Source organism: Paroedura picta, chromosome 10 (assembly GCF_049243985.1).
Source record: "Paroedura picta isolate Pp20150507F chromosome 10, Ppicta_v3.0, whole genome shotgun sequence".
Lineage (NCBI taxonomy): Eukaryota > Metazoa > Chordata > Lepidosauria > Squamata > Gekkonidae > Paroedura > Paroedura picta.
The window spans coordinates 70053042-70113989 of record NC_135378.1 but is presented as its reverse complement, the minus strand read 5'-3'; the positions used below and the strand labels follow the sequence as shown (position 1 = coordinate 70113989).

Here is a 60948-nt window from a genome sequence, read left to right as displayed (position 1 = left end):
GGGCACACTTGGGGGAAAGTGGAAGATAAAAGGGGAAGCCCCTCCATGTGGATGCGCTGTCGTTGCTTCAGATGCATTTGTCGTTCACAGAGGGGAATCATCTCCCTGTGAGCACAGCATAAAGGGCTGATATATAACAGACCAACCAGGAACGCGGTGGCTAGATATGATCAAAATGGACACTGGGCAAAACATTACACAACTAAAAGAAGCGGCGCGAGATCAGAAATTGTGGTGACAGTTGTGCTGTAGAATCGCCAAGAGTGGGTCTCGACTGAATGGCTGACATTGTTGTGATATCACTATGCGTAGCTGCCAAACACTTCCTTGCAATGAGTTTAATAAGTAAAAATTTATTATGCTGTGCTCTTGCTAGTACATTAATAGAGAACTCAGTGGATTCTTAGGAGAGAAATACTACAATGCACCTAGCTCTTTGCAGGTTAATCATCCTCATCTTCATCCTCCTCCTCTTCCTCTTCCATCTCTTCTGCCAAAGCCTCTTCCTGCGCAGCCTTGAGTGCCTGCTCTTCTTCCACGGTCGGGTCAGTCGTTTCTGTGATTTCTGGTCCACTGGGGTACTCATTCTGCACTGGCGGTAGTTCCGGAGGGGTGTAATTGACTGGACTGTATTTATGGCCCCAACCAATATAGATATTATCGAATCTCCTACAGGAAAAAGGAGAATGGCGTTAAAAATTAACTGAAATGGAACCCCCAATTTAGCTTCCTTCCGAAGTCAAGTGATGTAAAAACTTCACGTCTTCTGGAATGCTTTGGAAAAAAAAAATCAAAATTCTGCTATTCCATCATTGTACTTGCCTATCCTTTAAGTGGCACCCAAGCAAATAGAATGGGAACACTGACAATGAAATTGTGCTACACTTCCCCAATTAGACCAAGACTGAAATGTAGACAACCCAGTATGATAGCTGCTGTCTTCTCCGAAACTGAATTTACAAGGTTTTTATTCAGTCTTCTGTCCTTGTCATGATTCAACAGCACTCTCCCAGTTTTTCAGCCTACTCATTCTAGCCGCAAAATATTAGAACAAGAAGGCATTCCAAGAAAGAATTTGGAAAGAGGGGAGCAATCCTGAGAAGGTCAACTCATACATAAATACCATGAAGACCAGTGATAGGAATAGAGGAAAAGAAAGCCAAAGAGTTAAATGGCAGGCTCTGAAAAGCCAAATTAGTAACAAATCTGGTAAATGCACAAGGAAGGTACCTTCCCTGAACTTTGATTCCCGAGCTATGAGCCTGAATTTTGATTTGTAAGCCAGTTTGTGTATTATTTTCATATAACTTGAGCCAAAATATGCTTTATGGACAAAACTTCAGCCTTTTTAGGTGAAAAGTAAGGCCATGAACTTGACTCCAGCAAGACTAACTCCCTTGTAAGGATGCATCAGATTGAAGACTTAATGGGGGATCTCTGCAAATGAGTAAAGAATATGAATGCCAAACTGGTTTTAGCATTGAAACTGGTGAACTCTAAATAAGAAATGGTCTAAACAACAGAATAGAAATAACAAAAGTATGTATTTTAGGCTGCATAGGCAAGAAACAAAACCAGTTTTCTGCTTCTTACCTGCCAATACCAAAGGAATATGCACCAGGCCACAAGTTGGACTGAAGAACTGCAATGGCATATTGAGGAACCAAGCTTGTGGAGGCCTCAGATGACCATGGTAAAATATTCAGAATTTCTGTTTGAACAACAAACAAGTTGAGTAAAACGGTGAAATATTTGAGTGGTTAGACAGTTGTTCTATTGAATGTTTTTAAAAATCTACTCTGTAGTGCTGAACCATGAAACTAAGTCAGTTCTCAACCGCCCTAATGCCATGACCTCTTCAGCAGGGGCAGTGGCGGCACACATGCGCACGCACGCATGCACACACGCCACTGCTCTTGCTTGCTGCGGCGCTTGCTGTGATGCTGGCCTCCTCCGCGCAGCCTCAGAGATCTCCGCGGCTTCCATGAGCTCTGAGGCAGCGTGGAGAAGGCCAGTGCCACGCTGCGGCTGCCGCAGCCACTGAACTGTCTCGGTGATCCCCGGGAAAGGGCCGAATGACCCCTCGAGGGGTTTCAAGCCCCATGTTGAGAACCACTGAATTAAGTGAAATGCTGTCAAAGCATGGTCGTAAAGAGCCACTGGATGTATCCTGCCAACTTTCTCCCTTGTCATAAAGGCTATCCTGGGAATGATGGGACCTGCATAGACAAAAGCCAAGTGAGATGGGGGCTATATTAAGAACAGAGAGTGAAAAGCTGGCTGGATTCAACCCTACATACATAAGTGCCATCAAATTGCAACCAATTTTAGACATTCCAGCAGGGAGCTTTCAAAGGCAAATGATAAGCAAAGGAGTTTGCCATTGCCCTCTTCCGTAGAGCTTTCCTTGCTGGCCTCTCACCTAAGCACTGGCCATCTTTAGCTACTGAGATCCAAGACAGAGTCCTCCTCGCCATGCCTCCTCTCCTTATTCAACCTGTTACTGTCATGTAAATGTAAAAGGCAAAAATGTGTTGCATTAACACCAAAACTGGGCAGGTAAACTGAAGTGCTTTAGTTTCACCCAACTGGCTGCATCCAATTCTCTGCCGTAGCGACCCAGCGGCACAGCATTTATTTTGCATGCATGCATAAGTCATTTGCAACTGGATTGTCTTGACAGACCTGGAGAACTCAAATGCAAATGATTATTGCAGCGCAACAATAGCATAGTATTTGAGGATGCATTGATGCAACTCTGGACAACCAACTAGTCCAACGCCGCCTGCATTTGCCATCATGTTAGGGATACCCCCAAAGAATAAAGGACCATGCGTGCAGCCTCTACCTGCATCTTCAGAGAGTGGAGTGAGAAGTGGAGGTCCTACTTCTTGCTGCGACTCTTCTTGATCTTCTTTCTCTTCTTCCTCATCCTCCTCTTCTTCTTCCTCTGCTTTCTGAAAGGGATTGATCCACGAACAGCGTCCCTACAGCCAAGGATCAAGTGTTACAAGACAAGATTGGAGTCTAGTAGCACCTTTAAGACCAGTAAAGATTTATTCAAGGCGTGAGCTTTCGAGTGCAAGCACTCTTCCTCAGGCTATGAACGCCCTACATGACAGTGGGAATATAGAGCAAAAATTAACTCTGTTAAATTAGTCTACTGTGGTCACACATCCAAATACAGCCATGCAGTTTCTCAGTATGTGAGTCTGCTGCTTCTGCTTCTGTTGAGAACAGCCCAACACCCGAGATGTGTGTGTGGCTCAGGCTGCTGGAAGTGCATGGCAAAGCGTGGAGAGGCCTCGTTTCAGAGAGAACTGCTGAGAAACAGCATGTAACTTGGTAGTAGAGGTGCTTTGAAAGGGAAAAGAAGGCCACACTCGTTTCTTATGAGCAGTGTCTTGCTCTGCACATAGTGATGACTTGCAGCATAAATGTGTGTGTATGTGTATTTTCTTTCTTAAGGAGAAAGCCACTGCAATATATAATGTCATGGTAGCCTTCTCCTTATGCAACAAATACTACTACTTATTATAAGCCCTGACCTAGGCTAGCGTGATCTCGTCAGATCTTGGCCTGGGTTAGTCCTTGGATGGGATTCCACCAAGAAAGTCCCAGGGTGCTATATGGAAGGCTGGCAATGGTGAGGCCCCTCTGTTCATCTCTTGCCTTGAAAGCTCTTGGAGGGGGTCACCGTAAGCTGCCTGCAACTTGACAGCACTTTTCACTACCATTTAGACCAAAGAGTACCAGAGACAATGGACCTCCCCTGTGTGACCCATTCCTTTCAACCATGAATGTTTATGTTAGAAGTGAAGGACGTTGTACTGTTTCTTTACCTCAGACATTCAGAGGGTGGACTACATAAAAACAGATATCCTATCTGTCTCTTTTCTGCTTGCTATCCCTTTGGTGTGTAGATACTTAAGCTACTCTTAAGGAATCACCCATCCTTCTGGCTTGACGCCTTCTCTCCTCACTATGCCCCACTTCTCCATCTTGTCTCTCCATCCATTTTAGCTGGTTAGACTAGATTAGAATCCTATCTTTACCCCATTCTGTCTAGAATAGAGTTAGCTATAATAAAGAACTCTTATTATATTGAACAAATAAAGAGGCTCTGTTGTTATTTTGTCTCTTACCAGCACACACACACACACACCAGCCAGGTAGTTTCTGCTGTGTTGTGTGCCTTATGCACTCTGCTAACTTAAAATCCCAACAGTTTTATGGGAGAGTATTCCTATGGAATGATGAAACATTTTATCGTTCTCAGAAGCCTTTGGTAATAATATTAAGAGATCAGTGTAGACTTCAGTAAACATACCTGCATTAGAATGTTCTGCACGTGGTGGACCCAATTTGCAAGGGAATCCACCAACTCGATCACAGAAATGGGTTCAAATTCTGGGTTTTCTTCATACGAGTCTCTTCCAGCGCCTCCCTCCTCCTCTTCATCTCCTTCTTCTTCTCCAAACTGATAAAATCCCAGTGGACTGATCTGAGTAGCTGCTGAAATACGGGCAATCTGGGCCCGCAGGTAATTGGCCTCGGTGCCTGGGAAAGGCGGGTAACTCACAATGGGCGCATCCAGCCTTCCAGTGAAGAACTTTTTGATTTTCCTGGCATTCACGATGTGCGCAGGTGTCACCTGAGGTAATTTCACCCAGGGTTTGCCTGGTTCATTGCAGACAAAATAAGTGAATTTATTGGTCCCAGTCCGATTATCTTCCTTTGGTATTACTGGTGGGGGCTTATAGTTGGGCTTGGGTGGTTCATCCTTTTCCTCATCGTCTTCATCCTCCTCCTCCCTATCACTTCCCTCTTTCAAACCTTCTTCAGGTATTTCTTCCTCCTCTGCCTCTTCCTCCTCTTCTCCCTCGCGGAACTCCACCTCAGCAACAATATAGTTTGCCTCTGTTCCTAGGATTTTGCCCCAGAAGCGGCAGGTCTGGAGTGGATGTGTGGTGACCAGTAGTTTGAGGGCGAGGAATATGTGGTAGTATTCCTCCAAGCTCAAACCAAATCCTGCTTGTTCAAAGTAGTAGGCTGTCTCCATTACATTGGGCAGAGGTGTTTCTAGCTAGATGGGGGGGGGGGGAAATACCAGAGTTACATCATCATACCACCTGTCCAGATTTTGAAAGCTGCACAACAGAAAGCTTTTTCACACAGTGAAGTGAACACATGCACATGTTATAGTGAACACACATAAATTCTACATGTACTTACATACTTCTTTAAGAAAAAAAACAATACACATTCATTTTACAAATTAAACCAGGGATCGGTACCTGGATCAACATCTGGTTTCAATCACAAATTTATCTAAATGTGTTTAATATAGCTTAAGAATTACTCTGTATGTATAAAAATATCAAGAATGAAAAGGCCCTGGCCCTGGTCAAGGCCAATTTCACCTCCATTAACACCTTACTTCAGGAAATCTCTTCACATGTTTCTCAATGTCATTGTCTACCACTGGCCAGCCCATCAAAGTATTTATCGTTTAGGGGGCAAATATGACAACATCACCTCAGGTAGCATTTTGCCTAATAAAACCCATCACCTTGTGCCATAGCTGTGTGTGTTTCTGGGATCGACAGGATGTACCTCCATTTTGTGGTTCTCCCTGCTGCATCTGCAGACCTTGCTCTCCATGTCAGGATAGGTTACCATAGCATCTCTCACTCCCACTCATATCTATTCCCATTCAATTTAATTTCTTATGTATATGTTTTCCAAATATTGGTGTGCTTTCTTTAAGTTCTTGAATAAGACAACCTTTCCATTCACTCTCAACTGGTTTATTTTAAGAGTTTCTAAGAGAATAATCCTGGCATACTTAGGTGGAGAGATCTTGCTAGTTACCCGCCTCTTGCTAAGTCTCCTAGGATTCGCTAATTTCCCCCCAGCTAAAATCAGGAGACATTCTATTTTGGGTAACATATTTGCCTGTCATTTTTCTTTAGTGGGCTATAATTGCGTGATGGGAGGGTCAGTTTTGATTAACACAACTCTTTTTTGGGGTGGAAAGGTTAAATCTGTCTCCTTGTTCCCACAACACCCTATTCAACTCTTGCACCCATCTGGCCATAATTGTAAAAGGGTGCTGGATGAGCCAATCATAGTTCTTGCAGCATTTCACCTGTTTTGACCCTAACTGAAGTCTAAGTTTTGGGTATTTCTTGGAAGCAATATAAGGTTTTTAAAATTTTGCCTGGCTTCTATATTTGTAGATCTGATAGATAATCCTAAACCTGGCTCAAGAATGTGCATTAAAAAATCTACGCAACGGAGCCAGGAACGGACAGGGAATTTTCCTACGTTTCCAGAAAAATATGAACTCAAATCTAAATCTAGGGACTCACTGTTTCTTCTTCTACTTCTTGTTCTCCTCCATCTCCACCAGCCTTCTGGAAAAGAGTCTTGTACATTTCTGCTAGATCATATGTTGGCAGTTTCTCATGTTCATCTCGAAGGGTGTCCATTTTCTTCTGGAAACGAGCACACTTTATATCTTTGCTGATATTCTCAATTATGTCTGCAGGGTTTTCAGGCCGCTCATCCAGGATTTTGGCCAACATTTCAGCAAAATGGTCATACCTAGCAATTTGAAGATAAATGCCCCACCCAGTCAAGTAGACATGTTTTGGTCTCACTGCAATAAATTCTACACAGAAAAGACTTTTCTTAGGCAGTCATGAACAATAAATGCGGGGTGGATGCTCTACAGTTGTGGGTCATTGGGGCATCTTCCCTTGAGAAAGAACTTCTGTTGTAGGGAAATCATATTTTCTCAGTTCCCAAAATGTAGCAAATGAGGAAAATGTAGTTTCCTCCCTCAAGTCGTTTAGCTTCCATTTCTTTCATGCTAAGTCACAGGTATGAACTGTGCAATTTCTGTGGCCTTACTGACAAGCAATATGCAATTTTTTTAAAGTTATCTTTTTAAAATTATCGTAAAGCCTCTTTCCATGCTTCCCTGCTAGAATACCCAAGTGTGGATGGTACTGTTGCCTTCCCTTTCCTCATTCTTTGTGATGAATACCATGGTGTGTAGGGATTCCTAGAGCATCACAAGGAAGTTACAGCACTTCTCGGTATAGGGCTAGAGAATGTGACATCACTTCTGGGTGGCATTGTAGGAATCACTACCATCTCTATCACTTTTACCAGAGAGAAATTCCTAGAACATCATGGAGGATGTCACATTGCCTGAAACTCAACCCTCTCTAGGCACTGTCCCACAAGTCTCTCAGCATTTGCTGATGCAGGGCTGACCTCCTACAGGTCTGCTCACTCAATCATGTTATCCAAAGGAATCCTAGAATATGGTCAAGACAAGTGAACCAACCACCAAGCAGAGCCCAGAGGCTAAGCCACAGTGCAGTTAAAACTATAATGTTCCGTTGCTGAATGTTAAATTATATACTGTTCTATTTTGGTCAAAGTTCCTATTATTAAAAATGTTATATATTCAAATCAAGATGCTTATTATATTGCACTGTATTATGAAAGTTTCAGTGTAAACTGCCCTGAGCTGCAAGGGAGGGCAGTATATAAATAAAATGAAATAAAGGCACATTGGATACCATTGCTGCTGAATCTAGTGTAGTAATTGGGAGACTGCCATTGAATCCTGTGTATGTTGCCTTGATTCACATATAAAGTGAAACTCTACATTACATATTCCATTAGAACAGGGGTAGTCAACCTGTGGTCCTCCAGATGTCCATGGACTACAATTCCCATGAGCACCTGCCAGCATTTGCTGGCTGGCGCTCATGGGAATTGTAGTCCATGGACATCTAGAGGACCACAGGTTGACTACCCCTGCATTAGAAGACACCTTTCAGGTTATTCTGCTCCCCTTCACATATAGAGCATGCCTTTATCCATACTTACAAGCTCACACCAGATTTGATGCTTGTTTTCAGTAGATAAGCCTTTGCATTCTTAATTGCCAGCTCTCGGGGTCCTGGATCTGGCACCTGATCCTCATAAATGCCAGCTCCAAGCTGATAGAGGCCAAGCCCGGGCTCATGATCTTGATAAGGGCCATGCCCTGGGTCATATTGCATCTGTCGGCTCCTGATCATAGGCACCTGACAAGTGATTTGGGAGCTGCCTTTTTGGTCTTGTGGCTGCGATGCGCCACCCACAGCATCCTGAGAAGTACCTCCTGACGCGTCTTGGACACCTGCCGCTGGCCGAGGAACTCCACCCCTTTGGGAGTCCTGGAGTTGAGGCCCACTACCCCTGGCTTGGAAGAGGCTGCCTCTTGCTTGCTGCGGCTGGTAAATAGAGCCTCTTGGTTCTTGCTGCTCGTAAACACTCAACCTGGGTTGTTCGGGCTGGTAGAGGCTGCTCCTTTGTTGATGAGACGACTGCTGTTCAAGATGGGGAATCTGGCTTGGCTGTTCGGCCTGGCTTGGCTGGGACTCTGGGACTTTCTCACGGCTGCTGGTTTGCCCACGAAGTCCATGGCCGGAGGGCCTTGCTAGGCCTTGCATGGATTTGCTGGAGGGGACGCTGGGCTGCCTGGGGGGCTCTGGGCTCACTTGCGGGGGTTTCTCCCCCTCCTCAGGCTGTTCGCCAGGTGGCTCTGCCATGGCGTTGGCTTGGCTTGTGGGGAAATCTCTCCTCTTTTGCTTTTGCCGGTCTCTGCAGCAACGGCTGTCTCTAGCTGTAGGAGGGTTGCTAAGGTAAACCTGACACCGTTGCTAGGAGGACTGGACTGGCTGCCAGGCTCTTGGGCTGTGCCCGGAAGAAGAGAAACAAAAGGAGAGCGGGGGGGGGGGGGGGGCTGCAAACTGTTGCCGTTGGTGGTTGGGAAGAGGAGCCCCCTCCCACCCTGGTCAGTGGGGGCTGAAGGTTCTGAGGTGGGAGGGGCATTTCTCCGAGCCTAACAGACAAACCTTCCTGAAGGTTCTGCCAAATGGCCAGTCAAGGCTGGATCGCTTTGTGTATGTAGGAAGAAGGGTCTGTAGGGTTAGAGACTGACCGAAATTCGGTTAGAGACTGACCGGATTCATTCCTGCACAAGCTTTTGGGGGTTTCGGCTCACTTCATCTGCAGAGAACTCTAACGATAACCTCTAAGGTGCCTGCAAACTGCTGTTTTATTCTGCTGTTTTTTACTAATCCTGCTATCCATTGGAATACGTGTAGGAAGGTTTGTGAAAAGCACTTTTTTGACCAGCTGCTCTACTCCATGAAGTGGAGGGGAAACACGGGAACAGAAAGATTCTCCCTTTTTGCCCCCCTCCTTAAATTCCTGGTCTCCAGAGAAACGGGGCCTAAAGAGCTGTCTATGGAGATGTAGTGATAAATATATGCTTCCCCCTCCCTTACTGCCAATCCAGGCAGAAATGTATCATGGTCTAGGCCAGGGGTAGTCAAACTGCGGCCCTCCAGATGTCCATGGACTACATTTCCCATGAACCCCCGCCAGCAAACGCTGGCAGGGGCTCATGGGAATTGTAGTCCATGGACATCTGGAGGGCCGCAGTTTGACTACCCCTGGCTAGGCAAATGTACCTATTGAGATAGTGTGGACAGGAATGCAGGTACGTTTCAGTCCTATGAGATTCTATGGGAGTGTTCAGATCATACTGGATTCTTTCCTGTTGCACACACTGAGATTTCAAAGGGCTTATTTTCGGCTGGTTGATGTCCTTTCTCTTTTGAGGTTTAGCCCCTGACCTTTGCTGTCATTTTAAAAAATCTGGTGATTTTTCATCTTCTTCTTCAGCTTTCATCTTTGGGAAACTTCAGCAAGGGGAGGGAAGCACTGTGGATGCCCTTGTTAGAGCAACAGAATCCTGGCATGCTAGTAAGACTTACTTTCATTGTTGAGTCCTGATCTGAAGCATTTTTTCCCTCCTCCCTTTCTCTCCCCATGAATTCTGGAGGTCTGATCCTCCTGTTATCCTCTTGCCTGCTCTTTTTTGCTAGTTATGGAAAGATGGGTGGAAGTTACGCTGCAACATTCATGCCGGCTTTTCAAAGAGAAAAGGAAATTCTGTAGCAAACATCAGCAAATTTGGGGGTGAGTCTATCAGACTGTACACCAAACTCTGCTTCTGAATTATTAATGTGGCTTCAATTGTAGAGCCCGACTATCAAAATTCAGACTAGGGAAATATAACAGGCCCAAATGAAAGGGACAATGAATACTCAGTTCTTAGGACATGAGAAATAGGCAATCAAAAATCATGGTCCAAACTGGAAAAACATGAATGGATTTATTTTTTCTTAGTTCCATTTAAAACAAAGCTTTAAAAATGTTTGGTTCCCCCCCCCCCCCCACACACACACTTGAAGATATGCATTAAAAGTACTGTGGCTGGCTGGGATAGCATGTAGCAGTCACTGACAGATAGATAGTGACCATAGTGAAGTATGTGTCCAGCAGATGGCAGTAGTAGATTGGAGATGGTAATCTTAGGTTTTATGGAATTAAAGAGCCAGTTTGGTGTAGTGGTTAAGATAGCTGGTTTCTAATCTAGTGAGCCGGGTTTGATTACCTGCTCCTCCACATGTAGCCAGCTGGGTGACCTGGGGCTCATCACAGCCCTGATAGTGCAGTTCTCACAGAGCAATAATTTCAGCGCTCCCTCAGCCTCAGCACTGGGTGCCGGTTGTGGGGAGAGAAAGGATAGGAGTTTGTAAGCCGCTTTGATGCTCCTGGTAGAAAAAAGGGATAGAAAAACCAACTCTTCTTCTTCAGATCAGGACTAGGGAGTTCTTGTGACAGGCTTCTGCTGAATGGAAGAGTTAAAATTAAGGGGAGGATGCCTCAGTGTGGTATAATAGTACCAGGAAGCTGGTGAAGAAATATATTTACAGCCAGCTGCTTCATGTACGTGGGCAGCAAGACTCACTAGGACCAGCTGCTCCGTCACGAAGCCCCCTGTAGAACTCCTTTTGAACTACAGCTTCCAGCCGGACCACCACTTTTTGGTATCCCTTCCAAAAGCAGCCAGGGGAAGATGTCACTCTGGCTGTTTAAAACTTCACATCCGGAGAAGGCTGAGAGCAGCACTGATCCCCAGTGTAGGCTGACCGACAGTAATTCATCCAGGGACTTTCCTCTCTTCCTCTGCATCATGCAGTCTGGCTCCCTATAGATGCCTCGGTTGATATTCTCCCCTCATTTCTGCTTTCTCTTTGGGACAGACTGTAATCTAGATAGGGCAGCTATGGTTGTCAGCACCCTAGAAGAAAAAAAGTCCTCCCACCGGGGCCAGGTCTCTCCTGGCAACTGGCAAGGGGGATTTGCTGGCCGTAGGGCCTTAGGCTGGCACCGCAGTAACATTGCTGATGACACAAATCATGTCACTGGTGATGTGGGATGCTCTAGTATTTGGGCAAAAGCTCTATGGCCTTTTTGACTGTCCCACATTGCCAGTGATATGATGACATGCACCGGAAGTGACCTTGCTAGGTCACTTCTGATGTCACTGAAATACTGGCCTAGGTTTCCCTCCACTGCTGTATGTTCCCCAGATGGCCAGCTTATTGGTGGTGGCAGCTGTGGTGGGGGATCCCCAAACTCCTTATGGGTGGCCTGGCAACCCTGTGTCCCTGTAATGAAGGTTTAATACAGTGGTTCTCAACCTTCCTAATGCCACGACCCTTTAATGCAGTTCCTCATGTTGTGGTGACCCCCAACCATAAAATTATGCAAGTGTCCTTTCACAGAAATTAAACCGAAACTGACCAATGGTGTGAAGATCCATTGTTCATGATTGTATATAAATTGTTTTTTTTTCTGGGGTATCTCAGTTCAGTTCTGCCTCTTGTCCCACCATGCCGATCTCGCTCTGTTCCGCAGTTCCAGACAGATGAACGCTCTCTCAATCTACCCTGCAAGGCTGTTGTGTGGATGGTGCCCCCCCCAGCTAAGCTGCTAGCCCTGCCACGACCCCTGTGAAAGGGCTTACTGGGATGCTATTTACCTTCATGTGATGTGAGGTTATTTACCTTCATGCTATGAAAAGCTTCAGCTGCACATAGCCATATATTAAGCCTTTGTTCAAGGGACAGGATTCCCCCCTCCAGGCTTGTTGGCAACCCTAATGGAATTATGTCCTCCCTGAGCATCTAGGGAAGGGTATAGATGTAATAAATAATAACAATAATAATATTGTGTGGAGCATATTGGTTTATGGTGGGGAGGAGAAGTTTGATAATCTCTGTATTTAAGTCCCAGCTCCCCAATACTCCATAGATTATAATGTCATCCAGAAATCTGACATGATCAAAGAATCATATAATTATGATTGGAAGGGGTCACACAGACCATCTAGTCCAACCCCCTGGTCAATGCAAGATCAGCCTAAAGCATCCAGGATAAATATTTGTCCAGCTGCTGCTTGAAGACCACCAGTGAATGGGAGCTCACCACCTTCTCAAGCAGCTGATTCCACTGCTCAGCTACTTTGACTGTGGATTCCCCCCCATCTAGCTGGTATCATTCTATGTGTAGTTGAAATCCGTTACTGCAGGTGCTGCCAACGAGAACCGCTCTCTGCCCTCCTTCTACATGACAATCTTTCAAATACTTAAATAGAGCAGTCATATCCCCTCTCAATCTCTTCTTCTCCAGGCTGAACTTTCCCAAATCATCCGTTCCTCATCGGGCTTGGTCCCCAGGCTCCAGATCATCCTCGTTGCTCTCCTCTGAACTCTCTCAATTTTGTCCACATCCTTTTTGAAGTGAGGTCTCCAGAACTGCACCCAGGACTTGAGGTACGGTCTGGCCAACATATAGCAGCCTTCCATCATTTATTTTATTTATTAACTGAAAATATTTCTTTGCCATCTTTCTACCCAAATAAAAACCCACAAGGTGGCAAACATCAAAATATTGAAATAGTTCAGTGCCCATTTCCGTACATAACACAATTTGTTGGATTAGATTTGATTTTGCTTCAGGTATCAACTGCTTCTTGGAGAACTTTGTTTGGATCCAACATCTTCTAAATATTTAAACAATGCCCAGACCAATAGAAATTATCCCCACCTCCTATTTCCTGTTTGTTGTCTTGTAGGACAAACTTGGCAACCATGCATTAAAATTGACATTTATCATCCCATCAGTAGACTTCATTGGAAAAAAAATCAAAGAGAGGTTGGTTCAGAGACAGATGTAAATGTCGTTCCAGAAAGGGACAGGATATTGGCACTTTAGAAAACAGCATTTGGATTGTATTGTTTCATTATAACTCACTGTAATGGGCGTATTAATGCATCATGCATTGATTGTGACTCTGTTCCGGCATGATACAACCATGACCCTTGACTTTGGCTGAGTGTGCTAAACAGCTACCCTGCTGTGGCCCTGGGCAGAAAGATGAGTACTCAAGGTTTCTTCCCTTTGTGGAAATGCTATTAGAAGACCCCTCTTCTGCAGGGGTCTGATAGGAAGCACAGCTGCTGCTGCTTGGAAGAGAATAAGTCCTCTGCATAGCTCTTAGAGCAGTCTCTGAAACGATGGCAGCGAATGGCTGCGTTTCCCTCCACCCAGGGCACTGGTACTGATCATTAACATATCAGTCAATAGCCTGATTTCCATATAAATGCATCTATTGAAATCAAGGTACCGACTGACACCAATACGGATTATTTCAGCTGGTGAATGCTTGGCAGCTGTATGAGCTAGGGTAGTGCTTCAGTGACATCTAGGATGTGAGAGACTAGAACACCCAAGCCTGGGGAATGAGTTATGCACAACCCAGACTGTATTCTGTTTATTAAAATTGTTCTCTTACTGTATTTTGCTATTTTTATAAGCTGCTTTGGGGCCCCATTGGGGAGAATAATAGGGTGGTAGTGGAAAGGGCCAGCAAATCGCAGCCAACTTATGGTGGCCCCGCAGGCAAAGGATGGTCCATTGCTTGACTCTGTAGAGTAGAGATCCCCAACCTGTGGGCCGCGGACCACATGTGGTCCTTCGACTAATTGGAGGTGGGCCCCGAAGGACGCCTCCTTCCCCCCCCGGCCCTTTACTTCATCCCCCCTGGCCCTTTACAACACACTTCGGGTGTCATTGTCTCCCATCACTCCCAGATGGGACTATCGCATTGCAGAGAAACAAGCTCAGGGTTCCCATTGATTTGTCATTGTCATGAGTTAAAATAGTGAATATTTTCATGAGTGAAAATAAAATGTTATGTTCATTGGTAGGAGCTATCTTATGTCAGGATCATTAGGATCTCTGCCATAAATTAGCCTGGGTGCTTCCATGACAGTTATATTGCTTGGTGCCTGGTAGTTTCAGGTCCTGTATTCATGCTTGTTAGTTAGAGGGAAATATATGTTTTGGGTAACTCCTATCTTGTGTTGAGGCCTCTCGGCTGGGGCCAGTTTTGTTATCACCCGGCCAAGGTCATGTGAATGTTCTGTTGTTTTTAATTGCCTGTGTCTTCTCCCTCCTGCTCCCCTCCCTTGGGAACTTTCAAGTTTTGGGCGGGAGAAATGTATTGAAAAGAAGAAGCAAATCTGTTTAGCCTCAGATTTGTCTTCGCCAGTCTGGATGTTCGTAGTACTTCTCAATAAAGCTTTCTTATGATTAAGAAGCTAGTTGTGAGTTCTTTCAACGTCTGACATCTTATAGTGCTATCTTATAGCATCCTAAAAAGCAGAGACATCACCCTGCCAACTAAAGTGTGTCTAGTTAAGGCTATGGTATTCCCAGTTGCAATGTATGGCTGCAAAAGTTGGACCATAAGGAAGGCTGAGCATCAAATAATTGAGGCTTTTGAACTCTGGTGCTGGAGAAGACTCTTGCAAGTCCCTTGGACTGCAAGGCAAACAAACCGGTCAGTCCTAGAGGAGATCAGCCCTGATTGCTCCTTAGAAGGCCAGATCCTGAAGATGAAACTCAAATACTTTGGCCACCTCATGAGAAGGAAGGACTCCCTGGAGAAGAGCCTAATGCTGGGAGTGATCGAGGGCAAAAGAAGAAGGGGACGACAGAGAATGAGGTGGCTGGATGGGGTCACTGAAGCATTCGGTGCAAACTTAAATGGACTCCGGGGAATGGTAGAGGACAGGAAGGCCTGGAGGATCATTGTCCATGGGGTCGCAATTGGTCGGACACGACTTTGCACCTAACAACAACAACAACAACAACAACATCTTATAGTGATAGTGCATGTATTTTTCACATCTAATTTCCCAGGTGCATTCCATGGCATTTTCTGGTGAATGGATAGGTACTCTGTCAGAAGAGGATCCTTCCTTGGGGAGAGGTACCCAGATACTAAACGAATGTATCCCTGATCACTTGTGAAAGGCCTGCTGCCGGGATTAATAGTGTTTGTCCCTTCCCTGTATTTAGAAGGCTCAAGCAAGAGAAGGCTGCTGATTGTTGATTCCCATCATTGACCCTCAGCGTTTGGATAGTTTTGTGGAGGGCTGGTGAATTTGTTTTAATGGCTGCTTGTTCTTTAATACAGCTAAATTGTTTTGAGGTGTTTAACCATTAGGCATAAGTGCTTTGCTCATGTGGTTTTATGCTGCTGTTTGTCTTGGTTTATTGAGGTATGGTCATTACTTTACTCAGTTTAATGGATTCCCCCCCTCCAGTGCTTGTTTGTTATATGCTGTTTTAGGCTTTTTTTTGGGGGGGGGGGGAAGAAACAGCTAATAAATACTCTTCCCAAACAAGCAAACAAACAAGCCAATGCAAAGAGCCTTTGTTCACGTATTTTAAAGGAACAGACAGCAAATGATACAGGAGTATACCCTTCACAATTTATGCAGTTTTGAACTAACCCCATATTTACCTACAGGAAAGTAGCTGGATGAGAACACCTGCTGAGGTGACTTTGAGAATTGGTCTGCATCATTCTACCACTGTTTGCTTTTCCTTTGTATAACTGTGAGCTTTGTTCTTCTTTACTAGAAGAAAATAATAAATATTCCAAAGCTGAATCCTAGGACTGAAAATTGGGTCTTCAAATAGATTCCCAGTAACATCTTGTCTTAAAGGACAAATTCATCCATTACAAAGGCACATTCAGTCAGACAAGTGTTGTGTGTTCTGTGCTCCATGCACCCTTGATTCAGATTGGGGCTGTGGCACATGGGCAAGAGGGATTAAGCCTTCACCCCATGTAATTATCCCAGTCTGAAATAGCCCAGGAAAGTGGCTGTTTGTCCTACCTATCACCAATAGGAATGGGCCAAACCAGTTCATGAGCCAAATTTTAGCACAAACTTGGCCCAGTTCATAGCCCAAGGAATATTTACCAGCTTTTTATCAGGTTTGGTTCAGCTACATGGGTGATTTAAATCTAACAGCTGAGCAGGGACGGTCTGTCCATCAGCTAGTGGGCTTAAACAGCTGTGAGTCACCTACCCCACTGTTAAGCTGAAATGGCCCATCAGCTGTTTGGTTTAAATGGCTGTGAGGAATTTAACTCTTCCACTTGGCCCCCTGCTTCCAAGTATGGGGAAATTAAATGGGCTAGTGTAATGGCTTACAGCCATTTTATCAGTCAGTTTGACTAACCCCCATTTTGAAACAAGGCGAAGCAAAGCAGTGAAACAGCTGCCAGCCATTTAAGCCAAATAGCCTAGCAGGTCTGTCCATCAGCTGTTAGATTCAAATGGCTGTGAACCATTAAACATGTCCATTTCACTTCCCCAAATTTATTTATTTATTTAATTTATAATTTAATTTATACCCCGCTACTCCTGTAACTGGCTCACAGCAGCTAACAATAGATAAAACCCAACAATAAAATTCCCCTAAATGAGCAAGAATCCGGACAATAAAAACCAGAAAATTGGCATCGGACTAAAACCCTATCCCCATCCCCATCCTCACTCACAGAGAACATAAAGATGCCTGGTGGGGTTAATAGGGGGTAGCCAGATCTTGCTTGCTTAGGAGGGGGGGAGTCCAGATCTTTTTTTTTTTAGGCTTCTTATGTTTCTTGTGGTGCAGGGTGGTAAGGCAGCTGACATGCTGTCTGAAGCTCTGACCATGACGCTGGGAGTTCAATCCCAGCAGCTGGCTCAAGGTCGATTCAGCCTTCCATCCTTCCAAATTCGGTAAAATGAGTACCCAGCTTGCTGGGGGGTAAACGGTAATGACTGGGGAAGGGAATGGCAAACCACCTTGTATTGAGTCTGCCAAGAAAACGCTAGAGGGCGTCACCCTAAGGGTCAGACATGACCCGGTGCTTGCACAGGGGATACCTTTACCTTTATGTTTCTAAAGCAGGCCCTGGTCCAGATGAGCATGTCCAGTGTCCAGGGAGCCAATCTTCCTCCAAAGCATGCTGAGGGACTTAAGCCACCTGCAAGCCAAGGCACCAATATAAATTGGACCTATGTACCTCTGCTGAGTAGGGTTGGGCGCTTCGGCACCCAAAGCAGCCAGTTGCTCCTGACGCAGCCAGCGCTGCGCTGTGGGGGGTGGAGGGGAGGCATGGGGAAGTGGGCACTGGCTGCACCAGGAGCGACTGGTTGCTTAGGGTGCCAAAGCGCCCAACCCTACAGTGCTGAGGATGTTCCGTAGACATTACTTCTAGAGTAATGTCGTGGTGACTATGAGGATTTTTAAACATGGTTTATATGAGGGGTAGTCAAACTGTGGCCCTCCAGATGGACTATAATTCCCATACAGCTTTCGCTGTATATGTACTGAGTTGTATATGTACTGAGTTGGATGGTTCTCAGAGAACTTGCAAAGACATTAACCATTTTCCAGAGATACATGCATGTGACCAAAAGCGCCTTTCTCCCTGGAAGTAAATCCTATTGTATTTGATGGGGTTTACTCCTGGGTGACTGCACACAGGATTGGACAGAGTGAAAATATTCAAAGTGAAAAGCATCATGCTAAGGTTTCATGTAAGCATCAGTCGTTGCTAAAAGTTGTAGCTATTCACAACTGTTACCCAAAGCTGATTGTTAACTATGAATTCTTACCAATGGCCTACGCTTTTGATCAAGGATTAGGTATCCCTTCTCTTTCTGAGAACACTGGAAGCCAATGGAAATACTTCTATAATGCTCATACACTGATGAAAATACACTGATGAAAGTAATACAGAGTGATGCTGAGATTCTCTGTGCTTGCCAGGTTCTTTATCAAGTTTATGAATGGGCTTTGCAGACAGTATTAACTGCTTGCAACAAATGTTCTCAGCATAACATCGTTCCCAAGGCAACCAATTATACCTGTGACATACAGAGAAATGGTTCATTGAACTTGGGTTAAAGAAAGAAGTTTTTCTTTCTTTCTTTCTTTCTTTCTTTCTTTCTTTCTTTCTTTCTTTCTTTCTTTCTTTCTTTCTTTCTTTCTTTCTTTCTTTCTTTCTTTCTTTCTCTCTCTCTCTCTCTCTCTCCTGCATTCACAAATTAATGATCCAGTTTTTTTTTAATTCCAGGAAATCCCTGATCACAAACATTTAGCCAAATTAACACTTGTGGGAGAATAAAATAAACAGGTTCTTTTGGGAACACTTACCAAGGAGTAGATGCACATCCTTCCCTTCCCTTCCCTTCCCTTCCCTTCCCTTCCCTTCCCTTCCCGCCACACCTAAAGTAATATAAAATGCAGGTCCTCCAAAAGGAAGCCTGTACACTGACAAACTTGGTTTATGGGTAGGTAAAATAGCATGAGTTGGGTTCTCCTATAGATAGGCCTCTGTGTGGTTGGCTACAAGTAATTTTAGGTGCCAAAGAGAAAAAGAGCATCTGCTCAATCCTCTACCACACAGGGTGCTTGAATAACCAGGTTACTCTCTAAACAGGGGCAAGGTCGCTAATGACCCAGAATTATTATTATTATTTTGTTTAACTCATAGTTTCTGGAATATTGAATATGTGAGGGTTTTTGATTCCAGTCTTTGGATGACATCATTTTTAGAACATTTTACAAGAGCTGTTCTCCAGCTGCAACAATTCTGGTAAAGGATACAAGACAGATTGGTTTGTACAGAAATTCTAAAGACAGGACTTCTCATTTGTATAATGGTTAGGGAGTCAGCTGGAGTGTTTGTAAGAATGGCTTCTCCGTTGATCTCCACACTAACCTCCAGGACCATCCAACAATCAGGCCTTTGAGGGAAGGGCTGCTGTGTAAATTCCCCATATCAGCCTGAATATCCTCTCCATGTGCAGAATTCGCCACAGATTCTGGGAGATCTTTTGAGTCTTTTTATATACTGTTTGAACTAAACAAAAGGTACAACAAAACCAGAGTCCAATAACACCTTTAAGACCAACACAGATTTATTCAAGGGGTGAGCTTTTGAGTGCATGCACACTCGAAAGCTCATGCCTTAAATAAATCTGTGTTGGTCTTAAAGGTGTTATTGGACTCTAATTTTGTTGGGCTACTTCAGACCAACAAAGCTACCCACTTGAACCTAAACAAAGCCATCTGACATTTGAAAGACCAAGCCTAGCTTCAAGACCGATTGAGTCAGCAGCTCTAGCCATATAGATGCTTATTGCCTTCTCTCTCTACGCATACAAACACTGATCAACTAGTTTAGCTCTGTCACCAGTTGCTGTGCAGCATATTAAATGGAGATCCCACTCAGGGGACCCCTTGGTCTTTGATCAATCATTCCCATCAGCTGATAGGTGATTACACCTCTCCTTTGGGAACTGGGGACTTCCATTATTTGATGTACATTTTTTGAATTTTCACATTTATGCAAGGGATTAGGGGAAAAAATCTGGGAATTTATTGATTCCCTACTAACTGAACTTAATATGTCCATGCAGGCAAACATTTTAACAAACTGCTTTTAAAACTGTGAATGAAATGGGATGAATTTCAGTTTCTGACTTCCCCTGCTTCATTGTCAGTGTAAATGGCCCAGCAAGTAATCACACCCAAGACATTCATTTCCCAATCCAGCTTCCCAAGAAAAATTCCATCAAGAAAGGAGCGAGAAACTCCAAAACCATTAGATGGTTCCAGAAACATCATTGCCTGGGAGCTCGTCACTTTGGTAACCACTTGAGTTCTTTCTTCTGCACAAACTAATTGCTGGAAGGAAGCTACAACAATGTACTTCATTACTCTGTGCTACATCTCATACTCATGTGAAGATAGGAGTTAATCCAGCCATCAAAGGATGCGGGGACCGCATCGTGCCTCATCAGGCTAACACAGCCTTTCATTTACAGAAGTCAATGCATTTGGATGAGGTTAATCATGGCAGCTCTGTCGATGTCAATTATATTCATCAGCACTTTGCAGAAGCTAAAGATATGAACTGCAACTCCCAGTTCCAGGGTTTTAAACAATCTCCTATTATTTAGTTTCCATCTGAGGCTGTGGGTAATACTCTAAGCAATGACTGAAATGCATAGACTGGCTTAAAAAGAGTTCACCAAAATAGAAGAAGATGAAGAAGAGTTGATTTTTATACCCCACTTTTCTCTACCAGAAGGAGTCTCAAAGCGGCTTACAATCGCCTTCCCTTTCCTCTTCCTACAACAGACATCCTGTGCAGTAGGTGGGGCTGAGAGAGCTCTGATAGAAATTACTCTGTGAGAACAGCTCTATCAGCACTGTGACTAGCCCAAGGTCACCCAGCTGGCTGCATGCAGAGGAGTGGGGAAACAAACCCGGCTTGCTAGATTAGAAGCCACTACTCTTAACCCTGACACCAACCAAAAATGACTTTCTACATATGAAAAAAAGAAAGTAGGTAAACTCTGGGTAAATTGGCAATCTTCTGCTTTTTCTGTCCTTTTTCCCAACCTGTATTGACCTATCATAGACTGTTGCTGCAGGGAAGCTCCACTGCTTGTCTTACTCCCTTTCCTATTCTTGTTCCAGCATCTCATTCTCCCCTCGTTGAAGGCTGATCCTTGACAAATGAATCCATACAAATACAACTGAATTTCAAATTCAAATTTAAAAAACCTTTAATGGCTTATAAAACATCATGAGAACAAGGATAATTCATAATTATAATTAATTGATAAAAATTACATAGTCTAGATCAGGGGTAGTCAAACTGCGGCCGTCCAGATGTCCATGGACTACAATTCCCAGGAGCCCCTGCCAGTTTGACTACCCCTGGTCTAGATAAACAAATAAAAGAGAATAAAATAAGCAGTAACCAACAGTAGATTCCTCCAGAATGCCCAGCAATCAGTAATTTCCACCAATTATAGGTGCACCTGGTCTAGACCTGATTCTTGCCTAGCCGACTGCCCTTTTGTATCACAGTAGCCAAGAATTCGGCCACCAGTTCCATTATTTCTGGGGACCTATCAGCTAACAAATGTCTGGTTATTCTGTCCATAGGGCCCGAAAGGTCCATCGTGATAGGGACAACCAGTTGTTGTCTAAGCATAGAATGTGATGGGCAGTAGAGTAGAATATGTGGCACTGAGTCAGGCTCTAATTGGCAAAATTTACAAAGACTGTTCCCAATTGGTCCATTGCTGTATCTGCCTGCTAGGACAACTGATGGGAAAATGTTTAATCTAGCAAGCATAAAAACACGACGATGGAGTGGGCTAATACAACTGAATGTATTAAACTGTAGTGAAATGCTGCCCCCCTCCCCTCCCTGTTTCAAAATGCCTGTACCTGTGGCTGGCATGTTCCAAAGTCAGATGTGGCAAGATGGGAATCACTTGCGCATGAAACAATTCCCATCTTGAAGATGCCAGCCACTGGCAAAATAACAGAGACTTAAACTACCAGGCCATAGCCACATAACCTGGAATACCCATAAAAAACAATAAGAGGCTTCATTTTGGGGGGAGTAAAAAAGACACTTCTACAAGCTTGCCATGAAGCTCAGATTTCTATATTAATTTTAGTACGTACCATCTAGACTGAATAGTACCGTACAGCTTATTAAAATAGTCAGCGACTAGCAATGAGAATACAACGGATCACCAAGTGAAAAAACAGACATTGATGATGATATAAAATTGTACAGCAAACTAATAAAATGAGCTAATTCATTTAGATGGAACTATCCTTTCTATACTGAGCAAAACCAGTTATTTGTAAGTTCAGAGATTTTTTTCTGATTTAATGAACACCTTCTTTAAATAATCCATGACTTCATCATTTTTTCATGCTAATTTTTTAAAACAACAAATAGGAGATCTGTTGATAGATCTGCTAAGAACCTGGCTAGATTTCAAACCGTAGGACACCATCAACCGTGACAATTCATAATAGTAATAAGAATGACAACAAGAACAATAGCTGATTATGAATAATTGCTCACGCTTCTGCAAAAGTACATCAACCTGAGTAAACGTTTGTTAGGCTAAGTTCCTATAAAGCGGACAACCCCTCTTAAATACATGAGATGGGATGGGATGTAAATTGGGATAGCTCTGCCAGAAAGAATTGCCGCACCAATCTGCAACAAAGTACCTCTCTGAATAATTTGCTTCCCGCTGGCTGCCGCCCTCCGAATGGGGATAATCTATCAATACCATTCCTCTCCCCATTATCTTCTTCCCCCTCCTTCCTTTGCTTCTGTTTTCAGACCGAGAGGGCAGAACACTTATTGGAGTTATGCAGAAAGGGTTCCAAATATGTCAGCAGCTGGCGGGCCATCTGCTAGCGAGATCAGCTGATTAGCACTCCAGAAAAGTCTCAGTGTGTTGGCGATGGAGATGAGGGAAATGGGAGGAAATTGCAGGCATGGCACATTGTATCAGTGGAGGACGCACTTTGGCTTCTGACAAAAGTGAAGGCTGGACACAGAAGCTGTTGGAACGCCCATCACATAGTTGAGTGAGACCCATATGGGCATCCCACTTTGGACTCTGCTCACAAGGATGGAAAGAGGGAAATGACTGACAGGAGAAGATTAATAAGGATAGGCACAAACTGGCTCACAAAGTAAAGTTTGTGACAATTTTTGGCTGGTTCGCGGGTTGCAAAGCTATGTTGCTGGAAGGGCACTCTGCACAAACATTTCACAGACTTTGGTGCTGTTTCCGGTGGTTCATGGTGGTTTGTGAATGATTACATTTCCAGACAGACCGTCTCCACTTGAATCAAACAGTTTACAAAACTCCAAGGCAACCGGGGGCAGAATTCTCCAGCCTTAGAAATACCAATAGGAGCCCAGGTACTGCTGGCTGCTAATAACAGAATTTCCATTCTAAGAACATAAGAGAAACCAGGTTGAATCAGGCCAATGGCCCATCCAGTCCAACACTGTCACACAGTGCCCCAAAATCAGGTGCCATCAGGAGGTCCACCAGTGAGGCCAGAACTCCAGAGGTCCTCCCAAGTTGCCGCTCAAGCATCAAGAACACAGGGCATCACTGCCCCAGGCATAGTGTCCATCTATATCTTGTGGCTAATGACCTCTAATGCAGGGGTAGTCAACCTGTGGTCCTCCAGATGTTCATCTGGAGGACCACAGGTTGACTACCCCTGCTCTAATGGACCTCCCTCCCTCCCTCCCTCCCTCCCTCTCTCTCTCTCTCTCTCTCTCTCTGTGTTTAGAGTATCCTAAATTCAGGGCAGTCTTCCTTTTGAGTGAATACAGGAAACTCATTATTGTGTTGATAAAATAAAGGGTCTGTGTGGATCAACAGAAGAGGGGGAGGTCAGCTATCCATAGGTCCATGTAGGAACTTCAGCACGTCATCCAGCTTTTTTCATATCTGCACTTTAGTTGTATTGACCCCCTTGCCAAAACGTACTAATTGTACGCTTCTCTCTGCAAGGCAGCCAGGGTGGGTTGTCAGGTTAATGCAGCAGCTTGCCCATCACAGTGTACAATATATATGCATTACAAGGCCACTGTGCCTCAAACCAAAGAGGCTTAAACAAAGAGCACACATGATAAAACATATCTCCTTTGCATATTTCCATCAAACTCAAGTTTTTAAAAGTCATGAAAGGATATTCTATAGTAAAGGTTCCCTACTGACTGTAATGAAACATCTCACATACTGGATTGGAGGCATTTTCTTTCAGTAGCCAGTATTGTGACCGTAACATTCAAATCTTCTAATGTGGCTTCTAATAATGGTTAGGGCTTCTAATGTGGGCTGTTTGCTCTTTTATGATTGCATTGTCTCCATCCCTTGCAGTGCGGTTCAGGCGCTAGGATTTTTAATTAGTCTGCAGACCTCCTTTTACTGGGCATTTGACAGTCAAGGTTTCTCCAAGAGTTTTGTTTGTTTGCTTGCTTCATTTTTCAACCTTCACACTTGCCAAGGATTTGAATTTTGTCCCCTGCCTCCTTCCTGATTTCAAAGGGCTGACAATACCTTATAGATTTCAAAAGGTTTTCTTTTCCCAACTCCAGGCTGCATGTTCTTCGGAGAAAATTCATAGGTTGGAATGTTAATCAGTTTTACCAGTACATAATTTTAAGTTTTTGCTTCTTGCATGTGTAAATTAAACCCATTTTTGTACCATTTTCTGTTGCCTTAGGCTCTATTCCCCAATGAAATATATGTAACTTGTAAATATTATTTTTCATCTCAGTAGCATATAACTGCTGGATAATATAAAATGGGGTAAAATGGAGTCAAGACGGCATAAGAAAAACAAATGAGAACCATCCATGAAAATGGGCAAAACAAAAAGACACCAAATATATTGGAGAAGAGTTGTTTTTTGTACCCCACCTCTTACTACCCGAAGAAGTATCAAAGCACCTTACAATTGCTTATCCTTCCGTGCCCCACAACAGACACCCTGTGAAGTTCGTGATGACCCTGGAGGTACCTTCCAACTCTATGATCCTATGAGTGAGTCATTCTAAATCAACAAGATGGGAATTTCAGTAAGCAATGCAATAGGATTACAGATTAAGGTTGTAGAACCAACCAGATTTTTTATTAAAAAAAAGAACCGAAGCAATGCCTTTCTTTTTTAGGAAGGATGGCTCCATGGTAGAGCATCTGCTTGGTATGCAGAAGGTTCCAGGTTCCTTCATCAGCAGTTCCAGTTAAGGGGAATAGGGAATATATGAAGGGAAGCATTTCTACCTGAGACCCTGGTGAACCACTGCCAGTGTGAGCAGACACACTGACTTTGATGGACTGATGATCTGATTCAGTAGAAGGCAGCCTCATGTGTTCTTTGTAAGCTCTTCCTACAACTGTTGGGCTGATGCTAGGGAATTGGGAAGGTTTTGGTGATATGACTTGGCTACACAGAAGATTGGCCTTGGCTACTCCCTCTGCTCCTCTGCTTGCTTGTTCCTCTTCCCGTGTCTCTGTCTTCTGTTTTAAAGAGAGCGTTGCATGGTAAATGTACTGGATAGGGTCCTAGCCTTTCCTGATGTACTCGAGACTTCTGGTTCCTTCCCAGAAGTGGCCAGTGACAGGAAGGGAAGTGTTGCAAGCTATGTACCTCCAGATCTTTGGGCTTGGAACCCCTAGAAGTAAAATGTGATTTTGGAACCTCTGATATTTGATTTCCTCCCTGTCCTCCTCTATCATTATCTGCCAGCAGGCAAAGGCTTATTTTTTTTAATCCGTTGTTCCCTTACTACCCCCTCCTTCCTACATGAGTGGTTTCAGTAGGGTCTCACTAACTCCCCTGGTAGAAGCAGGGTAACCCCACTGCCAGGCCCTGCCACCAATCAACTGACTGAAAAAGAGGGAGGTCTATCTGATGTGTCTGTGTCACTGCCCAAGTGGCCTGGGAGTGATGGTGTCATGTTTAATTTGTTGGGGCGATGCTCTGGTATATGGGCAAAAACCCTATGGTAGAAGCCAAATTTACCATAAAGTTTTTGCCCAAATATGAGATCATTGTCCCAATGTCCCAAACATGATGACGTCACTTCTGGGTCACATGGGCAGTGACATGGAGAGACTGCTGTACATTGGATGGACCTCCCTGCAGCTACTGGGAAGCCCCACCTTCCCCCACTAGTTTCCAGGAGGAACCCAGCAGCCCTAAGTTTAGACGTCTGTATTTTGTTGAACTTGTTTTTAGTTGTTTTTATACTATGCATTTCAATAGTTTTTGAACACTGTTTTGATGGTTTGCCATTTGGGGGACCCTAAAAGGCCCAAAAAACAGCATGGAAGTATTTTAAATAAATAAAATTATTATTAGGAAAACATGGATCTTCTCCAAATTTATCTGCAAAACAAACTATAAGCTTACCAAACACTAATATTTATGATTTTTTGAAAAACTTTGTGAGTTTCATATGATACAGCCACAGTACTTCCTGGTTCTACCCAGAAATGACATTGGTGTGTTGCTTGATGTCGTTTCATCCTCCACACACACCCCTCCCGCTGGCAGGTGACAGGGAGTGGCCACAAGGGTTTGACTGCTATAAACAAGCCCATGGAAACCCATGGTATGAGGAGGGGGGAAGAGGGGAGAACAGTGCTGTAAACTGGACTGTGTCACCATTTGTGAAGTAGAGAAGGGTATAAATAAATAGATTTGCACCAAAAACCTTTAGCCTGACATGAAACCATCTCCAGTCATGGTGGTTAATTAACTAAGACTATTACAAATGGAACTCCCACTTCCAATGTCATGTAAACTGTCTCTGTGCTGGTTTCTTCTGGTGTGTTTATGCATATGTTATCAATAATCTAGAGTGAGACATTCCCAAATGGTTATAAAAGGAGTATCTTTAGAAGTCACCTGAGATTTGTCGCTGGAAGCAGACCGACCCCTCCCCCCCCCCCCCCGTCCTCAAGGGCATGCGAAGTCCTTAAAATACCTTTAACTGGAATGTAAAATCTGGGCTGTGTCCATCAAAAAGCATCCCCCCAAACAGAACCAGGCTGGCAAATGTACAAATAAGCATCCTTTTCTTTTGCAATCTTTTCAACAGTCGGCAGCCCTGGCTTGTTTGAGAGACGGGCTTATTGTGGCATTGTGTTACCATCTGCTGGTGATTCTGCATGCAATTTTTGAAAGTAGATGCAAATAAATCTGAAAAATATAGCCATCAAAAGAGCTGTCCAAGGCATCAATGGGGACGGGTTGGTTGGCTTTTATTTCCAGTGCTTTCATGGAATTCACGTTTCCTACAGAAATACTAGAGAAAGAATTGCTTTCCCCAAGCACGCTTTTACCGTATTTATGCAAACTGAACAGCTCCCCACCCTCTCCCTCCCTTTCTCTCTCCTCCCCAATTTCTGTTTCCGTGTCTGCAAGAAAAAATTTTGGGATTGAGAAAAATATTAGCATGGAGCCCTGTTATTACATTTGCCCAGTCCGCACAGTTCCCCTCTACCGCAGTAAGCAGTGCTGCATCTCAGTAGTAATGTATGAAGTCGACCTTCTTACCATTTGCAATTTTGTTATTCTCCTAAGTGCTACAGCTAAGCCAAATGGTTTTTTGCTTGTGCGAGTTTTACATTTATTCAGATTCTTAGGGCATTTCCACACCCTTTAAATGTAGTGTAACGTTTACCGTAATTAATTAATTATTTATAATTGGATTTATATACCGCCGTTCGCCAAAAGGTCTCACGGTGGTTCACAATAAAATATAAAATCAAAGTAAAATCACATAAAATCCCATAATCATAGAATCATAGAATCATAGAGTTGGAAGGGGCCATACAGGCCATCTGGTCCAACCCCCTGCTCAACGCAGGATTTACCCCATTATCACAGTAAAAGATGGCATTCTATTCGATAACTTTCCCAACTTTCCCCGCTTGTTCAGAGAGAGGTCGGACATTAATTCTGTAAGAGAGAGAGGAGAGAAAGACTGGCCGATGGATTAGGGATCTTGGATGGAACCCTGGCCTCAACCATATGCCTGGCGGAAGAGCTCTGTCTTACAGGCCCTGTGGAAAGATGGTAATTCCGACAGGGCCCTTAGCTCCTCTGGGAGCAAATTCCACCAGGTTGGGGCCAGGACCAAAAAGGCTAGGCAAACATCCTGGGGGCCCGGGACAGTCAGTAGATTTATACCCGCAGAGCGGAGAGCCCTAAGGGGGGCATAAGCAACCAAACGGTCCCGCAGGTAAGTAGCACCCAAGCCGCGTATGGCCTTAAAGTCATTAGTCATTTTGTTTGCGTTTGTTTTTGCTGGATGTGACTCGTTCTTGTGAATGAGTGTTTCTCGTCCCATCTCTGTTGCCTTTCTTTGAAAATGTTTACTGAAAAAAATCTGGCCGTCAAAGGGACAGACAATCACCTAACTTGCATTATAGGCTGTGAAAGTCCATTCACTTGGGATTCTCTTTGGATCTCCAGATTTATTTTGTGAGAATGGGACCGAAGTGTGGAGCTATCAACCACGGGGAGAAAACAAAGCGTATTTGCATGCTGGGAAAAATAACTATATCGATGTGATTTTAAAAAGAGAAGAAAAAGCAAGCAAGCAAAAAGCTGTGGGATGCAAAATTCCGCAGGGACCAGCCTTCTCTGTTGAATGTCTTTAGCACAGTAGGATTGTATTCCAAACATATTCTCATCTCTATCTGTGCATATGAAGTTTTAAATCTATTCTAGGTTTATTGGATTTGAAATGATGAAGCAAATCAGCTTCTTTGTGGACAAAATGAATTAGAAAGATAGCTCAAGGCCTGTAAACAGCTTTCATTTTATTGGAGATCTTGCCAAAGATGTGGGCATATGCACCGCTGTGGAAAGAGAAATAGTATCTAGCTTTAGTGCTCAATATATTATATCTGCAAAACAACAAAGCACAAACATTCCTTGTTGCATTGCCTGTGTGTGGATAGCATAATATTACACCAATAATTTTGCAAAATACATTCTGAGGTATTTTCCTCAAGTCTGTATATTTAACATATTGCGAACCACAGCAAAGAAAGGCATTTATGGGCTGGATCCACCGGTGAGGAAGAGAAATGGCCGAGTTTTTGAGATACAGACTTGGGATGGGCAATTTAAATCACCCATCATCACACACTGTGGTTTGTTCTCCCTTTGGAGGATACAGTTTCAATCTATTGACTAGTATAAAACTACAAGTTTTTGAGCCAGAACCTCTCCCATGGGTCTCTCTAAATGTAATGTTTTTCAAGCTCTATTCCAGGAAGTCGTCTGGTTCCTTAGAAACTCTACAGCAGGGGTAGTCAAACTGCGGCCCTCCAGATGTCCATGGACTCCAATTCCCAGGAGCCCCTGCCAGCGAATGCTGGCAGGGGCTTCTGGGAATTGTAGTCCATGGACATCTGGAGGGCCGCAGTTTGACTACCCCTGCTCTACAGGGATTCCTCAGGAAGCTGGTCAATAACAACAGTTAAGCTTCCCTGAAACTCTGCTTCCCACCACAGTTCATCTTACCCTGTACTGTGCAGTTCTGGCACGGATGTATCAAGCCCTATCTTCTCACCTAGGGTGACATCTGAAGTGACTGTGAGCCTAACAGTATGCCTCAAAATCATCTCCAACTTGCACAGACACCTCAGCAGACAAGTTCTCGCGGAAGAAGTCCTTCAAGGTAGGAAGTATGAAAACCACTGCTTCAAAGGAGAGAGAAACTCTAGGTAGTTTAGTCATAAATGTACCATGTACCATGCTGGTTTTGGGGTCAGAAAGGAATTTTCCTCCATTCCAGAAAGGCCCAGGAATCCTGGATGTTTTTGGCTTTCCTCTGGGTAAAGAACAAGGGTCATTAGGGAATATGGTGGGGGATTGGCTGTCAGTTTCCTGCATTGTCCATGGGACTGACTAGATGACCCTTGGTGTATCTTCCAGCTCTATGGTTTCATTGGTTCTGTGTGAGGTTCATATATGTAGCATGTGGTTTGATATTCACCTTGGATTAGGCTTGCCAGTTCCAGGTTGGAAATTATGAGCTTTGTAGGCTTCACCACCAGTACTTGGTCCCCCACAAAAAGAATTTTGGGCAAGCAATTCTCTGGAAAATACCATTATACATTGTTCAGAGATATTTTGCAAACCAGCATTATGGTTGCATGTATAATTCATTTTTACTCATTCAAGGCACTGAGGAAAGCAGTAAAAATGTGTTTTCAACCGGTCCGCGCTTTGGCATTATGTATTAACCTGAATTAAAGGTGTTTCTTCTTCATTCTGCTTTGAATCCAGATTGTTAGTTTCTCTGCTTAACCACCCTGAGGTTGGCAACCTACCTTGGATCCTGTCCCCTTTCCCCCTCCCAGCTGTGTTAATACAAAGACATGGCCATTGAAAACATTCTGTAAAGCCAGGGACCTGCACCCTCTGGAACCAGACACATTTTATCTGTTTACACCATAGGATATTAAAAAGAAAGTTCTTGTCTGTGAATTGTTGTGGGTTTCCAAGTATCATAAGGCTCTATTATATTGCTCTTCAGATAAGCCGAGTGGACCAATAAAAGCCGGAAATAAATCCAGTAGCCATCCAAGATGCTATTAAATAATGCTGAGCATTTAGGGAAGGCTTTGATTAAACCTCCAAGAAAGAAACTGCTAACCTACTCCTGCCGAATCTCCCAGTTTCTCATCTTCCTTGGCTTTCCTCTGTTCAATTTACAAATTATATATATGTTCACAAATGCACATATGCATGCGTACACTAATGGGGTGGCCCGTTAGCAGTCCCATCCTTTTATTTAATCAGCGGGACACCAATGAATCAATCCCAAATAAATGCAACAGCAGGGTTCTTCATTACCTTTGTCAACAAGTTTAAATGACTCAATAACCTTAAGATTCACCATTTGTGTTTTCTTCCTCAAAGCTATATACAGAGTTGTGCTATGGAGTTGTTCTTTTTAAACTCTGGGAAGGAAAACTCAGCCATATATTTTGCCCAGAAGCGCTCCCTGCATCACCTGTGCATATTTCAGCAGTATCAGGAAGCCACTCTTCTATTTTGAACCCATTTTGTTCTTGAAAAATTAGCTTCATTTCATTTGCCACCCACTGATAATAACTCTTTTGCCCTAGAGCAAAAGGTTTTCTTCCTCAATGCTATATACAGATGAGATGTCTTGCTTTGGACTCTATTGTATCATACCCCATGGAGTTCTCTCACTTCTCCAAACTCACCGTTTCCGGGCTCCATTCCTAAATTCTCAAGGAATTAGTCAGTCCAGAACTGGCAACCTTATATGTCGGGGACCAGTGGATGTTCATCAGTCTCAAGGGGAGCTTATTTGGTTGTAGTTTTGCCCTTAATTGGACCCTCATGGTAGACCTCTTGGCTTGCTCCTATGTAGCTCAGTCCCTAGTATGTGTTGGCAAAATTTCAATATGCAGAAAGTGCAGAGCCCAAGGCTGCTTAAATAATAAACGTGTTTGTATTAGGAAGTTAAAAAAAACATATACAGAAAGAGAAAGATAGAGACTTACAATTTATCTGTTTTCGGCTGTTATTCTTCTATTCTTCTGTTCTTCTGGCGGCAAGCAGAGAGGAAGCGAGAGCAAATGAGCAGGAAGTCTTTTGTTGAGCCGATCAAGACACTGAAAGAGATAATTTGAAAACCATCAGGAAGATTCTATCCTATTTATGCTAAATATACATCTTCTCCAATGCCCCCTGCAGGACACCCTTTATTTTCTGCTCAATTATGCACATAGTAGATCTTGCCTATTTTAACACCTCTTCAGTATAAGCCCCAGATTAACTGATTATGCACGGGCAGGGAAGGGTGGGCTGGTGCCTGCATGGCAATGGGGCTATGCACGACGCTGGCACAGTCCAGGCCAGGTGGATCAAACCAGAATCTGAAATGATTTAAAATCTTAACAATGTCGTCGGTGATATGTGAATGTGGATATTTATGTTTAATCTTGACTTCTTCTTGGCACCACGTTCCCTAGAGTTGGAGTAGAAATGGGAACCCCAGCATTTGTCTAGGTAAACTAGGATTTCAGTGGTCAGCTGCAAGCTCAATCCTGGTTTCACAACATAATCATAGTAAGATGACACCATGTTTTGCTTTATGTTTGACTCAATTCTTCAGAGCCAGTTTGGTGTAGTGGTTAGGAGTGCAGACTTCTAATCTGGCATGCCGGGTTCAATTCTGCGCTTCCCCACATGCAACCAGCTGGGTGACCTTGGGCTCGCCACGGCACTGATAAAATTGTTCTGACCGGGCAGTGATATCAGGGCTCTCTCAGCCTCACCCACCCCACAGGGTGTCTGTTGTGGGGAGAGGAAAGGGAAGGTGACTGTAAGCCGCTTTGAGCCTCCTTCGGGTAGGGAAAAGCAGCATATAAGAACCAACTCTTCTTCTTCTTCTTCTTCTTCTTCTTCTTCTTCTTCTTCTTCTTCTTCTTCTTCTTCTTCTTCTTCTTCTTCTTCTTCTTCTTCTCTGTGCTAAAAGTTCTAAGGAATTATACCTGTTACTGCTGCAGCGATTACATTTTGGTTTGAAGGTTCTATACCAAGCCTGGAAGTTCCTGCATCCTTCTTAACAGAGGTACAGCAGAGAGAAGCACTTCACCTCTGCATGCTTCAAGGTTAGACAGGCATTTCAAAATAATGCTTAAGAGTATTTTCTGATTAGTTTCCCATACTTGTCTCTTTAAAATTAATGGTCTACTTTGTCATTCTTATTGTCACAATTTTAGTGTCCCAAAACATTCGTGACAAATGCAGGAGTCATTAGCAGAGGCATATTTAGTAATAAATTAGGCATTTGACTATGGGTAAAGGAAATTAAAACTCAAAGTAAACTGTTGAAAAGTGTACTGGGAAAAAGGGGAGCCATCAAGTTCAACAGAAAGTGCACCAAGCCAACTGGTGGGTAATAATGACGTTGAGCATCAAGGCATGTTGATAGCATTTGTCAGGGTACAAAATGGCGTCTCATTCTTATTTCCTGTATCTTCATTAAAGCTCCATTGGGGTTGAGGTGGGAGAAAAGATGCTGACACACAAGACCATGGAGTGAGCTTTGAGACTGTGTGCAGGATTCAGCCTGGGTCTCTTGGGTCTGGTTCAGACATGCAAGCCCAAGAGGTACTTCAGTGGGTTGTAGGTAGGGTAGCTCTATATTGGGAAATACCTGGTGATTTTGGGGGGGGGGGTGGAGTCCTGATGAGGGTGGGGTTTAGGGAAGGGGGGATTTCAAGAGGTATAATGCCATAAAACCTATCTTCGAAAGTGGCCATTTTCTCCAGGTGAATTGATCTCTGTCGTCTGGAAATCAGTTGTAATAGTAGGAGATTTTGTTACAACCTGAAGTTTGCCAACCCTGGTGGTATGTGTTGGATTTGAGCTAGGGTTGCTAGCTCTGGGTTTGGAAATATTAGGAGATGTGATGGTGGAACCTGAGTGGCTGGCTTTAGGAAAGGGAGGGGCCTTGGTATTGTAAAATGCCATGCTGTCCACCTTCCAAAGTCACCATTTTCTCCAGGAGAGGTGGAATAAATGTTGTTGTTGTTAGGTGCAAAGTCGTGTCCGACCCATCGCGACCCCATGGACAATGATCCTCCAGGTCTTCCTGTCCTCTACCAGGAATAAATGTTAGAAATAAATAAATAATCAATAATGAATCTATGTCATCTGGAGATCAGCTCTGATCTCTGGCTCCCACTAGGAGGTTGGCAACTCTGATTCTAGCTTTGAATATTCCTTTGCATTAAAAAAAAATCCCAGCAAATAGGAGAAAAAATAGCATAGAAGGGACTGGCAAATTCATCAGCAAAGTACCTCAGCAGCTGCAAGGTTGAGATTTGGCAAACCTCACTGATGAAATGGAGCCTCCAGGTATGTGAGTTCTGTGAAAATAATTGTAAAACTGGCCAAAGGCAGGCAAGATGAGGGTAAGGCTGTTACCAACTTCTGTTGAAAATAGATACTGGGGAAAAATGTTGGATTATGATGATTGAGAATCACCTTCAAAACGGATAGAGGATTCAATGAAACTCACTTGAAGACCTTTCATACAGGCATTGATCTAATTATTATATATTTAAAATCAGAAAAGTTATGATGAATTTTGACTTTTGAGAATAATATGCGTGTCTGAGGACTGCTACTTATGTCATTTTAAGACTGTAAAACAAACAGTTCAAGAAATCAAATGATCCAAATATGACATCCTGGAAATAGATAAGATCGGTAGTCACCCATACATGTGATGGGTTACCACCTCAAGGAAGCACATGCTCAAGGAGGCCAGGATGGCTGCCATATGTCCATCATTGCAGAATGTGCAAAATTTAAATGTTCAGGAGGGCATTCTTATAAAGGGATCAGAGCTGGAGTACAAGACAGTCCTGGCTTGGATAGCCCAGGCTAAGCCCGAGCACATCAGATTTTGAACACAAAACAGGGTTCACCCTGGCTGCTGTTTGGATGGGAGACCTCCAAGGAATACTTGAGTTGTGATACAGAGGCAGGCAATGGCAAATCCACCTCTGAAGGTCTCTTGCATGGTCAGCTGTGACTTGATGGCATTTTCCACCCCCAATGGAAGAATTTAGGAGGTAGGTTTTTTTTTTAAGGGAAAAGGATTGTAGTCTATATTGCAATACTTTTTGTATCTTGTATTTCACTCTCTTTTACCTTTGTAATTCACTTGCCAAATTATTTTATGTCTTAAACAGTTTCTTTTGGGGGGCTGGTTTTTGAACTCTGTAATTCTATTATTGTTCATTAGTTTATGGGAGGTTTTATACAATCTGATTGAATAGTTTCTCATATTTTGTAACCTGCCTTGGGTACTGGTGAAAAAAGTATCTACATAGCAATACATAAATGAATCCATAAATAAAATAAATAAATACATAAATAAATAAAATAAATACATAAATAAAAATTATGCACTGATGAATGATATTTCCATCTGGATTGCATGTTTGTCCCTTTTCTAGTGTATGGAAAGCCATTCCTAGAGAGAGTTGCGTGACATTTCCCCCCAGATATTACAGTGGAAATATGAGAAATTCACATTCACAGTGTCTGCATCCTCCACTTTAGCATAATGGTTTGCTTATAAGCCAAGCCAGGAAAAGAGCACTTTTAAGAATGAATATTATTTTTTTAAGCAAAAACAAATGCCCTCTGGATACATTTTTCATCCCACATGTTTTCATTATCTGTGAAGGTTTACATGATTAATTTTGCTGCCAGGAGTGTAAAAAATTAGATTCTAATTCCATAAATTTGGGTAATTGCAACAAGAAAATTCTAAATGAGCCAACAATATGATTTTATACCAGGAAAGAGTAGCAAACTGTGCACAGAGGGAGAGGGAGAGGGAGGAAGAGAGGGCGGGCGGGAGTGAATATATTGCATGGTTTATTGAGCAAACTAGAAGGCAACATAGCCACATAAAATGTTTTTGATGAAACAAGCAAGACTATTAATTTAAAAGTCTATCAAAATTCCAAATCATATATTGAGAAAGACCAATCGTTGCTAGACAGCAGACACTAATCAGAACAGATGATACACTGCAGTTGCTGTATGTGGGATAGGGCTGCCAAATTCAGAGGGTAGCTAAATATCTCCTGCTATTATAATAACTGTCTCCAGGTGACAGAGATGACTTCACCTGGAGAAAATGGCCACTTTGGAAGGTTAAAGCTATGGTATCATATGTCAGTGTATGGGATCACATGCTCTTGGTAGCTGGCCTTGACAAGCAGTTTAGCTATTGGGCTCTCTGAGTAGCTGGTGGCTTGACAGAGCCCAGGGCCACAACACTTCCTGGTGCTCCTTTGATAGATCTTGCCCTGGGATGACCCTCAGAATAGGGGGGGGGGTGTCTTTCACCCTGCTTCCCTTCTGTCTCCCGCCAGTTGCCTTTCCCGTAGCTTCTTGGGATTGGTTTGGCCTTTCCTGGGTCAGCCTATCACAGGGCTGACTCCAGACCCCACCCCCATGCTCTCTCTTCAGGGACTGGTCCATAGTTTGGGAAAGGAACTTGGGCCAATGGCCTCCCTCTGCTTGTCCCGCCTTCCCCTGAGGTTTGAAGAGGTTTCTCTGCCTGCATAGGCCCCAAGAGACCCGAGCTGCTGCCAGCATCCTCTGATCCATTCTCAGGTATAGCCTGTTGCCTGTATAGTATCCTCAGGGGTCTAATGTGTAGCTTACCTGTCCAGGTTGCACACAGGAGACTGGCAACTTCAGCAGCTAGGTTTGCCAGCTTTGGGGGTGGAGCTGGGAGTAGGATGGGGGATTTGGGATGGGGAAGGACTAGGCTATGGAGTCCACCCTTCAAAACAGTCATTTTCTCCAGGGGAACTGACCTCTGTCACCTGGAGATGAGCTGTAAACAGGAGACTGGCAACCCTATCAATACCTGACTTTTTATTGTATTGTACACACTTGGAATGCACACAGAACTAGAACTAGGTAAGGCCCCTTCCACCTAGATCAGCCTTTCTCAACTTTTTTTTACAGTTGAGAAACTCTTGAAACATTCTTCAGGCTTCAAGGAACCCCAGAAGCGGTGCAATGATGCAGAATATGGTTGGGAAGCATAGCTGTGTATACTTCCTCCCCTTTCCACCCCCTCCAGGCCCATCATTGGCCATTTTGTGAGGTGGGTGTGTCAACATGACCATACATGGTCATATCAACTGATAAATGTTTAACAATTTTAAAATTTTAAAATATATATTAAAAATTAATTAACTCCCACCCAATCAGGAAACCTTTCCAGGGACGTCAGGAAACCTTTCCAGGGACATCAAGAAACCCCAGGGTTTCAGGAAACCCTAGTTGAGAAAGCCCGGTCTAGATGGTGGAAGTGCGGACTAGTTTATGAGGACTGACTTCAAGGCATATACGCATGTCCCTCTTGCAGTTCTAGTAATCTCTGTGATCTTTCCTTTATGTTGCAAATTGCCCTACAGCATACATTGGCCAAAAGCTCAAAACCTTGGGAGGACCTTGGCAGCAATACTAATTGCATCCTCCGGGAAAGGTTTGAGCTCATTACTAGAACTGCAAGAGGGAATAAGCCACTGAAGAAAAGGTGCTTACCTTGAAAACAGGTATTTTAAAACCCAGACTCCGTTTTGGCTTCATCCTTATCCATTGTTCCTCTTAATATTTGTGAAAAAGCCTGGTGGGGTGTGTGGAATGTATCTGGGGTGCCCAAGTTGGAATGGGGCCAATCAGGGTGATTGGCCCTGCCCCTATAGCTTCCACCCTCTGTTCCTGAACACTAGCCACTTTGCTCTCAGACAAGCCTCGCTATTGGAGCCAGCAGCAGGTCAGGGGAGAGGGCCCTGGGCAAAGGCTTGTGGTGGAGGGGGCGAGCCCTCCAGGCTGCTAACGAACTCCCTCCCTAAGCTCTGTCCAGTCCTGTCCCATCCTGCTAACAAGCTCTCTCCCTGGCTGGCTGACGAGCTCCCTCCGTCCTGGGCTGCTAACGAGCTCCCTCCGTCCTGCCTACTAATGAGCTCCGTCCAGTCCTGTCCCATCCTGCTAACAAGCCCTGTCCCAGGCCGGCTGACGAGCTGTCCAGCCTGCGCTCATGCCACTTGATCCGGCTGCGAGCTGCTCCAGAGTCCAAGTGGCCCAAAGCCACCCTAAGCAGCATGGGTGGGGGAGGGGGCGGGGGGGCCTTTCAAAGTCCAGTCTTAGGAATGGGCTTTGCAGCTACTTTCACTATAATTTAAGTTGGGATTTAAGTCCAGATGATAAACAAAGCAAGACAAGAAAGAGTCATCAAGGAACAGAGAATAAATTTGTTTTTCGCCACCATGCTGGGTTTTTTTTCTTCGTTTGCTAACCTTCAGGTGGTGGCTAGAGATCGCCTCGGATTACAGTGACAGAAATCAGTTCCCCTGGAGAAAAGAGCCACTTTAGACAGTGGACTCTATGCATTACAGACCACTGAAATTCCCTCTCCTCAGATCTCCAGGTCTTTCCTAACCCAGAGCTAGCAACCCTACAAGAATGGAGGGGGAGGGGGGAATTAAGGTAAAACAAGCTTATCTTCCAGTTAAGGAAAACATTCTTTCACGGTAACTACAAAACTGTAAAAGAATGTCAGCCCCTGAGCATTAAATATATCAAGCAATTGTACTTAACAGGAAAAGTGTCCAACGGCATAATGAGCTCCTATCAATAAAAGAGGCATATCATAACCCTCCGCCTGAAGCAGCTCTGTCTTGTTCCTCCGCTGAGACCATTTCTATCCTCCTCCTGCTCATTTGCACTGCTTTCCGATGCTGTTTTATTACAAAAGAGGAGACAAGACTCCTCTATCACAGATGTCGGCCCTGGCAGGTGAGACTGTGGATGGTGGTGTTCTGCCGATATATATGTAGTTCAGGCAAGTGCCCTATTTGTCTTTTAAAGCTTCACATCAATAGTGCTTTTATGGCGCAAGCCAAACAAACATCCGCCCGCCCCCCCACTCTCCAAATCTGGGTCCTGTTTCTTGGTAGTCTCCAGCAAGCCATGGATCCATAACTAGCGCTGCAGCTGGCTGATTGTCTCAATGACGGTGTCATTATTGCCGTCATGCTGGCCACAGCCCGTCAAGCAATATTAATGAGTAGTCCCAAGGAAAGCAAACATTGCTGACGGTTCCTCATTTGCATCTTAGGTGGCAGGTTCTGCCCAGAGAAGCAATAAGTTAAAATTCCATTTGTTTAGGTATGGATATCGGACTGGACAGCTGGGCGTGTAGCTCTTATTCTGGTTAATATTAGTGACAGACAGCACAGTCCTAAGCTGAGTTATACCCTTCTAACTCTACAGAATGAGCCAGAGGAGATAAGCACCAGGAAGTTTAACAAAATAAAATAGCTTTATTAGGGAGAAACAAACTTTGTATTGAAAGAGAGAGAGAGGGGAGGGTGGTGGTCCTAACAAACTGTTTGATTCATTCAGTCTGTTCTGTTCTGGAGGCAAGCAGGGAAGAAGCATGCTCAAAGGAGCAGGAAGTCTCCGAAGAGCCAATTAGGACACTGGGAGAGATTATTTGGAAAACATCAGGAAGTCCCTGATCTGACTATGCTAAATACACATCTCCTCTGATGCCCCCTGCAGGACATTGTTCATATGTTTCTGAATCATGCACACTGCAGATCTTGCCTATTCCAACAGGTGAAACACATCTTAGGATGGCTATGAGTAAGTGTGCCAATGTTCAGGTGGGGCTTGGAAATCTCACAGCATAACAACTGATCCCCAAACTGTAGAGATCAGTTCCCTGGAGAAAATGGCTGCTTTGGAGGGAGGACTCACCATTGTACTGTGTTGAGGTCTCCCTCCTCCCTGAACTCCATCCTCTCCAAGCTCCCACCCCCAAGTCACCACATATTTCCCAACCTAGAGGTGGCAACTCTAGCTATGAGTGGAAAGAGCTGTGGATTAGTGGTTCACACTTTGTGTGGATCTTAAGGTAAAGAAACAAGTACTGTTATTTATTTATAGTTCTCCCTTATCCTGCCAAAATCTGTTCTAGGTAAGTAAAGGTAAAGGTATCCCCTGTGCAAGCACCGGGTCATGTCTGACCCTTGGGGTGACTCCCTCTAGCATTTTCATGGCAGACTCAATACGGGGTGGTTTGCCAGTGCCTTCCCTAGTCATTACCATTTACCCCCCAGCAAGGTGGGTAATCATTTTACCAACCTCGGAAGGATGGAAGGCTGAGTCAACCTTGAGCCGGCTGCTGGGATTGAACTCCCAGCCTCATGGACATACAGCTTCAGACAGCATTTCTGCCGCTTACCACTCTGCGCCACAAGAGGCTCTTCTGTTCAAGGTAGCAAACATCAATAAAAAACAATGGCTACCTTGCAGAGATATGAAGGCCTGGGAGTGGGGGAGGGGGATAAAGGTCTCCCCCAGGCCTTTCTCCCCAAATTTCTGATGGGAAAATGAGCACTGAAATGAAATCTCTATCATGTATATATGCATTAGTTGCAATGTTATAAAGTTTAGTTTAATACCCAATGTGCTGACTGTCCTATCTATTGTGACTCTATGAGGAAGCTTCTTTTGTTTTCCGTCTGCCCTGTCTTTCAGGTAGCAAAAAATAAAAATAAAAAATAGTTGTGCAAGGGTGGCAGTGAATGCAGCAGCTTGCAATTTTCCTCTCAAGTACCGGGTATAACTTCCATTTTTTCTTATTGAAAATGAAGATATTTATGCTTCTAAATTCCATAAATATACCAGTACTGTTTTTTTTAAAGAGCCTCTTGTGGTGCAGCCTGAAGCTCCATGAGGCTGGGAGTTCGTTCTCAGCTGCCGGCTCAAGGTTGACTCAGGCTTCCATCCTTCCGAGGTCAGTAAAATGAGTACCCAGCTTGCTGGGGGTTAAACGGTAATGACTGGGGAAGGCACTGGAAAACCACCCCGTATTGAGTCTGCCATGAAAACGCTAGAGGGCATCACCCCAAGGGTTAGACATGACTCAGTGCTTGCACAGGGGATTCCTTTGCCTTTACTGTTTTTTTTTAATGCTAAGTTATAAATGCTGCATGTTATGCAGGTCAAGTTTAGGTTTTATGGGAAAGTAAGTGTTGCGTATATTTCAATTTCCCCTAGGATTTCCCTCCCCCCCAAAATAAAAACAGCTCCCCCTCCCGGTGGCTTCAAAATTTCCAGAAACTGTACCTCACTACCCTTTTTAGTCCATGTTTTTATCTTGCAAACCTTCAGTGGGGTCTAATCCAGAAGGTTCAGATGTCCCAGTGAGTTTTCCTTGAAGCTTGGGGAGGGGCCAGTGGCTCAGGGGTAGAACATCGGCTTGGCATGCAGAAGGTCACAGGCTCAATCTCCGGCATCTCCATTTAGAAAGGCCCAGGCAGTAAATGATGTGAAAATCTGAGACCCTGGAGTGCCACTGTCAGTCTGAGTAGTCAATACCGGCTTTGCTGGACCCAGGATCTGATTCTGTATAAAAGAGTATCATTCATATGTTCATCAGACTGAAGACTAGCTCTTGGTGAGCTGATGACTATTAAACACTAGGATTGTTAATACTTAATTATTTATGTTGACTGGCCTTTAAAATCTTATATGTTGACTGACTCTATGTTGGTTGTTTTTATAATTCTATTTTCTATTTTGTTTCAATGTGGATTTGACTGCATTTTATATATTTGAATGATGTTCACCACCCTGAGCTGGCTTGCTGGGAAGGCAGTATAGAAATTAAATAAAATAATAATGGTAAATAATAATTCAAGCACTTCGTCATGATCCAGTCCCGTCTCTCATTTTCATTTCATAGCTTTGTCTTTTTCATAGCCTTCTCTCTGCTAGTCCTGGTCATTTCTGCATTGTCCCAGCTCCTGGGAAGAGGGTTGGCCAGTTCATTATAAGTCCTCCCCTGATCTTCCCCTTTCCATAATTTGGGCTTTGTGTTCCCTACATTATCCCTCCTGCAGCCCGGCCCCGGAGTAGGTAACACGGCTCTCTCAGAAACTCACATCAGGGAGCTATGAGAAATGGACTACTTTCAACCCACTCAATGTTACTTACAATCACAGAATTATTTCTCTTGCTTTCTGCATTGTACTGAAGTATAGCCAATTAATTTTGGAAGCAACTTTTCATGCTGTCATCATGCACCCAGGAAGCTTTCATTTAAGACAGGATTCCATGTAGCCGGATTTTCTTTTTCTTTCTCTGTTCAGAATCGGAGAATGTCTTATTAGAATTAACTCACACCCCCCCCCCCCCTTTAAGCAATAGGCAATCTCTCTCCTTAAATCAGTCCCATTGATATGATAGCTGTGTTTAATTACATAAAAGGTAGGTATGTTGAAGAGGGGGCCAACTTGTTTATTGCAGCTCTAGAGAAAAGGGCTAGGAGCCATGGGTTCAAATTATGGGGAAGGGGGTTCCACTTAAATATTAGATAACATTTTCTGATGGAGAGGGCTGTTTGTAGATGGAATATGCTGCCTCTGAGGCTGGTGTAGTCTCTGTTGTTGGAAGTTTTTAGGAGGAGATTGGATGAGAACCTTCCAGAGTGTGTATATTTGTAAGTCCCCAAGAAGGTGGGGGCTGGACTGGATGGTTCTTTCGGTCTCTAGATATAGCAAAAGGAAGTCACTTTTACAAGAAAGGAAAATCCAGCAGCAATGTTGGTGAGGCAGCCGGATTGTTGGCATCTGCTCATGGATAGCTACTTAAATCTTCATGTAGTAAACTGGTAATGCAAACTACTGGGTATGCAAATCCTTTGCTTAGGGCACCCTCATTGATTTAGGAAATGAATATGGCAGTCTGCACCAGAGTGCATTCTGGGCTAGTGTCAAATAGATCTGATGATTGAGTCCCCCAAGCACAGTTTCCTGTGGTATGGAAAACAGCCCCCCCCCAAAAAAAAACAATCATAGAAACAACACACTCAGTGGTAATGAGAACTGGCAAAGAAATTTCTTCTCTTCCCTCTGCCTACATTTACTAGAGGTGTGAACATTCAAGCTCATGTTCAAAGTGGAGAAATTTTCTCCACTCAAGAGCTCATATTCCCCGTCATTGTGACTAAATTCAGGATAGTGCTTACGAACTCAGATGAAAACTAGTTGCTGGAAGAAAGGAGTAAGCTGAAAGAAGTCATCAAGCCTCAAGCTCTGAATACTCAAGCTCCTGATTATACTAAGGACCCTGGCAGGACAATGGTGTTGAAAGGTGACTTGGAGAGATGGAGAGGAGAATAGTCAAATTACTAGAATGTATTCTGTCTTGCAGGACAAGGTTTCTGAATGTCTCGGGTGGAGGAGACTCTCCTCAGGGTAAATGATAAATTATCTGGACACAGAGAAGATGCATCTTGCTCTTGCTTTCAGAGCAGAACTCATGAAAGACTAAGTTTTATCCAGGGATTCCATCTTGTCTATAAAACCAGGGATAAGGGAGAGAAAATCTGACCCAGAGAACCAAGGTAATAATACTTAACTTCAAGTAAAGCTTCAAGTACTTCAAGTAACTGCAACTTTAAGTAAAGTTAAAGATAAAGGTAAAGGTATCCCCTGTGCAAGCACCAGGTCATGTCTGACCCTTGGGGTGACGCCCTCTAGCGTTTTCATGGCAGACTCAATACGGGGTGGTTTGCCAGTGCCTTCCCCAGTCATTACCGTTTACCCCCCAGCAAGCTGGGTACTCATTTTACCGACCTCGGAAGGATGGAAGGCTGAGTCAACCTTGAGCCGGCTGCTGGGATTGAACTCCCAGCCTCATGGGCAGAGCTTTCAGACTGCATGTCTGCTGCCTTACCACTCTGCACCACAAGAGGCTCATTCAAGTAAAGTTAGCCTGTCCTAATCAAACATTGCCTAAGGACAGCCTCTTCCAGCCTTTTGCTGGAGCTCTCACATAATCCCTGGTTTAGGGTATAGTTCTAAGTGTAAAGATAGGGAACTATCTAATTTTTATCTTTTCGTTGTTCCCTTGCTCAGCCTGAATGACTGAACAGAACATTTATATTTATCAATTTATTGAACTTTCTTATATTTTGAATGTTCTGAGCCCAGTTGCTGGGATACTTCTATCATTTTGTGGAATCTTTCAACATCTTTATTTTAATTTTATTTAACAGATTTTTATGCTACCTTTCCAGGGTCCACAATGGTCTACAAGGTAGTGAACATTAAAAAAAAACACAACATTTTGGAAATTAAAAATACAGTTAAAATGATAAAAGTAATTTAATTAAAAACACATACACCAAAAACACTAGGAGGACTAGTGTCTGTTACTGGAGGTATGCCAAATGAAACAAAAAAGATCTCCATCTCCCAATGAAAGACACTGATGGAGGGGGACAGAGAAATCTCACTGGAGAGGCAGTTCCAGAGTTTTGGTGCCATAAGCAAGAAAGCTCTCTCTTAGGTTAGGTTGCTACCTATCTAGCTTCAGATGGTGGGGGAAACCAAAGCAAGGACTCTGAAGACGACCAGCATTTACAGGAAGGTTCATCTGAGAGGACGTGCTCTTTAAAGTATTTTGGTCCCATGTCCCAATACATTTTTTGATCAGTCCTTCTCAATGACAGGTACCTTGTCATTGCTACACCCTGGTCAATTCTGAACAGGTGGGAAAGGCTGAGAGGGCAGTCATGTGGAAGTGATGTTGCTGCCAGGCTGCCGCCCTCCCAAACCTGGCGCATATCAGGCCCCAGAAGCCCCAAGCTAAGAGAATGCGGATTCTTCCGAGTTCCCTTAGCCTGCTACAAAATGCAATCCCCGTGTGGCAGAACCATTGTGCTGCTGTGTTGTTTCCTGGGGGGACACATTTCAGCACTAGAGCAGATCTGGCACTGGAATGTGCCCCCCATAGGGACACTGTAAACTGTGGGGCTTTATGCTCCACAGCACCACACTGCCGACAGCCCGGTGCAGCAGCTGCTGTGTGGAATCGGCCCCTATGGTAGCTGTTTGATGGTTGGCTTTCACGGCATTCTAAAGCATCTGCAGACTCAACAAGTTTCGAGACTCTTGCTGTATACAGACCTTGCAGTGAACAGGCATAGATCAGGGAAGAGCTTGCTGCTATGACCCTGATGCTACCTAAACTAGAAAGCAGAATCAGCCTTTCATTGCATCAATGTATTTAACAGAACAGTACTCTTAACATGTACTTGAGGCAATAAAGTAGGCGTCCTTTAAGCTGAACAGGAGCTGTTCATTTTGAAATTAATCAAATTGATTAGAATGCACACACTGGTTTTATATTAAGTAAAAATTAGATTGCAAGATCTCTTTAAAGATGCAAATTTCTGTGCTATAAATAATGCATTGCATGCCACTAAGTTCTTGCTACATTTGACAGAGTCGCTGAAATCCTTAACCACATGCTATGTCTTGTGACTGACTGGGGAAATGGCACAATTCTTTTTAGATTGCACTATAAGGAATCTAGTTATATGGAATTTTTAATGGAAAATTTAAAAAAGAGTTTTTAAAAGTATACTCTGGGATATCGGCCGTTTTCTCCCTTTAGAACCTGCCTTTGTAGACTTGGGTGGAGAAGCTGTAAGTGTAGTGGGGAAGCTTGCTTTTCTGGTGTGGGGGATTTGCCCTGGTGAAGTTTCCCTGCATGTTTGGTGCCACTGGCTTGTTCCCGAGCCATTCTGTAGACTCCTGAAACTGCAGTTGTCTTTTGCAGACATAGCACTGGGGAGACCTTTTTTAGGGCTGTGAAACTGAGACCCCAGAAATGTCATCCACCCCAGCTCGGAGTGATTGTAGAGGAGCGGGTGGCAGGGTGAGGTTCCCTGTGTGTTTGTTGTCTGTAGCTTGCAGGGGGTCCATTCTATGCATTTTTGAACCTGCACTTGACATCTCCCCCAAAAGCACTTTCCTAAGGGTACATTCTTTGGGGGGGCTGTAAATCCAGTCCTCACCATAAATCCAGTCCTTACCTCACAAACATAGAAGAAGAAGAAGAAGAAGAAGAAGAAGAAGAAGAAGAAGAAGAAGAAGAAGAAGAGTTGGTTCTTATATGCCGCTTTTCTCTACCCAGAGGAGACTCAAAGCGGCTTACAGTCGCCTTCCCTTTCCTCTCTCCACAACAGACACCCTGTGAGGTGGGTGAGGCTGAGAGAGCCCTGATATTGCTGCTCAGAACAGTGCCATGGCAAACCCAAGGTCACCCAGCTGGCTGCATGTCGGGGAGCGGGGAATCAAACCCGGCATGCCAGATTAGAAGTCCGCACTCCTAACCACTACACCAAACTGATGTAGGAGAATGCTTCAGCAGAAAATACTTTTGGGGAGGGGCAACTTTTTATTTTTGTTTCCTGCCGCCTGCCACTTTTCCGCTGAAAAAAGTCTCCCTCAGGACACTGCTTTCTAGACAAAAAAGCAGCCATGAAATATGTTGTTTCTCAACCCAGCAACAAAACTGAGCACCACAGAGATTTAATGATATGTGCCGAACGCCTCTCTATGCAAAACAAAGGCTTAATTACACATTTCTAAATCTGGCCCTTAACCCAACATTAATGGCATACTTAAATTGATTTTTTTAAAAATATGCCACAGCTAGTGCTTGCAATGAACTAATTAAGGTCCAAATGAATAACAAGACGAAGTATCTAGCAGCAAAATAAAGCACATACTGCTACAGTGAATATGTAGTCTAGTGGCTACATAATTGTAAAAGCAGGCTTTCAAAGGCACAAAAATGAACTCCCCTGGAATGCAGTAGGGTGGACAGACCTAGGTTGTTGTTGCTTTTAATCTTTATGAATTGTTTGGAAAGACTTCCTTCCTTGCCTGATGGACAGCAACAAACCAAGTGTCAGCTATCAAGATGGAATTCTTAGGACATTTCCGCACATTGATAAAAATAGTGTTACGCCAGCTGAATGGCACAGCGCTAAATAGTATTGTGTCTCCCAGCTCCTCCTCATCTTTTTGCTGTCTTGCTCTTGTCTGCTGCCTTTTCGTGCTTCTCACCCACCACAACTGCTGCTGGAAATGGCGGAAGTGAGCAACGCGCTTTATACGTGACTCTCTTCCACCTGTCAATCAATGCAGTAAACCAATATAAATGGAGGATGGAGCCAACCGGTTACTGCCCAGACGCTGGATGTTGGCGATGTCATATGGAGGGGCTGGGATATAACAACTACATAAGGCTAGCATTTCCATAAATGGGTGCAGAAATGCCCTTATTCAGTGACTGGAGTCTTAGCAAGACTGTACCTCCTGATTCAGGGTTGCCAGAGTACTAGAGACAATTGATATTTTTGCCCCTGGTGGCATGGCCAGGCCAAAAAATGCAGGGAAAATAGTGGCTCATGATTTTGGGTACAGTTCTAGATAATTATATCAGACATAAATCAACCATACACAAATGCTTAGGAATCATACTGTTTGGTGTTTGCATAAATAATCCTTAGCAATGTTCATGGCTGTCAATCTTTTGGGATTGGCAGTGTTTCCTTGCACGCTCAGTTTTGAAGAAAAAAGGATGCATATCTGTTCAGCAGATGGCCATCTGGCATAGACTGAATAGAATGGGTGACTGTCACATATCTGACTGATATGTCTGAACATGGTTAAGTTTGTTGTCGAATCCATTCAATGCAAAATGTGTCATATACTTACGTGTCTGTTGACAAATTCAGCAGTGTTCAATAATAATAATAATAATAATAATAATAATAATAATAATAATAATAATAATAATAATAATAATAACGCAACCCATCCCATAACCTAAGTGAAGTGATGTTAGATCAGACCAACAGAGACTCCAATCCAGCATCCTGCTTCTGAAACTGTCCAGGCAGATCCGATGGAGAAATCCAAAATCAGGGACTGCGAATCTGGAGATGCCATTTGGCTATTTCAGTTTTGTCAAGAGAGTCAAGCTGCAACAAATAAAATAACAAATTAAATATGTATTATATACTGTACAGATATAAAAATTAAAATCATTAGGTGTTTGAATATAAGGCTGTACAATTTATAAGCATTCCTAGTGGATGAATATGTCGTATGAACCATGTGAAACCAGACATTTTTGACTTTCACAACCTTCCTCAGTGGTCAAAAATACATTAGATATACAGGACACATGTTCAGGAATATATATTTTTCACAACCAGGTATGTAACGTCAACCAGTACATAGGGTCGAATCTATCTGCCGGTTGATGTTACACACATCCAGAACTATTGGAAATTCCTTACCAGATCAAAGTTATGTGAATATAGGCATCATGAGGAGGAGCTCATGGTCTTATATATAAGAAGAAGAAGAAGAAGAAGAGTTGGTTCTTATATGCCACTTTTCTCTACCCGAAGGAGGCTCAAAGTGGCTTACAGTCGCCTTCCCTTTCCTCTCCCCACAACAGATACCCTGGGAGGTGGGTGAGGCTGAGAGAGCCCTGATATCACTGCTCGGTCAGAACAGTTTTATTAGTGCTGTGGTGAGCCCAAGGCCACCCAGCTGGCTGCATGCGGGGGCGGGGGGTGCAGAATCGAACCTGGCATGCCAGATTAGAAGTCCGCACTCCTAACCACCACACCAAACTGGCATTTAAAAAAATGCTTTGCTTTACCATAGGAGAGAACAACTTTAATTTGTTATTTTATTTTATTTGTTGTAGCTTGACCCTCAACAAAACTGGAACGCTTTGGGTTGAGTTTGCTTCCCCTCTTTTGTTGTTTGCTTAGGTGCCATTTGGCTACCACAGTTAATAGTCAACAAGAAATCTCTCCACCGTAAATCTCTCCAGTCCTCTTTTAAATTCATCACATTGTGGTGACACATTCCACAATTCATCGTAAGAAGCAAGACTGACCTTTTGTATCTATTGCAAGTCTGTTTCACAGGGTGTCCCTGAGTTGCAGTATTATGGGAGAGGAAGAAAAACGTCTCCCTATAAACTTGCGCAGCACCATTAATTATTTTATAGACCTTTTCCATTCAGCTCTCCAAGATCCCTCTTGAGACGCGACTACCAGAACTGTACATAGTATCCCGCAATCAGTGCACAAACTCCATATGAGAAGGGGGAGGGGGCTGCCCAGTTCTTCAAGCATCTTTCTCATCTCTCAGCAGAAAAGCGTCTCTGAATGCCGTCATCTTTAATGAAAGAATGGCGAGTGCTTATAAGAAACATAAAACCTAAAAGGTTTCCCTTCCTACTTGTACATGGGTACCCTTTCCTCAGTGGGTGGCGGAACACACACAAAGGAAGTCTGACGCTGAATGGCGGATCATGGCAGGCCAGGTGCAAATTCCAGAGGGCATGGAAAGGTGGGTTTCAAATGTTCCAAAAGAATAAAGAATACTTCTTGTGAAAAAAGCTGCACATCAGGACAGCAAGGGCTCAATCAATAGATCTTTTGGCACCAGCCCCCTATTAAAAAGACGGCAACTGCGCAAGGACTAATCTTTTTAAAAATTCTATTTTCTTTTAATCCTTTTTTCCCTGGATCACTATGTGCAGAAATGGGGGGTGGGGGGGAGAGACAGCCTACATTAACATTACACTTTTTCTGCCAGCTTTTCTGCCAGCTTTTCCCCAGCTTTGAACGATACCAACAGTTGTTCTTTACCTTAGCTGCTCTCTTATTGATTGGCTCTGCCTACCCCAGTATCAATTATGATGATCCCCCTTGAGTCCCAGCTGAGAGGGAGAAAGGATGCGTGAGAGGGGAAATATTCTCATTTTATATAATTCAGTGGATTTATTCTGGTACATTTGGGACTCTCCAACGGAGGGGCACCCAGAATTGAAGCTGAACATTATGGAAGCAAATGGGAGCAGGGGAACCCTTAAAATATAACATGTAGACTCACTGAGAAGAGCAAGCTCTTTGTTACACAGCTTTTCATTAATGGGAAGCTGTAAATCAGTGTTGCAGGTTGAGCCTCTGATCACTGTGCAAGAGAATATGAATGATAATGCATCTTAATGACCGCCAATGTCCCCTTAATGGCCTTGAGTGTTGGGAAATGGTCCTGTTCGAGTGCCCTTCAGGGACTGGAACAAGTGAGCTGCCTTGCCTAGCTGTGGGAAGGGGAGCAGGTGTGTCCCTGCAAACGAGACTGCATTTTGCCAATATAAGGGACGGGGAGTGAAGCAGGCAGGCTGTGCTGTGAGTTACCCTACTTTGGGTGGGTAGGTGGGGGGGAGAAAGCAGGCAGTTAATCAGCTCATATCTAATGTAAAGAGTCGACAAAAGGCATAGAAACCTGGTATCAGGCTGGTTTCCACAATTTTCAACTTGACACCTCAAGGCAGGAAGACACAACAGTCATAACACCCGAAAAGTGATATGGCTTTAGGTGGCCCATAAGCCTGGGAAACAGGGAGGCAGAGGAGGAAAGGACAACTCCATGTCAAGTCTTCAAGAGGAATTCTGGGAATTTGGTCAAGGAAGACTTGGCGTGAGCCAGGGAGGACATGACACATGAGGGAGGTCATAAGTTGGTTGCGACTGGATAGCAAGCAGCTTTTGTGAGTGAACGTTCACATTACGGGTATAACTAAGAATGACGATCAATTAGCTATTATGTACCCAGATCAGAAGGTGGGAGGATACCAGCTTTTCCATGAATGAAAAAGGGGTCCCCTTTGACCAGCCAGAAGGCTATGCTAAGGATCAAGTACAAGGAAAAGTCATGAGGGACAGCATCTCTAGTAAGAAGGGGGATTGAATGAGACTGAGTATAAAAAGCAGGCTGGTCCTAACCTGTTCCCCCAAGCAGAAACTTTCCAAAGACTCAAAGGGATGGTATTTCCTGTTGTGGAAATGGTTATAGCTGTTTCCTGCTTTGTTTGCCTCTAGGGCTGGGTGCATTATCACTGAGTCTCATGGGAGCTGATGGAACTGTGCATTGTGGGTAATTGGTGTTCTCACATCCACAGTTGCCCTGAAGCAGTATGTCAAGAAGCACCCTGAGCCTCAGTGCTCCATATACAATCATCCAAAATGATTATTTGGCAATTTCTGTTTTAAATGTTACATAATACGTTCATTTCCATGAATGTGTCCCGTCTCCCAGTTTTCCATCTTGAAGCTGATATGACATCTAATAACAAACTGGTATGTTATGATTCCTAATCAGAATCAAAATTGAACACTCAGAATGCTCATTGTAATTCTAAATGGGAATCTCCTACAAGGTTACTTGTTAATTGTGATTTGTTAGATTTCCTTAGCTATGAAATGTCAAGGGCATGCTGTTATTTGTATTTATATCCAGCTGAAATCCAGCTCATGGTCAACAGATGTGCTTTGATAAACGTCTTCATTAAGGGAGTGCTTTCAGCTAATCCGAGCCAAAAAAATACCTGAAGAAGATGAGAATGATGTAAACGGATTTCGGTCTCTGTTCGGAAGGAAGCTGAAGTATAAATGAAGCCAATAAATAATAAATATAATCCAATACACATTAGAATTGTTAGTATAAAGTATCTGTTCCAGACCAGGCAGACTGTGGGTAAATCTGGAAGATAAAAAAATACAAAAAATTGCCCCTCCCTCCTGGTATAAGCCCTTCTACAAATGGAGCAGGAGTCCACATGTAGAGGTGTGCATTTTTGCTTGCCTTTCTTTCAACAAACTATGTTCTACATCATTGTGAGGATCCTCCAACCACCAGGAGTTAGTTCTTGAGGGTTTGGGAGGGACAAAAGAGAAGAGATCTGTTCCATGAACTAATTGTGTGAAATTCTTCCATTCATACTTCATGAACTCATATGGTGGGATCCAGCCATGCCACAAAAGAGAGGTTTTCCTTAACGCTGTTCCATTTGCACAAGAACTACTGACAAATCAAACCTTGTTTTCCCCCCATTTCTGATCAGATTTACTGTTAGTGTACACAGAATCAAGAGGTAAAAAGGTTTTTGATTACAGTTCAGCACAGATGTGCAATATGATTGGAAGAAGGTCATGGGAGTGTTGCCGAAATGCACTGTGCACTTTTGTCTTGGGCAAGTCGAAGCACATTATGGGATACATTTAAGTTGACTTTGAAGAAAGGCCTTCTTGCATTTTTGCTCTCCCATGAATCCTTGAACAAATAGAAATATTCTGTGGGATTCAACCAGACTCATCATATACATTCTTTACAGGGTAACTCATGAGATTTGCAGTTACAATGGATTTGTTTCTTTTTTTTTGGGCGGCGGGGGGGGGGGAGGATTTGTGAATGTACAGGTGAGTGCAGTAGGACTATTGTACATGAATACCAAACTGCTGATGAGGCCTCATGGAGATGGAGAATACCCCATCCCATCTTTTTGTGCCCAGGTCAGGATGATGGGTGATATGTTAACACAGAAAATACAATAAAAGGCTTGCAAAGAAAAAGCAGACCATGTTAAACACCGTGGAAGCATTACACAAGCTTTTGTTCTCTGAGCTTTTCCTCTGCTCAGTGCTGAACTTTCACAGATCAATTCATTAGCGAAGTGACAAGCCAGTGACATTTTATTAAACAGCATGGCATGGATCATTAAGTCTGTAAATGTCTTCTGTGCAGTGTCAGAGATGAAGTCTGATTGTAGGAACATTCAAAAGATTTAGGTCCTGCCTTATCGCATGCATGGAGCCATTTGGAAGCTCATAATTTACTTAACAAGTTTTGTAATGTGACAAAAAATAAATTTATGATGCTACCGGGAATGTCAAAGTGAAAAGCCAAAATAGAGATTAAACACTTTATGCCATTATCTAGGGCAATGTCAGCAGTCAGCAAGAACTTTGTTGGTCATTTAGATACAGCAGGACAAGGGAATGCTGGAACCACAGCAATGAACTGTGTTGGCAGAAAACACTGTCAAGTTGCAGCCAAGTTATGGCAACCCATAGGATTTTCTAGTCCAGAGACAAACAGAGATGGTTTGCCATTACCTTCTTCTGTGTAGCAACACTGGACTTCCTTTCTGGTCTCTCATTCAAGTACGAACCTTGGTCAACCCTACTTAGCTTTGGAGATCTGACAAGATCCGGGTGTAGTCTGCACGGGGCTTTTTACCCCTCCCAGCTCGAATAAATCCCTCCCGTCTACACTGAATTCGATTTCCATTTTGATTTTGCGCACTTTACATTTTCCCTCTGCAACATGCACGATTGATCCAGAGTGACCCTACCTTTCTCCCATGATATCCAGAAGTGGAGATAAGCCTCGATATTTGAAAAATTGCCATCGGTAAGTGTGCAGATTTCTGCTTTTTGCGAATTAACTTACTGCTCCATGCCTTGTAGCAAAGCAGTCTTCCCTGACTGGGCATCAGTCCAAAGACTTATTGGTTCCCGGTTGCAAGGCTTGTCTTAAAGTGACTGCGCTCCAGAAGCCCTAACTTCTCTCAGCAGAGATTTGCCTCTTGGATTTATTCCCCCTCCATTGCTGTCTCCAATCCTCCCCCCACTGATTTAAGAAAAGAAAGAAAGAGGCTCCTGCTGCACTTGGCTCCCCTCCCTGCTCTGAGCTTCCCCAATCAAGTTCAGAACAATTTCTGTTTCAATTGAAGGGAGGATAGAGGAAGACCCGAGAACAAATATAATCATCTTAAAGTAAATTATGTTATGAGATCCATGGACCACCTCCAAGGGGAGATGGGAGTCCCAGGATCCAGTGAATGCTCTGTTTCCCAGAATCCCGTAGAGGCAGAAGTGGCTGTTGCCTTCCCCTCCATTTTTGTTTCCCCTTAAAATGCCACTACTACTCCATTTGTGAAATCACATTACTTCTGTGACTGTGCCTAAGCCCCATGGGGCACTCTGAGGAGAAACCCATGCTAAGGAGGAGATTTTAGCTGCTTCTGCCTGTGCAGCCTGGGCTGTTAGGAGGAAACGCCTGTGCACATTTGAGAGGCACAAAACTCCCCTTGAAGATCTGCTTCATAGTCCTTGTGTCATTGCCCAGCCAACACAAAGACTTTGGAACAAGTCAAGGATTCCTAACTAGTTGCTCTGGGAGGCTCATACACAGCAATCCATGGCAGCCCATTGCACTAGGGATGCCAGCCTCCAGGTGGGACCTGGGGATCCTCTGGAATTAAAGCTCATCTCCAGATTACACAGATCAGTTGGCTGGGGGGGGGAAATGGCTGGAGGGTGGACTGTAGGGCACTTATCCTCCTCAGGCTGCGTTCCCAAATCTCTAGTAGTTTCCCAGCCTGAGTTTTGGATTTGAATATTCCATTAATCTCCAAACCCCGTATTTCATAAAGTTCCAGTATGATTCATTCCGCATGCGAAGATTCCATTCACGGCTCTATAATGAGGCTAGATAAACTAAACAGGAGCAGCTTGCGTGAAAGAATGAATCCTTCCGATAGATAATTGTGCTGTTTATCAGAAGAGATGACAAAAAAGCTTTGTTATGGGGTCTGGCTGTGGCTTCCCCAGTTTGCCTTCATCCTAGCGAGCCTCATTCATTTCGATCTTATTCAAGATCTGTAGACAGAGAAAGGCAGAGCCCTGAAGCAGAAAGGAACGTGTACTGGGAAGTATTGCACACCCAGATAAAGTGTAGTTGGCTGAAGGTTGTTCCTCTCAGCTCGAGGAGTCAGCAGGCTTTGACACTGGAGGCCTTGTCGCTGTGTAAAAAGCTTATGTTTGGGAAGCAGCTTTATTAATCTCAGCGGGGGGCCCAGCCAGCGAAATCACAAGCACGTCATCCCTTGAATGCCAGAGCATCTCTGGAGCTGAATGGCATTTTATGAAATCACAGGTAATGCAACTCAGAAAATATTCATTGACGCAGCACGCTACCTGGGCAGCTTCATTTTAAGTGCGGAGAGGTAGCATAGGGAAAAAATGAATTGTGCCAGAACATCTCAGGCATGCCTGGGATTGTAATTAACAAAGCACTCCAGTTAGCAATGCCTGGGATAATTGGCTCTCCCTGGCCTATAGGTTGCTAAATTAATCTGTATTTGCAGAAGTCTTCACCAAACGGTTGCAGGTAGAAGAAAGAACCCAACTTAAAGACCGCAGATTGGTGATAAGAAGGACAATTATAAGAACTTTTGGGGAAATGTCTGAATTCTCAGAAAGGGCTCCTTGTATTTGTACACAGTTTGTGCTTCAGCTGAACTCTTTCATGACTGAAGGCATGAGGCGTGCAAAACCCAACAGGAGGACTTATCAGGAGAAAGAGTAAGGCCCAGGTAATGTGGAAACCTCCCTTTTGACAGGAACCAAAAGTGATGTCATCAAGCTGCGCTGTTGGCAACACTTGGGCAAAAACTCTATGGTAGAAATGGAACAAAAAAGGGGGGGGGGTTGGACTAGAGTGCCTATATGATCCCTTCCAATGCTATGATTCTATGATTCAAAGTTGGCCATTCAGAAGATGGTCTAAGCTGCCCTAACAGCTGGATCATTACTTTATGCTGGGACAACCTGATAGGTGCTGTTGTAGTTGCATCAAGTAGGCATCATTGCTTTAAAATACCTGCCTGCTCCATTTTTTATCCCGTCATTCTTCCAAGGGATATGGGCGGGAGCATATGGTTCTCCACTTCCTCAATTTTATACTCACAACGATCTTTCAAGGTAGGTTAAGCTGAGAGAATGACTGACCTTATGCTGCCTATAGAACTGTATTGCTGACAACTTCACAACACGACCTAACTCGTCCAATTAGCTGTTGGTATGACTTAGGCTTAAGATGGCCAAAGTAGGAATGGACACTCACATGAATGGGGCAGGCATGTGGATAAGAACATCTCACGCTATTCCATCACATCTTGTTTAGGAATATACAAAGATGGCCCCTTTGGTTTCTTTCTCTTTCCCTAGTTGGCTGTTGCCCCCCATTTTTATTGGTTGTTCCTAGCGCATGTGTTTATTTAACACCATTTTAGCAGCTGTCACATGTTCTCTGCCCAGGGCTGGTTTATCCAGGCAGCACAAGTAGCACGTGCTACGGGCCCCGCACTTCCAAGGGCCCTGCATGGTGCCTTTCAACCCACGGATCAGGGCCATAGCCTCATCCTCCCCACTTTTCCCTCTTTGATGCTTGGAGTGACACCCCTTTCCATTGTGGGGGGCCCCTCCACCCCAAGTCTGGCTACTTTTGCCACAATTGTAGTCTACCAGGGACCCGAGACTCCTTAAGCTGGCTCTGGCGCTATGGGTCTGCAAATCTTTAAACCACTCCTGTCTATGCCATTGACATAGAACTACCAAATGAAATTGTGGGTGAATTTAGCGTGTGTGGGGGGGGAGGGGAGGAATTGGCGCAAGAAAACAGAAAATGGTATGGAATTAAAGACTTACAAGTTCTATTTGAGCAAGGGAGAAGTGAAACTGGAATGGAGGAAATCCAGGGACTTGATACAGAGGCAGGCAATGGCAAAGTACCTTTGAACATCTCTTGCCATGGAAAGAGACAGCCTTATATACTTGGAGAAGTAACCATGTGTTTAAAAGGGAAGTGAATGGTAATCATGTCAGGAGTTAGAAGTGCAAGGACACCAAGGAGTTCTCCTGCACAAACTCCGCTGAAATGTGCTCCACTTGGTCTAATGCACAAGAGCTTCTCAGGCTCATGCATGCATCCATAGGGTTTAATGAAGGAATTGTGTCAGGTTTTAATGCTTAAGGATGCTGTGAGATTTCATAAGCTTGCCAAAGATAGATGTGACAAGAGTAGAGAAATAGGAAAGCACCTTTGTTCTTCTCATTCGGAGATACTGCTGTTTATTCCAATTGATTTGAGCAACTTATTTGGTTTTTGTTCCCTGATGTCAATCAGGAACTTGAAAACTGTTCATGGTATAGAACAAGAGGCAAGAAGCAGAGCCACGATTAGACTGAGGGCCAGAAACTTGCATGAGAAATCCAGAGAGAGCAAGGGAAAATGTAAAAAGAGGAATATAAAGAAGTCAAGGTCAAGTTTTAAGAAGTCAGCTGGTTTAAGTTTGGAAAAGGAGCAGGTACGACTACCTGCTCGGGTGCGACTAAGTCCTTGCTTGCTGACAAACTTTCCAAAATGAAGAAGTTTCTTGCAAACATAGGCTGTACAGGACATGAGGCTTTCGGATTGGCTTTTAAGGTCATGTGCTGGCCATGTGATCTCAAACCAGGGCATTTTCTGCTACAACAGCTAGCCCCATAGTAAGGTCTTGTGGCTGAAATGATAGGGGCTTTGGTTTGGTTCCCACAGTTTGCAAGATGTCATCATATCAGATGTAGTGAAATAACCTCATCAACATAATCTTTCTCACACACAAAGCAATGGGCTAGCGATGATGAGGAGGTGTGGCCTGAGAAGATTCCATTGCTGCAGAACCCTGTTGTTCATTGGCTGGGGGAGTTAAGTTTTCAGTTGGTTGCTGGAGACTGGCTTGGGGAAACCGCGTTTAGATTGATCTCTTATCCTCTTCAAAGGGAAAGAGGATGTAATGGATACCATTAAAGACCTTAGTGTTTATATTTCATCTGTTGTGTTTTGTGTCCTTCCGTTTTTGGACTTTCCCCCTTCTCACTTCTGTGTAGTGTTTGCCTCCCCTGGCTGTTCCAGTAGGCTCCGGGGAGAGGCGGGATATAGAAGAAGAAGAAGAAGAAAAAGAAGAAGAAGAAGAAGAAGAAGAAGAAGAAGAAGAAGAGTTGGTTCTTATATGCCGCTTTTCCCTACCTGAAGGAGGCTCAAAGCGGCTTACAATCGCCTTCCCATTCCTCTCCCCACAACAGACACCCTGTCGGGTGGGTGAGGCTGAGAGAGCCCTGATATTACTGCTACTTTAATATAAATTAAATAATAATAATAATAATAATAATAATAATAATAATAATAATATATTGACAGGGAGCCCAGGGGAGCAGTAATCCTTCTAGCACAAGTCACAGGAAGGGATATCCCTCCTATAAGTAAAATATAAGTGGCAGTTGAGTTTGTCATCCCTGGTCCCGAGGTAAGGACCAGGCACAATGAGAAGCTGTGGACCATACTCACAGAGCAAGGTTGTTACAGGGCTCAAGGAAGAAGGAAAATGGCATTAAGCAGATGCCAGAGGAAGAAAAAGGTATAAGGATGAAAATGATGTGATTATTACGCACATTAGCAGAAATTGCTGAAACAATATGTTTTTTGACTAATAGCCCGGAAGAGCATTTTGTCAGTAATTAGTCAAGCTGTTTCAAATGTGCTAATTTTGAAGTACAGACTGAACTTACAGCAAATTCAGGAAAGAAGAATAGTAGATTATATACCCTGCTTTTCTCTACCTTAAAGAGTCTCAGAACAAGCACCTTGTGAATAGGTGTGGCTGAGAGAGTTCTGAGAATCATAGAATCATAAGGCATTTCCGCACGCCATAAATGTTGCATAATACTTATCTATGAAGACACTATATTCCGGCCCCTCCATATGACATTGCCCACATCCCACATCTAGGCAGCAAACTGCTCGCTACATCCTTCATTTTAAAGCACTTCTCTGGGAATCCCAAAAAGTGAATTCACCACCCTAAAAAGCACTAGCGATTGGAGAGCAACCAGCAGGCAACCAGTAGAAGGAAGGTATGGAGGCTCAAATAACCCTATGAGGTATGCTAATGAGACAGCAGGGGACTGACTCCTGGTTAGACAACGAGCACCATGATTAAGTGCAGGTCTGAACACAGGACTCCCCAGTCATAGTCCACCATGTTCTTAGAGCTCAGCTCCTCCAAAATGGCTACCAATTTGCAAACCATAGTTTGCAGGAAGAATTATATCTCCATCAGCTTGTGGGAGAGCCTATGCAAGAGTTCATTAAAAAAATTATTAGAGTCAAAAGAATGAAAAATTGTTTTGCGTGCTAGATTTATTTTTCCAGCTTTAGGACTGAAGGAAGCCACCAAATCAAATAGCAGCCTTGACTTTCCAGCCAAGGACTAATTTCTCCACTGTAATTGATTATTAGGGATTCCAATGAATGGGCGTAAATCAGAGACAGTTTGCAGTGTCCAGTGACTGTAGGTGCAGACCTGCCATATAAGAATATTTGCCAAGAAATATATTCTGGCTTTACATTTCTCATGCTCTCAAATGTCGTCTTTTCATGGAAGTAGTTAATGTACCCAGAGATTTCCCAGTGGAAGTGATTTTTTCTTCATGATCTGTTGTGTTCTGTAAAGGTTACTAAAATTATACGCCATTGTTGTGGCTGCTTTTTGTTCTCAATCATATAGGCAATCTCTGAAGGTTAATTAAAGGTCTGTTTTCCCAACAGTGGACTATGTTGCTGTGTAATTCACAATATTACATTTGTACAAACCGGTGAACTGAACACTGGGACAAAAAGGAACTATTGTAGTGTAGTTATTGTCAAAAGGCCCAATCAGTGAAAGCTTAATTACAGTTAAGCAGAACTGGAAATGAAATTACTTTTCCTGCATGACTGATATGTAAGACAAAGATCTGGAAGTAGAAAGTCACATAATTGGATGCTGACTGCAGCATCTATAAGACTGCAGAATGAAGCTCGTTGGAAGGGTCAGAAGACATCCAATGGAGAGTCCGTCCCATAGGATATAATGGAGCAGATGGGGGCACCCTCTTTGGGAACCCCTAGACGTGGGTTCCTTGGACAAATCATCTTGTTCTGATTTGCCCAGTTTTCTAGCATGTTCAAATCTTGTTAAATCTAATCCTATAAAACACCATTGGAAACTGCTCTTTGGGTGCAGTTTTCTAACCAGTCCCCTACCTGTCTAACCATCCATACATCCAGTCTGGAGCCCTCCAGTTCACCCATCAGAACATCATGAGGAATCTTGTCCAAAGCCTTACTGCAATCTAGATAAGTGTGCATACACACCTAGAATAAAATGTTGTTGGTCCCAAATTTTGTGCCATTACTTCAGACCAGCACAGCTATGCACCTGAACATCAACTGAGTTTCCATGATCTAGTATGCCTGTCACTTGATCAAAGAAGGAAATCAGGTTGGTCTGGCAAGACCTGTTGGATCACCAAGTTGTCGTTTCAGTGTTTGCAGATTGCTCCCTTTAGTATTTGCTCCATTATCTTCTCTGTGATAGTAGTCAGACTCACTGGCCTATAGTTTCCTGGGTCTCACCCCTTTTCCTATACAATTCCGAGGATTCTACTCTGGGTGCTGTTTTCATCAGTTCTGAACTAGCCTGTTCTGCACTGCTTCAAATGTGAAAGCATGATGTACCCTGCATGGCATCTTAACATTCATACATGCAAGTTTACAGGTGCATGCATTTTAGAGAAGATAATCTACTCTATGTGAGAGATTTAACTTCTAGAGTAATGGGAGCTAAAACCTCACATTAAGGGATGGTATGCACCTTTTCTACTAAAAGTGATGCTTTTATGTGACTTTTATGTGTCTTTATTTCCCCAGTTTGTTTGATGTATCTAATAAGAAGTTTAATTTAAAATTAAGCCAGTGAGAGCTCAATGTCTTTATAGCTGAATTTTCCCTGTGGGATGCCATAGCAATGTAGACACCCTTAATGGGAAATAAACTGTTCTACACCATGAACACCACGGCTTGTTGTGTTCTTTAAAACACACACACACACACATTCTAACAGAGAAGTCGATGGCAAAAGAACAACAGTTGCTGAAGTTGTCGGGAATATCTGTTGGAATGAGCGACTCAGCATGCCTTAACATTGGGGGGTGCATCATAACTCCAACTGTGCACAAGTGTTACTTCCTTGAATGGGATGCTTCTTCTCTTTGTCTTAACTTGGGCGGTGCCATCTGGCCCTTCCTTTTTCTCACTTTGTCCTCTCACTCGCCACACATGGACTTTCTTGGAGACACATGTCTCCTGGAATCCCTCCTGTAGATACAATGCCCTCCTACTCCCACATACATGATGCCGTACAAGCTGGCCATTTGTAGGGTTGGCAGATCCCCTTTTGCCATGGGGGGGGGGGATGGGAAGTAAGATTGCCAGATCCAGACTGGGAAACTCTTGGAGGCTTTGGGGCAGAGCCCAGAGAGGACAGGGATACAATATCATACTCTCCAAAGTATCCATTTTCTCCATGCAAACTGATCTCTGTAATCTGGACATGAACTCTAATTCTGGGGGATCCCCAGGTCCCACCTGGAGGTGGGCATCCCTAACCATTTGTGATAGAGACAGAACTTTTTAGAGTATGCTACTTTTTCTACCTTTGACTGCAACCCAAATGTGAACTGGATCTGCTTGAATAAATGTAGGCTGCACCGTCAGGAAAGGATGAAATCGTGCCATAAACACATTTCAAGCAAGTATAGTACAAAAGATAAAACTTACTTTTATTGAGGTTAATTTGTGTTCACATCCATTTGGCAGTAGAAAGGAGAGAGAAGCCTAATGTATACTATTCACTAGTACAAGTGACCAGTTATTCCAGCTGCACACATGTGGAAGAAAGGAAACATGGCTCCACAAGGAGAGACCTGTAGAGTCTTCCTGCTTCCTGAAGTTCCAGGAGAAGGAGAGCACAAGAAGGCAAAGGAAGAGAAGTCAGAGAGAAGCCTCGCCATAGACAAAGAGAAGCATCCTATATATTAAGAAGATAATGCACGCACATATAAATAAGTCTTTTAGACTTAAAAGGGCCAGGTAAGCAGTCACAGAATTGGGGATGCCCATTGTACTGAGCAGTCCGAAAATCAGAGGGGAAAGAGAAGAGAGTCTTTAGTCTCTGACTCAC

At 43.7% G+C, this 60948-nt stretch overlaps 1 protein-coding gene and 1 long non-coding RNA gene across 3 annotated transcripts; one reads left to right on the top strand and one right to left on the bottom strand.

The window, feature by feature from the left end:
• Nucleotides 1-333: 333 nt before the first annotated feature.
• On the bottom strand, nt 334-8866 carry LOC143819284 (radial spoke head protein 6 homolog A-like). Its single transcript, XM_077300743.1, has 6 exons — nt 7912-8866; nt 6375-6609; nt 4331-5086; nt 2849-2987; nt 1594-1711; nt 334-669 (listed from the first exon to the last, which is right to left on the bottom strand). The coding sequence occupies exons 1-6, from the start codon at nt 8616-8618 to the stop codon at nt 444-446; spliced, it is 2181 nt and encodes a 726-aa protein (XP_077156858.1). The 5' UTR covers nt 8619-8866; the 3' UTR covers nt 334-443.
• A 78-nt stretch (nt 8867-8944) lies between these two features.
• Nucleotides 8945-29357, top strand: LOC143845323 (uncharacterized). Of its 2 annotated transcripts, none has more exons than XR_013234360.1 (3): nt 8945-9108; nt 12619-12761; nt 29304-29357. It is a non-coding gene; the product is annotated as an uncharacterized LOC143845323 (long non-coding RNA). The 2 variants fall into 2 exon arrangements; XR_013234361.1 differs by having other exon boundaries at nt 9089-9180.
• The last annotated feature ends 31591 nt before the right edge of the window (nt 29358-60948 follow it).

Excerpts from the sequence above, each read along its gene's own strand:
- LOC143819284 (XM_077300743.1), bottom strand. The coding sequence starts at position 8,618 with ATGGCAGAGCCACCTGGCGAACAGCCTGAGGAGGGGGAGAAACCCCCG. Across the intron at positions 5,087-6,374 it reads AAGAAGTAGAAGAAGAAACA|CTAGAAACACCTCTGCCCAA; the intron begins GTGAGTCCCTAG and ends CCCCCCATCTAG. Across the intron at positions 1,712-2,848 it reads TCCACTCTCTGAAGATGCAG|AAATTCTGAATATTTTACCA; the intron begins GTAGAGGCTGCA and ends TTGTTCAAACAG.